Below are 52,555 nucleotides of genomic sequence, written 5' to 3' on the forward strand. Positions count from 1 at the left end.
TGAACATATTAGATTAGATTCATTCGTTGTTTTTTCTAAGTTGTTAATTAAAACTATCTATAAATGTAACAGATGTCTTGCTGGAATAAATCGAGCGTGTGTGTGTGTGTTCCAGGTCTCTGAAGCGAGAGAACCCACACCTGAGCGAGAACGTGGTGTTGATTAGAGCGCTACGATACTCCAACCTGCCCAAGTTACTCAAGGATGACGCTGAATCTTTTTAACGACAATGTAATGTCACATTTCCGCGAAATCCTTAAAAGGAGGCAAAAGCAAGTGTCACTGGATAGGTTCCTTGTTAACTTCGTACAAAAAGAAAAAGATTCCGGCGAGCCAACAGACAGCAGTGATTCCATTAGTAACAGTGAAAGTCCCCCTACACAATAATGAATAAATTCGATTACTTTATATTAAATTTAAATAATAAAAATATAAAATGGTATCTTGTGTTAATCATTATGTATATGAATATTTTTGGGTTTTGGAACAAATTATCTGAGTTTCCATTATTTCTTATGGGGAAATTCGCTTTGATATATGAGTGCTTTGGATTACGAGCACGTTTCCGGAATGAATCATGCTCGCAATCCAAGGTTTGACTGTACAATTAACTGACATTTGCAAATTCTTTGCAACTAAAAAGCTGTAATTATATACTATATAACTTTTTTTTTTAAAGCATTTAAAGTATATAACATTAGCACCTTGTAATGTTATACCAGATGAAAAGTAAAGAATCCTGGAACAGCTGAACATCCATAATCTAAAAATCTTGAACCTAGTGTCAATCAAGTCAATCCAATCTTTCTTGTGTGCGTTTAGCGGTATTCTGTCGGACCTCTTTCCTGGTGTGGGCGTCCCCGAGCACGACTACGGCGTGCTTCAGTCGAACATCGAGGCAGCTCTATGCGCCCGCTCCCTGCAGCCCGTCTCCAGCATGACCGCCAAGGTGATCCAGCTGTACGAGACCATGCTGGTGCACCAGGGCGTCTTGCTGGTGGGCCCTACAAGAGGCGGTTAGACCACGGCGTACCGTGCCCTCGCTGACGCACTGCTCACCCTCCATGAGACTGAGGGCTGAGAGGTGAATCCCTTCTACAAGCCCATCGAGACCTACGTGCTCAACCCACAGTCAGTGAGCATGGACGGGCTGTATGGTGAAGACGACCCTCTCACACTGTAGTGTAGTGCCATCAAACCGTCCCTCGGCAGTGACACCGCCGACACGCACAAGTGGGTGGTGAGTGACGTACCTGTGGACGTGCCTGTGGATTGAGAAAATTACCGCCGTGTTGGACAACAACAAGACGCTCTGTCTGGCTAACGGTGAAAGGATCAAGCTCACACCTACACACGTTATTCGAGGTGTTACCCATCAGACACAGATAGCACTGGTCCTAAAAACCATCACAAACAAGCCCAAGCATGTCATTTCCAAGAAGATTTTTTTTATTTTTATTTTTTTTACATTAAACGTGTTCCTGAGGGAAAGGTCACACACGAACGTATCTTTTAAGACTTCACTCTTTCACACGCCTATAACGAGCGATAAACGCATTCGAAGCATGTTATAAAGCCTCCGTAATGCATTATGCATAGTATTTCAATTACTATTATTACAATAACATGCACTACACTACATTATGCATTATGCACAATAGATTTGAAGTCTTGGCTGACTCTGGACCAATAAGGGAACCTGCAAATGTAAGTGAAAACCAAATTCAAGGTGTCTCAAATCAAAAACTGCTGTAGATTTAACCTTGACAAAATATTTCAAATTGTTACAGGCTCTACATCATTCAGAAATTCTGGCGGCCACAACACCGGCTAATCCTTATCCACCAAGTGTGTTCAGACAGGTCACAAAATCTTTCATTAAACTTTCTCCAAACCAGTCAACACTGGAAAAGGTCAAACAAAACAGCACAGTGGATGGACGATAATATAGAGATCTTAAAAGAACACTACAATGAAGTAATAGCAACCAATTTGTCTGAAGGAAGAGAATTGGACATTCAGGCTTTCAACAGAGCAGCAACCTGGAGCAAAACAAGATATCGAAAGAAATTCACAGCGAGTTCAGCACAGACCCTAAAATCAATGTTAACAGAAATGCCAAAAAAGTCACTCACCCCATTGGCTGAATCCTTCAATGACCCTGAATCGTTTCCACCTCTTAAACCGAGTACACAACCTGTTATGGGTTCCTATGTGGGGACCGTAAGGGAAAATAGGGGGTTCGGTAGAGAGGGGAAAGCCAGACTTTCATTAACCCCAACACAGGCTGAGCCTAAAGGAAAAAGGGGAGAAAGGAACTTAAAACAACATGCAGAACAAACAGTAGAAGTGCCTATGGTCACAGATTTAACTAAGGAACTACAAATAATAATGGAAGAGAAACCAGTTAGTTTACCATCAACCTCTACTCTACTGAGGGAGGACCTGGAGAGCAGGAAACAAACCAAGCAGCTTGAACCATACAGCAATGCAGTGTGTTAGGAAAGTGGTTTCAAGGGTATGAAGACCTGCTGGAGGAACTTGCAATCAGAGATGTTCCATCACATCTGTGGAATTGTGATGTATTTGTCCTGCAAGATCAGTTTTACTCTACTCGTGTGGTTGGGGAGGTGGGTAAACCCTGTGTATAGGTTACTGCTGGGGAGAAAGGAGAGACCACGACAGTCCTTCAGCATTCAATGCAGCAGGAACGTTTAGAGTGTGCTGTTGTCAGTGCAACTCATTGTACCACGAGAGCTGTGGAGAAGATGTGCTTTCTATTAAATGAAATATATTTACAGTGTTGCTGCTATGGCACACTCAACACAATAATGTCAATTTACTGTTAAAATTAAAATGATTTCAGTCAAAATTACCCATTATCTTTTTATATTGGCCCATTTTAACTAAACAACCAGCCCAATTTGCCTGAACATTGGACTGAACATTTTAAGAATTCATGCTGGTTTTATTTTCTAATTTATTTGACTTTTTTTTATTCTATGGTATGCTGGTATGACAAGAAATAAATGATAAATGCTACTTACCTTTTAATGGTGTTTTCAAACTCTGTGTGTGTGTTTTAACATAATCTGTTTACAGTGAATTCTATAAAAGATTGGGTATGAATGTGGATTTAAAAATAAACAGCTTTAATCTCTATGATTACATGAACACAGTACACTAAGTAAAAATCTTTGCATACGGGTGGACTGAAAATGTGGAGATGGGAGGCAGGCTCAAAAATCAGTTCTTTATTTTCCTTCACTATTTCTGTCTCGTTTCAGGAATTTTATTTCACTGTGCACATATCTAGACACACAGCTGACCTGTTGCTGTCCTGTTGCTGTCCTGTGTCTGTCCTCTCTCTCCCCCTTTTATCCTGCTCATTGAAACATAGAACACCTGTTACAAAATCCTGCACAGGTGTAGATCCTTACCACTCACTTTTCCCTGGCTCCGCCCTCCATTCACAAACGGGTGTTCAACCAAACCCCGCCTCCACAAATTAGTAGGCAACTTCTATATTTCCCAGTCTACCTCATTTCCCTGCTTATTATGATGTTTCATAAAAACACCATTTAATACACATAAAATCCATCAGTCCATCATTTAACCACCAACCCATCATTTAACCATAGGTGTGAGGTGTTTCATGCATCTCTTCCTGTAAATCCCTTCACAATATACTGTGGTAAAAATATATATTTTTAAAAACAATAACTTTGCCAATGCCCAAATATTTATGAACCTGACTGTATCTGCTGGGTCTGCAAAAATAATGTAATTAATAAAATTAAAAAACAGCTTGGATGGTCATGCCAGAAAATTCTACTGAGCTTCGTGCCACTGCAAAATTAATTTTTTTAAACTTATGGCTCAACACTAAACCTACCAAATGTTTCTCACTCCCATTTTCTGTCCGCCAGATCATTTAATAAATAAGCTAAAAATCTACAACAGAAACAGAAAGCAAAGTTAAAACCAACAATTTCTTTTCAAAGGTTATGTAAACATCTCAAAATATACTGTACCTCTGTTAAACATTTCACAATAATCAGTAGGAATAAGTGGAACTAAATTTTATACAAACTGTACATGGTCAGAAAGATTCCAACAGGAATTTGAAATGTGAACCTTCGATTAAAACTGGAGTACGTGAGTGAGGGGTGCGCTGCTGTTAAGGTATAAAGTTAGCATGTTTCCATAACTCCATGCCTGACTAGCACCCCAGCCTCGGTGCACTTTGTCGATGCAGCCACCTCTTTCTCACACTGAGTGACGAACTGTTTGTAGAGGTAAAGGCTTTTCCAGCTTTCAATGACATGGTGCTGCTGCACTCTGCTGCCTTTAACTACACCAGTCATGGTATCCTGGGGAATGATCATCACACTTCCCGGAAGCTCCATGATGGATACGTGCCTGCCTGTACTCGTGGGAAAGAATGTTGAGTAAGGTGTTTACTGTGGAGAACACATTACAGAACATGTTTTAAAACACATTTTGGATGTCAGCTTCAGACCTCATTACTCTGAAATTCCACGAAATGCAAAAGTAGAAAGATTCAATATCAGTCCTTACAGGATTTCCAGTTTTTTTCTGATTTTTGCAGCCATAAATGCGTGATCTCAAAATGTGCGATGCAACCTGTGGAGTTTATTATACTTTTTTGTGGAAACCTACTTGAATTGGTGAAATTTTCAAGTGCATGACATAGTTTTGAACGGTCTTTCGCAGTGATGTTTGTTGGGAATCAGAATCAGATTTATTGTCAAGTACGGTGGGTTTACATGTACAAGGAATTTGTCTTGGTGTACTGGTGCTTAACAATAACAGTACATACAAGAAATAATATAATATTAATAAGAAAGAGTTAGGAAGTTATGTTTTGGAAGGTTTAGGAAAATAAAAATAAAGACATTAACTGTACATTAGTACAGTATGTGTTGAACACAGCAGTCTGAGTTGTGCGTTAATGTAACGCATATGAAACAACAATGTGGGGTTGTTCGTTAATGTGATGTGTAAATGTTCATGGAGGCGGATAAGTGACCATGGTGGGTCTTCAGTGTTGTTAATGAGGCCAGTTGTCGATGGGAAGAAACTGTTTTTGTGGCGTGAGGTTTTTGGACTTGATGGACCGCAGCCTCCTCCCAGAGGGGAGTGCCTGGAAAAGTTTGTGTCCAGCGTGAGAGGGGTCAGCCATAATCATGACTGCCCACTTCAGGGTCCTGCAAGTGTACAGGTAATGAAGGGGTGGCAGATTGCAGCCAATCACCTTCTCAGCAGAGCGAATGACATGCTGCAGTCTGTCCTTGTCCTTTTTCAGTGGCAGCAGTGTACTAGATGGTGATGGAGGAGGTGAGTATGGACTCACCATACTCATGATGGAGGTATAGAAGTGCACCAAAATTGTCTTTGGTAGGTTGAACTTCTTCAGTTGCCACAGGAAGTACACTCTGATTTTTTTAATGAGAGACCTGATGTTCAGCTCCCACTTGAGGTCCTGGGTGATGATAGTTCCCAGGAAGCAGAAGGAGTGCACAGTATCGACTGGGGAGTCACACAGGATGATAGGGGCAGGTGGGGCTGGGTTGTTCCCGTTTGAAAAGTTTAAAATTTAGAGGTATGCATATTGTCCTTCAGTCATTCCATGACACACTGTAAGTGAAACGCTAGAGTGGCTATAAAATAGAAACCGAATCAGTGCACACTGTCCATCACCATTAACCAAAAAATAAGGTTTTTAAGAAAACAATAAGACTTTATGAAACAGATTCTTGCTTGAATCTAATGAGATTTAATTTGGGCTTTTTTTTTTTTAACATACTCTCAGTTCATAAAGTCGGAGCTCATAGAAAAATATGAGTTCTGGTTATACTTTCATGTGCATTCACCTCGTAATTATGACATTTTCAACAGGAATTGAAGCCACATTATGTGAGTGTAGTCAAAAGCAAGTAGGAAGTTGACCCCAAAAATCTTAAGCTAGGAAAAATTACATGCTTTTGATTTTTTATTTTTTTTTAATGAGGTCATGACAATTTGTATATAATGTGTCATGACAAATATATACCACACATGTATCATGCATATATGTATAAGATGTACTTCTGTAAAGTTAGTTAAAATCATACACAGATGATATTTATAATTGAATAAATTTCAAGCTGTCCAAAATTCCCAAATATGGTTTGATCATTTTAGATAGCATGGTTCAGGTACATTGGGGAAAGTCTTAAAACACAGTTTTAAAATACAGTACAAGCTGAGAGAGGAAGAGTGATATACACTGATCAGCCACAACATTAAAACCACCTGCCTAGCATTGTGTAGGTCCCCCTTTTACTGCCAAAACAGCTCTGACCTGTCGAGGCATGGACTCCACAAGACCTCTGAAGGTGTGCTGTGGTATCTGGCACCAAGACTTTAGGAGCAGATCCTTTAAGTCCTGTAAGTTGTGAGGTGGGGTCCCCAGGTATCTGATGTCCCACAGATGCTCAATCGGATTGAGATCTGAGGAATTTGGAGATCAAGTCGACACCTTGAACTCTTTTGGTAGATACTAACCACTGCATACCAGGAACACCCCACAAGACCTGCTGTTTTGGAGAAACTCTGTCCCAGTCGGCTAACCATCACAATTTGGCTCTTGTCAGAGTCTCTCAGATCCTTAGCCATTTATCCTGCTTTCAAAACATGAAGTTCAAGATCTGACTGTTCACTTGCTGCCTAATACTGTGTATCCCACCCCTTGACAGGTGCCGTTGTAATGAGATAATCACTGTCATTCACATCACCTCTCAGTGGTTTTAATGTTGTGGCTGATTGGTGTAAATTTGTCATGACAAATAATATTCATGTATATAATGTATGAATAAGATGTACTGCTGTAACAAAAGAAGCATAAAGTTAATTCAAATCATGTACAGATGTTTATAATCTAATCATTTTCAAGCAGTCCCAAATTCCTAAACATAGCTCAATAATTCTAGACAGCATGGTTCAGGTACATTGGGAATGTCTTAAAATACAGTAAGTGGAAAGATATAAATTGAAGGGATATAATGTATTATTATTATTATTATTATTATTATTATTATTATTATTATTATCATCATCATCATCATTTTTGTATTACGCTGTTATGGCATGAAATAAATGATAATGTTACCTTTTAGTGGTCATTTTTACTTTATCTGCACAAAGTGAATTGTACTGGTTTCTCCCTACATGTGACAACAATCTCCCAAATTCTTCATATCTCTGGGCTTTGGGGTAGGGTGGCAAGACGGAAGCCTTTTAGAACCAACAAGTACATAAAAATAAATCCAATCTCCCCAAACCATGTGAAATAATGTGTTATGATACCTGATAAGACCAAAATTCAACTTTTTAGCCTAAAAGTTACAGCTTGTTATTATTAATTGGAAACGGGCTCTCTCGTGGCTCCACCCACCACGCACGTTCAAACCAATCATATTATCCGCCCTGGTGTCCGTGGGCGTGGCTAATCGCGTCTGTCTGTTAAAGGTAGCAGGTTGTACATGGCGAGCGGGTTACTCACTGAGGGCTGGTGATTGGTGTAATGGAAGCCGTCACTGAACCACATTTAATGACGGAGAACTACAGAAGTGGAGAGAAAACGCAGCACTGAACAGCTTGTAGACTTCACACCCAACTGTAGGTGGGTAGGTGAACGCGTTTGGTCTTATTTATTCGCTAAGCTGTTAGCTCTGCGGCTGTTTTAGTATAAAGTACTAACCTGAGTTAACTCGGTGGGAGTTTATTTAGCGCCGGATAAACGGTGAACTAGTTAGTTTAGTAAATCTGACGCTTCTCGGGAACTTGTAGTTTATCCGCCTCGCTGTCTGGGTGACGCAGAGAGCAACTGTTTACCAAGTGACTTTATTTTCAGTGCTTTTTGAACTGTCTCTCAGCCCTAAATAGTTCCGCGGTATTTGTGTGGAATTGGGATGAACGTCTAGTTAAAGGGTTGATGTCTCGCTGGCGCAGTGATTTGTTCTTTAGGAGTGTTTTTCTCTTGAACAGCTCTCTGTGTGGAGACTTGAGATAGTTCTGTAGTCACAGGTGCACAAATCAGTCACACAGCTCCAGCTCCACCTGCGCCTCTCGCAGGGAAACGGTTTCTGTGCACTGGCTCCGTCCCAAATCACCTTGTATGGATTCTCTATCTCTAGTTCACTAGGTGCGGTAGAGACTCCATTCGTTCAGACCGTGTGTAGTGTACCTAGATACGCAGTCGTGCAGGATTTGGGCACAGGCCACGCTAATGAAACAACATCCATTTCAAGTCAAGTTGCTATTGTTAAACATTTCACTAAAACCTGTATGGAAACGTTGCTGTTCAGTTGTTCTATAAGCGCAATTTCAACCAAATACTGTGGAGTGTAAAAGTTTGTACCCCCTTTTGGTTTCTTTTGGACGGAAGGGTGTTAAATGTCCTAAACACTACAAAATTTGACTGCAAGTAGAAGTTAATTTTATTATCAGACTCAGATATCCATGTTAATATTTTTAATACTGCTCATTAGTGTTAAATGACTTGATGATTTTGTGGTCAGTAAACCGTTTTTGTGTTGATTTTGATGTATGTTTTGGATCACTGTCCCGCTGGAAGATCCAACCACGGCACATTTTAATCTTTCTGGCAGAGGCAGTCAGGTTTTTATTTAATATCTGTTGATATTTGGTAGAGTCCATGATGATTCCTAGCAAAATGTCCAGGTCCTATGGCAGAAAAACATTCCCAAAACATTAAAGATCCACCATCATATTTAACCATGGGCATGAGGTACTTTTCCATATGGCTACCTCTCTGTGTGCTTCAAAACCACCTCAGGTGTTTATTACCAAAAAGCTCTATTTTGGTTTCATCTAACCATAGAACCCGATCCCATTTGAAGTTCCAGTAGTGTCGGCAAACTGAAGACACCCGAGTGTGTTTTTGGATGAGAGTAGAGGCTTTTTTCTTGAAACCCTTCCAACAACTTGTGGTGATGTCGGTGACTTCAGATTGTAGTGTTGGAGATGTTCTGACCCCAAGACGCAACTAACTCCTGTAATTCTCCAGCTGTGATCCTTGGAGATGTTTTGTCCACTCGAACCGTCCTCTTCAGTGTGTTGAGACGATATAGACACGCGTCCAATTCCAGGTTGATTCATAACATTTCCAGTTGACTGGAACTTCTTAATTATTGCCCTGATGGTGGAAATGAGCATTTTCGATGCTTGTGCTATTTTCTTATAGACACTTCCCATTTTGTGAAGCTCAACAACCTTTTGCTGCACTTCACAGCTACAGTGGTGCTTGAAAGTTTGAACCCTTTAGAGTTTTCTATATTTCTACATAAATAGACAAGATTTTCAGACAAGTCCTAAAACTACACAAAGAACTCATTTAAACAAATGTGACCAATATTATACTTGGTCATTTTTTTTTATTGCAGAAAATTATCCAATATTACATATCTGGGAGTGGCAAAAGTATGTGAACCTTTTGCCTTCAGTATCTGGTCTGACCCCCTTGTGCAGCAATAACTGCAACTAATCATTTCCAGTAACTGTTGATTAGTCCTGCACATGGGCTTGGACATCAGTTTTGGCCATTCCAGACCAATAACTTTATTGTTCTTTAACCATTCTTTGTTTTGGGCCATTGTCTTATTGCATGCCCCACTTTCTCTTGAGATTCAGTTCAGTTCCTGGGTTCATTCTTGTTCTGTGGTTGTGAAACTCACCACTACACTAATTATAATCTTTCAGATAGCTTGGAGATTTAGTACATGTAGACCTTCTCAACTCAGGTTTTTCCATCCCAAGGAAAGTTTCTGACACAGCCACTTCAGAAGTTCCTCCCAGTTTTTGTTTGACTTTCCTCAGAGAATGAAGAACCTGAGTCATTTGTAGAAGGCACTGGAATGTCAACATCTGGCCGTGAAGTGTCTTACAACTCTGGTGCTATTGATGCATTGTACCTGTCTCTCACCTGATCAATATGTCAGTGCACTACTTGCCCACTTCGCAATGCTTCTGTGCACCATACAGGACTAGTCTTTTTCTGAACTGTTCCTGGAAAAAAGTAGGTCCAGAGCTGAAGTTCCTAGTATACACTGGGTCACCCACCACAAGATATCTTTCCTTTCCATGTTGGTCATGGTACCATTTTTGTCTCAATTATTTGTGTCTCAATGAGACCCTGTGTAGACCAGTTTCCTTCCACACAGCAGTTTAGCGGCTGATTTGCCAGTGGTCGACTGTGGCGTCGTTCGGTAACTGAACAGCACTCTGGCTAGCTTTTTCAATGGACTCTCCAGCACTCTTTCCTCAGGGTTTTCAAATGTTTGAACGGCCCTTTCAGCCAGACCACTGGAAGATGCATGGTAGGGTGCTTTGCTTGTTTAATTCCGTTTCTTTCCATAAACTCTTGGAATTCAGCACTGGTTAAAAAAACAAACAAAAAAACTGCTATGGTCTGACATCACTACTTCTGGTATCCTGTGTTGGCTAAACATTTGTCTTAAGCACTGAATGGTAACTGTGGATGTAGACTTGATTAACAGATAAGCCTCTATCCATTTTGAGAATGCATCTACCACGATCAAGAACATTCTACCCATCCACGGTGCACCGTAATCAATGTGAATCCTTCTCCATGGCTGCTCTGGTAACTCTCACGCATGCAGCGGCGCGTTTTCCGGAGCGTTTCTGTTTTCCTGAGAGGCTGCACACGATTTGACCAATGCTTCCACCTCTGCATCCAAGTGTGGCAACCACATATAGCTACGCACCAGGCCTTTCATCCTGGTAATTCCCGGATGGGTTTCGTGTAGATGTCTTAGAAGAGCCGCACGCCGCGGATGTGGAACCACTACGCGAGTCCTCCATAAAACAAAGCTTCCCTGTATGCAGAATTGATCCTATTTCCTTACATATTCGGGATGTCACGATACAAAAAATCCTAGTCGTCGGTACCGATACCACCAAAAGTACACAATGCTCAGTACCATGGTGTGATTTTTATTTAAAAAAAGAGAGAATTGAAGAAAAATTAAACACCTGGAGGGCATCCTCCTCTGGCTGATACTGGCAGAGAGAGAGGGATATTTTAGTTCAAACACTCTGACCATGACTAATAAATGCTAAGGTTACAGACTACTACTTGTCTTGCTCTTGGAGTGATCTTTGTTGGTTGATATGTTCTGGGGAGGGTAATGATGGTCTTGAATTTCCTCCCGTTTGTGCACAATCTGTCTGTGGCCAAATATCATTTTGTCTTGTTTGTTTAACTGGGATCTCTTGGTCTACTTTTAGGACTTGTGTAAAAATCTGATGTTTTGGGTCATCTTTATTCATTCATTTTTATTTTTATATATATATAATATAAATATAAAAAATTCTGAAGGTTTCATAAACCTTCAAGCACCACTGAATATATCTTGGCCTCACTTATTGTTCTGAATAAGAGAATTTGGCTTATGCGTTACCTATCCCTGTGAAACAGGAAGTCATGGTTGAACAATGTCCTGTTCCTAGTTACCCAAGTGTACAAAAAAGTAAAATATGAAGAGGAATATACTTCAAATACATTTCTCATGGATTCATAGGGGTGCCAATAATTGTACACCTATAACATATTTTTTTTATAAACTTGTGGTGTTTGCAATTGTTTATCCATGGGAGCAGAGTATTTTTGTGAATATTTTTTTTTTGAACAAAGGTTTTCTTCTTTGCTCATATTTACCAAGGGTGCCAATATTAGTGGAGGACACTGTACAGGTCACTCTCAAGTGAAAACCTCATATGACACTGTTACTTTTCAGGAAATAAAAACCTGTATTTTGTGAAGTCAACACTTACAGTTGGTATTGTGGCTGTATATAAGGTCGAACACATCATTATATTAACATTTTACCAAAATGAAGCTCGTTTAACTGCGTTTATTCGTTACATAAATTAAACGCAAAGCATGTAGGGGTTCTACATGCATGTAGTATTTGCACAATCAATAACCTATTAGAGTAATACATTGTGGTGTATATAAACTGAACTTTGTGTTTGTGTCTACAGTGTCCAAAGCCCCTGGTGGTGGCAGTGCATGGCGTTTGTGTGGAAGCAGGTCTGTTGGGAGTGTTAAGTACCATCATCTCATACACTCGGCAAACAATATGGATGGAACTTTCCAGAGTTGTGGTGTCACTTTTCCTGCAAAGCTTTAACCATCAGAGAGTTATCTTTTACTGGGGCTTTTAGTTGCAGGAGACTGAATTACTAACAGGTGAGTGGTATTTTTTTTTCTTCTTTTTTTGTGGATGTGATTTCTTCTTTCGCAGGAGTGGATCTAATCACAGTCTGTGATATTCGTCTGTGCACACAGGATGCCTGGTTTCAGGTGAAGGTATGAGGAACATTAACTTGCCATACATTGCTGGCTTACATGTTTACACCAAGATCTGTAAACAAGTTATTTTTGTCCATATGATCACGTATAGAGATAGTAAGTGATGAGAAGATAAGAATGGGCTGATTGTTCTGACTTGTACAAGCCCCTATGAAAGAGTTGACCACAAGGGGGCACACTCTGAACAATTACATTTGCAGTTTGTTGAAGATTAAATAAACCACAGTGAGCACCAGATGTCTGGTTTTAATACAAAGTGGACTATTTTATGATATTACTATCTTGTCATTTATCAAAGAAGAACTCCAAAACCTGAAATTTGTTCATTTTTAGACAAAAATTCTGCAGTGTAGCTGTTCTAGTGGGCTTTCCCACTGGAAGTTTAGTCCAAAACAGAGCAGTTTGCATGAAAAGTTGGTAAGGTGACCGTCGTAATGTGGACTGGGAAGTGCACTGCGGTACCGAACCCGAGACTACCTGTAGAAGGTGGTCAGAGTTCGGTTACACTGGAACTGTGAATTGTCCCATGAATGTGAACGTAACTTGTATCCAGGTCCGCACTTGTTCAGGAAGTAGAGTAACCTGTGCTGAAGGCCTGTTGTGGTGATGACGTGTCATGACATGTTTTGGCCCAAATCTGCTGTAACTTTGAAAAAGTGGAAGCTCCTCTGAATATTGTGGAGTTTCTTGATTTTGCGTAAATTTCTGTGATCACAAAATGGTGAAATTCTGGACTGACACATGGAAGATATGGAACGATAACAGAAGAATGTGACGTTGGGTTGTACCCCATCCCCCCCCCCCCCAGCTTAATTATTTGATATAAATGAAGGCAAGTGTGTGTTCTGTTCATCTCTGCAGTTGTGTGTTCCCTGATGGTCAATGATTGCTGGGGCTCTGGAAATAGCAGTTGAGATTGTAGGCCGGAGTCCCGTTGCTGTCCAGGGAACCAAAATCAACCTCCTCTACTCCTGAGATAACAGTGTGACTGAGAGCCTAGACTACATGGTAAGAACTTGCTTAAGACATGAATAGCATTTTTAGTCTCAAGGTAGACCCATGCACACACAGTATGGCCACAAACACAAAGTAGAGCGGTCGAAATCTGAGATTTCTCCTGTGTCTCCAGGCTACTTGGAACATGAACATGTTGCAGACACAGGATCTTATGAAGTCAGCGCAGACAGCCCTGGAAAAGAAGAGTCCGAAAGACATGCCCTTCTCCAAGCTTTAAAGGAGAAGATCCAGGGCTGTTGAAGCTGCGGTGGAACTGAGACTTCATCATCCACAGATCTTTAGTTCTTCTTGCTAAGTCTCAGTTTCTTTTTAGTCTTTTTATTTTTAGACTGGTCAAAAGACCGAACAGTGGAAGTGGAATGATAAATGAACTTGCTTGATTATTTTCAGGTGCTTTGTACAGTAAGACAGGGTAACTAATACTCAAAAGCCTGTTTTGTGTGTTCTAGTAGATGTACATTTTCTTTCTGGTGCTGTGTGACTGCAGAATGTAGTGCAGTTAACACATTAAATTTCCTTGGATGCTCACTTTTAACTCGAGGTGGTCAGTTTGCCCAGCCTTTTTTTTTTTTTTTTTTTTTTTTTTTTTTTTAAATCAGTCACCCACACGTCATTCTGGGGGACGAAGAGGAGGAATCTGGACAGATAAATTTATTTATTTATCATTGCTGTGTTTCCTCAGTTGAGTGCAGAAAGAAGAGAAACAGAACTGATTTAAAATAAAAATATAGAAAACAATCTAATGTAAGGTTCTGATCCGGTTTGCTTTCAGCAGGAAGGCTGTCCTCCTTCCTGTTGCTCTTTCTCTTCTATTAGTCATTTGTCCAGTCTGAATCGGTTTGATTTGTTTCAAGATGATTTGGAGTCGAATAATTTTCTAGTGAGAGTCGCACACTTCCAAACGAACTAGACTGAGATGAGTATTTGATTCTCACTAGAAAGTGATTCGACTCTGAATCAACTCCAAAATGAATCAGTCAAACTGATTCAGACTCTATAAAAGGACTATGAGATGTGATTAAGATATATATTCCAATGTTTTGCTTTACAATTCCTGTGTGTTTCAGGAGAACGAGAAACTCGGACATGAGTACATCCTGACCATTGGTACTGTGTACACATCAACATACACACGTCTCCATGCTGGACATCTCAGGTGCTTTCACACACAGTGCTAGGAATATCCCGGGACAGAGAAATGCACCTCCTAAGTGAGCGAGTTGAGTTTAGTGTCAACCGGTGAAATTTGCTGTAGCGTGAACACTTCGCCTCTGTCAGCTTCACTCTCTGTCAGGTTCACTGTAATTAGACATAAAATGTACATAATGTTTATTTTTCATACATTTAGGATTCAATGGTTTTTTTTGTGTGGGGTTGTCCCCCCCCCCCCCCCCCCCTTGTTTCCTCTACTGTCTTTTTGCTGTGATCTTGAACACAGTTGTAATTTAAAAAAAAAAATAAATAAATAAATGATCATTCTAGTTCTCTCACTTTCCTTGTCCTAATTGTCCTGTATCTGTTAAATCCGTTTCATCTCTGGTCTTTCTGTCTGTATGAACACTTGTAGAAATGACATGTAGTCCATATTTTTAAATTATTCATGATTTTTAATTTAAATAAAGATTCTTTAATTCTGTATTTTGTCATTTAATTATCATTAGAAATCAGAATCAGATTAAAGCCACAGCTTCTTTACCTGCGGAAGCTGTAAAACTTTCAATAAACCAGTCAATAGATCAACTGAATAAATGTAGATTTTTAATTTATTGATGAGATGTATTGATGGTGTTGATAGATTATTTGAAGAGTTTTTATTGATCTTGGACAACCAAAACTACAAATAAAATCTATTTATATCTGTGTACAATTAAAAACCTCACTTAACACAAGAAATTCATATCCTAAATGTTGCAAGTGATTAATCTGATCATTTTATTCAGCTGTTTAATTATTACTTTCTAAATAATAAATGAATGTTCTGGATTCATGAGGAATGTTTACATTTTGTGTCCAAACTCAAAAGTTTAAACAAAGTGTATATTTATGATGATAAAGCACAAAGAACGTGAAACCTCAACACGACTACAATCATCGATGAATTAAATATTAATTAAACAAGAGTAAGATTAAGTATATTTTTAATTAAAATGTCATTAGAAAGGAGCACTTTTAAAGTGGATTTGATTTAAAATAATGATAAAGCTGTTTTTTTTCTATGTATTTCTATATCTTATCCTCTATCGTGTTTAAGAAGAGAATAATGAAGCTTTTTATGAAATAATATTTGGGTTTATTTTATTTTCTCCTCACAGATTCAAATTTACGTCAACGTCCGTTACGTTGGTGACGTCACCGCGAGAAGTCGAACTGAGGAGCAGAAAGCGGTGTTAGTGTTAGTTCTGGCCCGTTTGGACCCAAACTAAAATGAGTTTATTCGGTTCTGTGTAACCGAACCCGTTGTGTTCTGTGCTGTATCGTGTGTATGTGTGTAGTTAACGGTGTTAACACCTGTGTTTCAGGTGCATCAGTATGAAGCAGGCGGTGACGGCGTAGTGGTTCACTGTCGGAGCTCGGTTCACTAATGACCGAATCACCGAGGAACCGACCAAAGATAACTCACATCCGCACGGAGAAGAACAAGAGGAGAAGTGAGAAATAATATTTTATAACTTTTTTTATTCACTCCTCTGGTTCAATATTAATGTTAATATTGTACAAATATGCTAGCGGTGCCAGCTTTTGAGGAGGCAGTCCAGTCCACGCATGCGCAGTGTAATTAATGAGCAAGCTAATCGAAATGAGATTAGCAAATAGGTCGATGTTATTTTTGATTCTATTTAAAACGATGAATTCACTCTGTCAATAACTGCCCAGTCTGAGAATATTGCATGATTTACTTTTATAAGTGGACGTGGCTGAACGACATTTAGCTTCACTGGCTAATTAGTGCTCTTTTACTAGTTTAATGGCCGAGTCATCCGGCTTCGCGCATGCGCAGTGTGGGTTAAGGCGCTATAATTCTCTTCGTTTTTGTTTTAATGCTAAAGCGGCATTACCGCCACCTACTGGACTGGAGTGTGGGCAGTCGATTGGCAGGAAAAAATCAAATAAAATGGAAAAAAATAATAATAATACCAAAACAATACTACGTAAATAAAGGAAAATAAAGAGATACATAACTATATACTTATTCTTGTATACTTACTGACAACCACTGCATATAGACACGTGTATAACTTAATAGACCTATGTAAGATATAACCCAGCACACCTATGCTATAGCACTTGCATTGGAAACATACACTACCGGTCAAACGTTTAGACACATTATTTTTTTTTAGGTTTAGGCGCTATAGTCCTCTTCTTTTGAATTATTATTATTATTATTATTATTATTATTATTATTATTGAGACCATTTGGGGTGAATCTGGAGCATGTGGGGGGTTTGAGTGACCCCAGAATGACCTATAAATATTCTTTTAATATCTCCAGAACTGAAGCAGCACAAACGAAAATTTTTACGGCACAAACCAGCACAAACTATTCTGCCGATGTTTTGTGTTGGTGGGGGGGCCAACTTCACGCAGGTTGTGTGTGTGTGTTTGTATGCTCTTCAAATATCCAGGTGTTAGATGGTCAAGTGTGTAGTGTACAGATAGAGTGCACAATTTAAGAAATAGGAACCAGTCAGAGAGAGGACATCGTAATAAGAACAGGAAGCTCTGACCAAATAAGGAAATAGATTAAACCGGTATACAGCGTATGGGAGGCAGGAGATCGTGACAGTTATGTTGAATTATAACGTGTTGGATTATAGAAATAAATAAAGTCATACTGACGTGTGTGTGTTTTTAGGATGAGCTGGAGTGGGGCAAAGAGAACTGCATTCAGATCAAACGGATACAAGAGGTTATGACACTCACTCACTCGCACACATCTATACACACACTTCTTGACACAGATCCCTATCTGTCATTTCTGGTTTGTGTGTGTTAGAGGTGGCTGAGTAGTTTGAGGATCTGAAGAATCGAGTGTCACAATTCAACATGCACATCAGCGAAACTTCCTCTCCCTCTGACTACACCAGTGTGCGCACACAGAAATTCATAGTGCATGTAACACACACGCACACACACACACGAGTAGAGCAGGTGTAGTTTAACAGCATATGTGTATAAAGAGGCTTTTTTCTTCAGGTCAAAATATATACAGCAGCGGTGCCCAATATGTCGATCGTGATCGACTGGTCGATCGCAAAGGAAGTGCGGGTAGATCGCCATTAAAAAAAAAAAAAGATGTTAGTTGACGTACAGGGCAGCCAGTCTGAGATCTCGTCTTTTCTCTCACCATGCGTGTGCGATCAAGCGTGCCAGTGCTAAAGGCTAGCGAGAGAAATTGTGGGGAGAGGACATTTTTCAGTCTTTTAAAGACTTCATTGACAAAACCCAGCTCCCAGTGTGCAAATTGATATCAGTCAATGGTTGAGCGGCGCAAATGGATTCATTGCCAAGTGCAGGGAAGACGATGCTTTCCCTGACTTCCGTAACTACCACTGCATAATACACCAACAAGCCTTATGTGCAAGAATGCTAGACATGAAAGAGATCATGGATGTGGCAACAAAGGTCGTCTGTTCTATACGTGCTAGATCACTTCAAAGACGGCTGCGCATCTGGAGAAGGCACACTGCGACCAATCAGCTCCTGCTACACACTGACGTGAGATGGCTTAGTAGGGGTAAATTCCTGCAGAGATTTCAAGAGCTCTGTCCGGAGATAAGCCAGTTTCTTTTTGCTGTTAAACATGCAGAATACACCCAGGTCAATGATGATCAGTGGCTGCTGGACTTTTTTTAGCCGAGCATTTTTAACCGATCTGACCAACTTAATTTGGAGCTGCAAGGAAAAGACAAAAATTAAAGGCAGTTAATGCCTTTAAACGGAAAATGCAACTTCTGTTTTCAAAGCTGCAGCGCCATGTTTTTGGGAACTTCCAAAACCTCGCGTCAGAGCTGGAGACGCAGCGGAATTGCGGCTTGTGCGCAGTTTAACATTGCACGCTACTCGGAGCAGATTGACAGCTGTCGGTCAGAGTTTGACAGACGCTTCAAGACTTTGCTTTACTGGAGCCATTCGCCACATTCATGTGCTACCCGTTTAGGGACAATGTTGAGGTTGATTCACTCACATCGAAAATTGCAGTGCTGTTTCACCTGAACTCGTCTGAAGTGGAGGATGAGATTTTGAAACTACAGACTGACATTCAGCCGAAGTCCAGGGCTCATGGACAGTTCTGGAACTTACTCACAGGGGAAAATTACCCAAACATGAGGAAATGTGCCACCTCCTTGACTGCATTATTTGGCTCTACTTATTTATGTGAGTCAGCCTTTTCCCTCATGAAGATCATTAATTCCAAATACCGTTCCACAATGACTGATCATCATTTGGAGGCCTGCTTGAGGCTGGCTACCAGCAGCTACTGTCCGGACTATGCAACCCTGGCTGATTCTATTCAGTGCACGTCGTCAGAGTAAGGTAATGACCAAAAATGTACTGAATTGTATCGTGCCATAAGGGTTCATGCAGTTATGCAAGATACATGAACATATAGTGTGTGTGTGTGTGTGTGTGTGTATATATATATATATATATATAAGTATACGCAGTGTATAAATAAATGTTTTGCATTTTTAGTGTAGGTAGATCTCTTTGACTGGTCATGTTAAAAGTAGCTCATAAGTCAAAAAAGTGTGGTATACACTATATACAGTATACAGTAAATATAAATATTAGTCATAATTCGCAGCCTTAGAAGCACAAGCATCCAAAGTAAAATTGCAAATGCAGAGTTTAAAATTGTCACCATGACGACAAAGTCCAAGAACTTACTCCTGCAGAAAATAAATAATAATTATTATTAAGTATCAGTGATGTTTCCGTTGTTCAGGTGGCGATTGCAGGCGCATTTTATCCGAACTGCTTCCTCCAGGGAACTGTGGACGAGGAGCTCGCCTCCAAGGAACTCTATGGAAACGACCCCAGGACCACCGTAGTGGTATTGTCAGCTTCCATTTAACTAGGGGATTATTGTTATTATTAATAATATTTCTCTCTCTCCCTCCCTCTCTCTCTCTCCCTCCCTCTCTCTCTCTCAGGTGTGTAATCTCCCTCCATTTGCATTCCTCTACTATAGACAGCTCCAGTCTCTCTTTAGACACTGTGGTTAAGTCAAATCCATCTCCTTTGACAGCTCCAGGTGTGTGTGTGTGTGTGTGTGTGTGTGTGTGTGTTTAATTGTGATTTTCTATAAATATGTATTGTGGGTCTGTGTGTATCAGGGCCTATGTAGAGTTCTACCGCTCGTCAATGAGAGGTTCTGGCGTTCTCCCAGAGGTCTCTCTGTCTCTCCTCCTCACGCAGCAGAGACTTCCTCTCCATCTCAACGTTTAACCCGCTGGAGAGGTGGAGACTTGGGCAGGGGGGTAGTGTATCTCACACCTCAGATATACACGGTACACACACACACACACACACACACGCGCGCACACACACACACACGCACACCGCAGCGAGCATCATCAGATGAGTCATAGTTACATTTTAAGTGAGAGTAGTCATGTGACCACATCCCCTAGACAGTGTGATGTTTAGATGATGTTCTGTACATTAGTGCTGTTCTGTTACAGGTCTCTCTCTCTGTGTCTCTCTCACTCACTGTGTGTGTGTGTGTGTGTGTGTGTGTGTGTGTGTGTGTGTGTGTGTCTTTCTCAGGGTGAATGTGGATATTCAGAATCGGTCAGTGAGCCCTGTCGGAGTTCTGAGCAGCTCCGTTGAGCTGGAGAATCTTCCATCTAACCCTGTCTTTATCGTCAGTATCACCGAGGTGTCTGTTCCGCCTCTTTCACTTTCAGTGCACAAATAAAAAAAAAAAAAGCAGTGTGCGCGTGCGTGCGTGCACTAACAGGATTTCAATGTGTGTGTGTGTGTGTCTGTCTGTGTGTGTGTGTGTGTGTGTGTGCACTAACAGGATTTGTGTGTGTGTGTGTGTGTGTAGGTCATCAAAGTCGGGCATTTCTGGGGTTTCCAGGCTCACGCGGCAAGTCTGGAGAAACAGAGGTGGCTGACAGTGGCCGGTAATACACGGCGCTCTGCCCACTTCCTGTCTCACTTTATTCAAATCTTGTGTCTCGCCCCTTTCTCTGAAACTCTCACCAAACCTGGGAACTACTACAGAGCCAAAATACTGCATGTCATAGGGAGTAATGTGGAGGTAACATCTGTACACACACACACACATGTACACCTACTAAAGCGCCTCCGTGATTGAGAATGGAGTGGTTACAGGAAAGCTGCACGTTGAGTGTACACACGTGTGTGTGTGTGTGTGTGTGTGTGTGTACAGGTATTCTTTGTGGACTTTGGAAACACTTCCAAGGTGCCATGTAACTCTCTGCTGACCGGCAAGCTCTGCCCTTTCAGGTATTGTCTCCATGGCAACAATTTAGGCTGTAAACATTAAACACTTAATCTCCAACAACACGTAGTTAATACAAAATAGTGTGTACCAGAAGTGTATATACTGAGGGGAGTGTGTGCGCGTGTGTGTGTGTTTTTGTTCGTTCAGGCTCAGGAGTTCAGCGTGGCGTGTTTGGCATCATCGGCACAGTCAGTCAAGAAGTCAGTGTTACAGAGTAAAAGTCTTTTAATTCATTCAGTACAACAATATCAAGAAACACAAACAAATATCACAAGCTCTTCACACAACTTGGTGACGTCTTCCATGTCCTTCATCTGAAAACACACAGACGAAATAGAAATCACATGCTGCAAGGACACAGCATGGTTCTGTTTTACACACACCTGATAGGAGATAAACCAGCTGAACTTTCTAATCTTACATTAAACATCCAACAAGCAGCTTTCGGGTCACAGTGACTACGTTTACATGGACAGCAGTAATCTAATTATTGACCTTACTCTGAGTAAGATAATAATGTGATTAAGGTGTTTACATGAGTCGCTTTTAGAATACTCCTGTCATGTTCCCGTTTTACATGTTTTAGAACATAATTAGATTAACAGCCCGCGTCATTACGTCACCGCGCCACGCCATCCGACGTCCCTCCAGAATTTGACGTATCGACATACAGTTCGTCTTCGTTATGGAACCGTATACAGTTTTGGGTGTTTTTATTTAATTTTTAATTTTAACGAACGCTTTAAGTGCAGTTAATTATTTGTCATGCTGTACATGCTAATAGACAACTGCTTGAAGCCGTGGGCTGTGTCCCAAATCGCGTAGTTACCGTCTATATAGTAGCCGAGATACATATTTTTCCCCACTACAGGCCTGTAGTAGGAAAGTATGTGATTTGGGATACAGCCGAGCTCTCTTGTTTGCCGTAAAACTGCCGTGTGTGATCGTGTCCCGTCGCAAAATGTGGTGAAAACTCTCTCACGACGTTCATAATGTGATGGTGTTTACATGTCACTACTACACGTCCATAATGCGACTAAAACAGGAGTACTCCACCTGTCTTAATTAGATTATTGCTTACTTCGATTATGACCTTAATTAGATTAAGGTAAAAAATTGCTGTTTACATGGTAGTTTCTTAATTAGAGTATGGTCTTAATCGGATCAAGAGTGGATTATTGTTGTCCATGTAAACGCAGCTATTGAGAGATTAATGACAAGTTCCTGTAACACTTCTTCTGCTTTAAACTCGAACCTGAGGGTTACGACGCCATCTCAAACTAAAACAACTTCTATCTACAAAGCTACAGTGCAGAAGAGTTACTCTGACCGGGGCAGGGGCTGGTAAGGTGTGAAAGCAGCTTGAAGTATTTCAGTGTAGTACATTCTGCTCAAGAGTCACTTTGGCTCCCTCCGCTCTAATCTTGGCCAGGTGCTGGATCTGCTGGAGCATTCAGCGCAGCTAAGCGTGCTTGAGTTAGTTGTCTTACTGTTTGTGCTGCGCTGCACGTTAAACACAGTCAGTCAAACAGGTGCGTAATGAACACGCAGAGAGAGACAGAGAATAAGACTGAATAAGTTCAGACGTTACCCTAACAAAACAGTGGCGTTATTGAGGAGTTGCTTGATCGGGTCCTGCGCAGGTGGTTCTTGCGGAGGCGGTCCTTGCACACGGGATCTGGATCTGGATCGACGTCTGGACATTGTCCAGTTAATTTTTTTTTCCACAAAACTATAAGTGAACACAAAAGTTTATCTAAGAATATATATATACACTAAAATAACAACAATGAATGCAAACTTGTCCCAATTTGTGAAGGTCAAACATGATCACGCACCACACAGCGCTGACTGCCTTGTGCAGTGACGGTTAGCGCTTTTTCTTGTTAACAAAAACGTGTCGATTAAATAGTTTTTTTTTTTTTTTGCATAAAGAAGAGTTAAGCTCGTCTTGGGAATACATTAAGAAGATTGAATACAAATTTTGTGAGTCTTAAGACAAAAAAAAATTGTGGATAATAATATGGTGGGGGACAAAAAAAAACGAGGCGTTTACGACCAAAAGGGTTTTTCTTTATGTAATTCATAGAATTTCCATACTCAAAGCACTTTTAATACTTTTTTCATGTACAAAACTTGTTGAACAATTCGATTATTATAATTTAGAGGCTAATTATCTGACTAAAACTGGCTGGCATTTGCTCGTTACTTATTACAAACGATTTAACTAGCATTAGTTTACAAACAAGAACACAATTCTAAACAGAACTATAAAAATAAATATCAGATTTTGCTTAAACATCCTTACTGTGACTGTATACTCCTGAGGAAAGCGCAGTTTGAAAAAGCCTCCCTCGCGCTGTATCAACCCGCGCACACGTTTATTTTAAAATGTAAATTATATTATTTCATATTATATGGACTGATATTTAAAAAACAAAAGTCAAATAAAAGTACAATAAAACTTTTCAACATAAGACACGGTACTATTTTCAGTGGAAGAATACCAGTTCAGTTTGGGTAGTGAGATGAACATCGGCACTACATTTTCCTCTTTGACAATTAGAAGATGGCATGAGTTTCAATTCAAAATGGCATCTGTCCTCCAGATGGCGCTCAAACACAGACAAATACAGTAACCTACAGACGTTTAAAAGCCGATGGTTTCCTAAAACTCCCTTGTGGGGAGGAAAGACTGGTAATTACACCGTTTTTTAGTTATTACGAATGTTATACGACTTAAAATTTGCAATTTTTCCTGGTTTAAAAGGCTGTATTCTACTGGAGAAAATCTAAATGGAGCAACGGAATTTTAAAATGATTGTCAACTTAACAACTTGTGTTCATAATTATGGTAAATAACACTTAAATTCCTTTTAAATAATGTGAAATAAAAGTGTGTGTGTTGAGCTATCCTGTTTGACATTAATCTTGGTTTGCTATTTCCTTAGAAAGCTGTTAGCCTTTTTCCTAATATGGATAATTTTTGTGTTAGTCTACTTTTAATTAGGACTCTTTATTGTTTAAGATATTTAAAAATAAATATTTTATGCTGTATATTTATCAATTAACCAACAGTATTTCTCATTGCTATTATTTTAATTCAGTTAACAGTGACCATGAGCAGAGAGATAACATTTAACTGTTTATGACCTCCTGATTTAAAGCTTAAACAAGAAAAGATTGGTATCTGGACCGGTTTCAGCTGTAAAAATCCTGATCGGAGCATCAGTAATGAACACCATTAACCTAAAGCGCTCTGCATCTGACGGGTAAATGAACTCACCCAATCACATCCTATAAGCACCATGAGAGTGGAAATGTCTAATAGTGCAGCTTTAAATATATTTAAGAGGAGCAGACTTCAAGCACTGAACATTGAGGTGTATTGTATTTGTTTACAAGGTAAACAGGTTAACGGTTGTTTTGTGCATACAGTCTGTAAAATGAACTGAAAATATTAGATTTAGTTTATCAGAAGGTAAATTAATGCGTCATGGATCACACTATGTTCCTAAATTCTGTCATAATTGACCAGCTCAAGTTTTCTCATGCTTACTTGTATTGTGGCACATTAATGTTACCATCTCTAAAAGAAAAGAAAAAATGTTTAAAAAACAAAAAAAATCCTAAACTTCAACTGTACTCCTAAATTTTTGTAATTAGGAGCACAAGTGCTCCTTAAAGAAATTGTCTTGCGTCTCTCCTCCTGTAAACACTGTTAAAGATTTGTAAATGATCAGGAATGTAGCACAACATGGAGGTGAAAGCAGTGGTCTGTTCATTTAAATGTGAAAGTGCAATAAAAATATGTTGTCCCTAAAATCAATCAATAATCGAGATCTCAATATTGATCAAAATAATCGTGATTATCATTTTGGCCATAATCGTGCAGCCTACCTGCATTTAGATAAAAATCTTAAAAATTCATGTGACATGGACATTAAAGTCATTTGCTTATGTCATGTTTCATGTTTTAAAATAATCCTGAAATTCTCGTCAGCGTTGGCTTACTGAGCGATGAAGAGTCGGTTCAACTGATTCAGTTAATTCATTCAAACCATCGAAGTAAGATAAGCGGCTTTGGTAATGATTCTTTAAATGAACCGATTCAGAATCCTCTTCTTGAATCATTTGAGTCGTTCTCACTCGGTCAGGGTTGCACGTGTTGGTTGCTTTTCCTGCACGTGTAATCAGCACGTGTTCACAGACCGTAAATCCCGACCCCATGGTAGACACTCGACAGAAATTTCATACTAAAGTAAGTATTTTATATTTTCTGGGTCTAAACAGAGCAGAAGTATTGCTAATGTGTTGTACAGATTCTATTGGACTGGTGAACTGTGTGGATTTGTATATTTAACCCAGTTTAATATGGCCTGCTTTGTTCAGTCAGAGACAAGTAAATCTGTTCTAATGCTCATTTATTTTCCATAGATAAAACAAATGTTTGCTTACACATGAATACGTACTTTATGCCTTCAGAATGGTGGAGATTTGTCTCTTAACTATTTTAAATTTGGTTCTCTTCAACAGGTTGTGTTTGAGTTGTGCAGGCTTGTCACCTGACTTAAAGAAGGCATTGTTTGAAGGGCTTGATCAACACCTCCCACGGCTCCTGCAGTTGTACAACACCGAGAGGCAGTGAAATACCCGAAATCCAACATGTGATGACCCGCATTGATCAAGAGGTAAGTCTAATGAACTTTAGTTTGTTCTGCTCCAGAAATGAGCCGATATCCAGCAGAACAGCACTGATAGTTGTGTAATAGACGTGCACAGTAGAGCTGTCGTGATTAATAAATAAACTTATAAATGTGATTACTTGATGAACGTAGACAAAACTCTATACATGTGAAATGTTTTGTTGAAGTTCAGATGAAACTCTGATGTACAGAATCTTCAACAGAGTTCTGCAGAAAGATTTTGAGTGCCTTTCATTCACCAGAACAAATTTGCAGTTGAACAGTCTGTCTAAAAGAAAAAATCTAAACACACAATATAAAATTCCTGCAGTGTGAATAAAGCCTTTGTGTTGCTTTTAGCAAACATGTCGAGTACTCTCGGTTCAATGTACACAATTTACCCCATTTAAATGCATTTTGGAAATTGTTCCACATGGCCTTAAACTGTGAATATTCACTGTATGCCAAATAAGTATACAATTATAAAAGATGATGCATCAGGTACAAAGTATCAGAGACCCCTCCCCGCTTCCCCCCCCCACAATGGTTGCATGACTTTTGCTACACCATTTCCACTGTGTGTGTTACAAAGCATTTGAGGTAAAGTACTGCTGCTGTGAAGCCCTATTGGATCTGCTCCGTTTTTTAAATTATTAATAATATTATTAAATTTGCTCTCTATCTCTCTGACTCTCTCTCTCTCTCTCTCTCTCTCTCTCTCTCTCTCTCTCTCTCTCTCTCTCTCTGACTCTCTCTCTCTCTGACTCTCTCTCTCTCTGACTCTCTCTCTCTCTCTCTCTCTCTCTCTCTCTCTCTCTCTCTCTCTCTCTCTGACTCTCTCTCTCTCTCTCTCTCTCTCTCTCTCTCTCTCTCTCTCTCTCTCACTTCCCAGAGTAAAGAGTGAGAGACATCACAGCGAGAATGCAATTCCAAATCTGTAACATGTAATTTTACGCTATCAGAAGGAGAGACGCGTTCAATCTCAGTCTTTAATTAGATCTCTGGCAACGAAGGGGTGAGTGTATGTGTAAAACAATAACATGCATGATGTATATTATGATCAGATCGTATACGTGATTATAAGCAGATTATACCTCTAATCTTATAAGGGATTAAAAATGGAAACCGAGCTTCGGCACATCAGTAATAATAATAAGTGGTATGACGTGATCAGTGGATCGATGAGGCTCTCTCTGAGTCACTCAGCGTTTCGTCTTCTCTCCACACCGTCATGCGTCTTTCCTTTTCTCCCGTCCGTGGCTCTGAGACGTGCTGACGTTCAGGTCTGGCAGGATGTTCCATGATGGACACCTCCAGGGGAGTCAGGCTGATCGAGTACAAAGTGTTTGTGTGCTAAAGGGAAGAAATCTGGTGGAAAGTCAGAGTTAGAGTTATAATGCTGAGAAAAGTCTGTAAAGAAAAAACAAATGTGTTTTTATAAGGTTTTCATTTTTTTGATTCACCCTTGTATATTATTGCACTTTTTCTAATGTTATCGTTCCTATAGTAGCTGATAATCAAGGATGGGGTTGTGTGATGCGTTACCATGACCACCTGTTATTGTTATGCGTGTGTACATAATACGGGAACGCTTTAAGTGACCATTCCCGTAATAGTTTATGGTTTCTGAGGCCCTCATTGTATCTGCATTATTATAAAGTATTGCACTGGGGAGCTGTTTACCAAACAGTCAGTAAACCCTGCTGGAAGCATCTTTTTTATTTTATTTTTATTTATTTATAGTTTTTTGTCCCCTATCACTTTCTGTGCGAGGGTGGATTGAGTGTTTTCAGTCCCGTCTCTGGTTAAAACATCACAGCTCTATTAAAATTATCAAGTCTGAACATTAGAACCCAGCTTCCGTTTTTTCCAAGAACACACTATGGCCAAAGGTTTGTGGACACCTGACCATCACACATGTACAGTATATGCTTGTTGAACATCCCATATCATGTCTATGCTGCAATGAAGATTCAGTGAACTGCAGGCTGGTGACTGATTTCAACACCAAGGACAGCACCAGCTGAGGCCTGAGTCACTATGAGAGCCTGAGAGAAACAAGTCACTCTCTCTCTCTCCATTTCTTTCTCTTTCTGTCTGTCTGATTGTCTTTCCATCTCTCTCTTGATCGGTCTCTGTCTCACTCTGTGTATGTGTGTCTCACTGTCGTCTCTATCTTCGGTCTCTCACTTTCTGTCTGTCATTCTCTCTCAATTTCTATTCTCTCTCACTTTCTTTCTGTCTGACTGCCTGTCTCTATTGAGATCTCTCTCTCTCTCTCTCTCTCTCTCTCTCTCTCTCTCTCTCTCTCTCTCTCTCTCTCTCTCTCTGGGAGTGTGTGCGTGGGGAGGACAGAGCGCGGTTCTGAGACAAAATCTTTTCAAAATGTTTGGTAAACAGAGCAAATGATGTACTGCACACAATCATACACAAAGACCAATCATACTGTATAAAAGACAGATCTATTACAGAGAATCTGCATCTAGTAAGGGACTTGTATGACCATGCGTATGACAATAAGATTGAAATGGGGTTTTTACCATTAGATCAGGAGAAAGCTAACATGTTTTTCTTTTTAACACCCTAAAGGCTTTTGGTTTTGGTGAATATTTTATCTCAATGATAAGGCTATTATACTCTGAAGCTACATTTATGATAAAAGTCGCCGGTAGCTTAAGTACTGCTGTGAAGGCTCAGAAGGGTATCAGGCAGGGCTGCCCCCTGTCGGGCCAACTTTACGGCATAATTATTTAACTCCTGCTATATAAGCTTAGGAAAGAATTAACAGGTCTACAAATCGACACTCTAAACTGTCAACAACCCGCCAAGTTATCTGCATATGCGGATGATCTCACAGTTTTAATTAGAGGTGATGTTAAGGTGGTAAAGTACGCTCTGGAATGTTATGGAAAAGCTTCATCTGCAAAAGTCAACTGGCATAAGAGTGATGTGGTGTGGTCAATTTGTTAAAAGTCCATCACTTCCTGGCATCATGGACTCTGTCAAATATCAATTTTATTTTTATTTATTTATTTTATTTTAAAAAACAAAACTTTTTTTTATATATAGAAACAAAGCAAAAACGCTGCTTGTCATGTTACCGATAGGGCCACAGAAATTTCCTCTGTGCTGATGTCTTGGCTGTATCTGAAAACTTATAGCTTTACTTATAGCCCTGACTTTTACTGTTTTGAGACTGGAGATTCCTTTCAGAAATGCTCCATTAATGTCTCCTAACATAAACCCACTAGGACTAAGATGATTTATGCACTGTAGCACCAAACAAAGGTTTCAGTCACTTTTCTGTCTGTAAATTGTCCATCACTGTGTATGGGGCCATAGTCTTGTGTCCTTTATTCATCTCCGTAAACAGTCATCATATTAACCTGTTGACTGGTGTTTATCAGACAGGAGCCTGTGGTTTCCTACTCTGAACGCTGTTCGAGCCAGGAGGCCCCACTCCACCCTTCACCACCCTGTCGGTCACCCACCCAGCCAATCACATCACTCTTGTAGAGCTGCACCGACCAGAGAAACACAACGCCATGAAGTAGGCCTACTGGGTTTTCCAAAAGTCTCCATACATAAGGGACTGTTTGCCAGTACCAGGTCGGTTGTGCCTTCGTCAGTGACGTGCACTTCTCGGTTGGTCTGCAACACTTGCAGTCTTTTTAATTTGTTAATAAGTTTGGAAACTGTGTTGTATGTTTGCTGTGTTCGCCATGTTTCCTGTTAGTCCATCGCAACCTTGCCACAGCTTCCTGATCCAGGCATGAGAATGATTTCAATACGTTCTTCTCTTGTCAAAAGCGTTCTTAAAGGCTATCTGGGGGGGAAATTAAAGTATGAAAAAAAAAAATTTTTTTGGAAGGCATTTAGGTAAAAAAAAAAAAAGTGTTAATTTCCCCCATGTATAATTCTGCTTTGTTGCATTGGATGTCTTTGTTTTGTTATATAAGGTGTTGGCTTTATACTCCGTTATAGGCAACTTTGCATAATAACATCATTAGTGCTTTTTTTCCCTACGGTGAAATGATCGAATGCTTTAATCAGATTGCTAAAGACTCAGAGTGCTGTGTGGTCTTGGGTGCAGGGAAAATCTTCACTGCAGGTACAGCAGTATGTCATTTTTTTTTCAGAATTGGGAATATGCTTTCATTTTTATGTGGGTTTGCAGTGCTTTTACTCTCATAGCTGTTCAGTTTTATAATAAGCAATGGCTCCATGTGCTAAAACCACAACACTAAGTGAAGTTCATTTAACAAGCATCCTTATTCTTTCCTAGTGCAGAATGTATTAAACTTCAAGTTTAGTAGTTAATAGTCTTTCTCATTAGGGATGTGCCAGGTATTCGAATACACATTTAACCTTTTGAGGTGCCATTAGTTAAGTCAAGTGGGTTTTTATTGTCATTCCTCTATATAGCTTGTATACACTAGAACAAAGTGACATTCCTTCCAGACCATGCTGCAACACACTTTATGTAGTCTTGCGTACTGTTCTGTGTGAGACGAGTGCAACACAATAAAAACACAAAACAGTAAATACACAGGACAGTAGATACACAGGACATGGACTGTACACTGTAAGCTACTGTGTAATGTAGCAGCACATGTATTGCAGCAATACTGGCAGCAGAAATAGTTCCCTAGTATAAAGTGACTGATGCAGCTATGTAGTCTTACTGGGTTAGTGCGGTGTGCAGTGGTATGAGTCCTACTGGGTGAGGTGTATGACTAGCCCAGGTGAGCACTGTAATCTGACTGTCTCAGGGAAGAATCTGTTGCAGAGTCTGCTGGTGGTGGCGGCACAGACGCTCCTGTACCTTCTGCCAGATGGCAGGAGGGTGAATAGTCTGTGAAAGGGATCGTCCACAATACTGGTGGCTTTGCGGATGCACCGGTAGTTGAAGGAGGTGTGTGGTGGGTAGAGAGCCCCGATGATCTTGAATGAATGAATGAATGAATGCCTTTTATCGTCACTATACACATGTACAATGAAATTAAGAGCCAACGAAAAAGAGCACTGAGGAGAGCCGTGAGCCGCAGCAACTGTGTGCGCCGCCATCTTGGAAGAGTTGAGTCCTGTCAACACAATCTTTCCAGCTGTCCTCACAATTCGCTGTAGGGTCTTGCGGTTGGAGGCGGTGCAGTTTCCGTACTACACCGTGAGACAGCTGGTCAGGACGCTCTCACTTGTCCCACTGTCGAAGGAGCATATTATTCGAATATTCAGGTGTCTGGGTATTGATTGTACCCTTTATTGGCATGAAGTCAATGAGAAAATCTGGTCAGGTCTAGCAGAACAGTTACCCCAGACATTGTGTAAGTTATAGGTGTTCATGTGCACTAGGGCTGCACGATTATGGCCAAAATGATAATCCCGATATTTTGATCAATATTGAGATCCCGATTATTTATCACGATTATTAATTGATTTTAGTGACAACATATTTTTTATTGCACTTTCACATTCAGGTTTTATCATGCCACAATACAACACAAGTAGGCATGAGAACTTGAGCTGGTCACTTATGACAGAATTTAGGAACATCGTGTGAGCGATGACACATTAATTTATCTTCTGATAAACTAAATCTAATATTTTCAGTTCATTTTACAGACTGTATGCACAAAACAACTGTTAACCTGTTCACCTTGTAAACAAATACAATACACCTCAATGTTCAGTGTTTGAAGTCTGCTCCTGTTAAATATATTTAAAGCTGCACTATTAGACATTTCCACTCTCCTGGTTCTGGGCTGGAGTCAGTTCTCGAACCGCTCTGTGTATATTGTGTAGATATCTGAATAATCTCATATAGGATGTGATTGGGTGAGTTCATTTACCCGTCAGATGCACAGCGCTTTAGTTTAATGGTGTTCATTAGGGATGCTCCGATCAGGATTTTTACAGCTGATACGATCCAGATACCAATCTTTTTTTATTTAAACTTTAATCAGGAATTCTGTCATAAACAGTTAAATGTTATCTCTCTGCTCATGTTCACTGTTAACTGAATAAAATAATAGCAATGAGAAATACTGTTGATTAATTGATAAATATACAGCTTAAAATATTTATTTTAAAATATCTTAAACAATAAAGAGTCCTAATTAAGAGTAGACTGACACAAAAATGATCCATATTAGGAAAAAGGCTAGTAGCTTTCTAAGGAAATAGTGATCTAAGGTCAAATTGATATTAAATGAAACCCATAGTAACTAAACATTTTTTCATTTTATTTATATTTTATGAAGTTATTATAATATCAGTTTATATATATATATATATATATATATATATATATATATATATATATATATATATATAAAAAATGATTTATTTATAACTAAGCACATTTTCTGTCTTTATATTTTAGTAGTTTTATTTTTGTTTCAGTTTTAGATCGGTTCCCCAGTACAGTGTCCATGTCTGCTGATAATATTGTGTTTTGGGGGATAAATCAAAACATGGAAACTGGAGTTGACTTTTCTAGTGATATCTGGCAACCGTGAGTTTAAATGAAGTGAATTAGCGTTAGTGAAGGAGAGCTGCAGTGCACTGTATGTTTACAGACGGAACAGTTGCTACTCTTGATTGTGATTGGTGAGGAATTATTTAATAAAGTCGTCTGAATTAAACCCACCTTGTAACATTATTATTAATTTACTCCGCCTGAAGCCGCTGTGTCTACACGAGCAGGTGAAAGTTCAGGTCATTTTGCGGGATCAATAAAAGATGGCGGTTGTGAGATCGGAGAGTTGAGAGAAGCAGATGATGTAGAGTTACTCACTTCATCATAATGGCTTCTCTGCAGTATTTCCACACTTGTACAGTGGACTGAGGAGATGAAAAGCAGTGTGAAAGTAACTGTTGCGCGGTGTAGATGTATTTTGGACTTCCTGTAGTTTTTATTCCGATTGTATTATACAACTTCGAACAGGTCACTTGCACCGGTGTGAATAAATATTTATTCACAGTCGCACAAAGTACTTTTCAGTCACAAATGCGAGTGAAATGGTTGCACCGTAGAGTCCCGAGTTTATCTGCAAAGTTTGTTTCCCACTCAGTGTGATTAGGTTTAATGTCGAAGCTAGCAAATCAAGGGCTGAAATGCTAATTCCGTTTCGGGGTTTTGGCACTACAAAATGACGTCATCCCTGCGCCACTCTATGGTGATTGGCTGTAGTGTAGGAGAGCCGCTTGATTTGATCTGCAGTGGAGTTTTCTATGAGCGGAGGACGGAATTTAAATGTCAATATCGCAGTCGATCATGTTCATTTGATCGTGGACAGTCAAAATCGTAATTGCGATCGATATTCGATTAATTGTGCAGCCCTAATCTGCACTAAAGAAGTTTTGGGAGCAAGCAGTTCACATTTTCAACTATGAAGTCTGCAGGACAGACAAGTGCTACAGTGCATTTACAATAGCTCTCAGTATAGCTCCATTCAAATATTCAGCAACAATGGACACACATCAGCCACCTTGGGTTTGCAGATTGAGCTCCATTTTAAACCAGACACTAGAGAGGGACATTAGCTGAGAGACATGAGGTCATTTCCAGTAAGGGAACACAGTGAGTATCGATGCTCCCTGGTTTTTGTGGTGCGTTGTGGGGATTTTTTAGGGAGTGAACGTTCCAGTGCACTGGAAGGATTTTGCAATTGAGACAACACTTAAAATGGCTGACTCCCTGGTCTCTTGAACCCATACCCTAAACTCAGCAGGAAGTCAGCATTTTGATGTTTCTCTTAATTTTTTCCTCCGTTTTTTTTTTTGCCATTTCCAGGCCTCGTACTATAACGTACTCCTCCTGGAGCTTTCATCAGATCGTCATCACATTCAGTCAGTCTCATCTACAGGCATTGACGATGCTAAATTCCGAAGCTTTTGAATTTTTGCTGCTCGCCGTGGGCGTGGCGCTCTCACAAATTTAGAAGTTTCACCATGAAAAAGGAAGTTGTTATAACTCAAACATAGAATGTCCAATCTAGGGATGTCACGATACCAAAAATCTAGTAGTCGGTACCAGCAAAAATACACGATACTCGATACCACTTTTTGTATAAATAAATAATACTTTTAACTCCTTTATTTAAACACTTGAGCATTATATAAAACAATAGTCACATAATATAAAAAGCAATTACAAAATAGATATATAATAAATATGTAGGCATAAAATGTTTTTTCTTTGAGCTGTTCTGAAATGAGGTCTGGTTTCGGTGTATAGTTTGGGGATCTCTGTATACATGAAGTAATTTTTGCCTGGTATCTGGGGTTGAACTGCTGAAGGAGGGGGAGAGGGAGAGGGAGGGAGGAGCAATCACATTTTAGCCCAGAACCTTTTAGCTTGCCCTTGCCAGGAGGTTCAGACTTGGCTTTCAACAAGATAAAGAGCCAAGCATACTTCCAAATGAACACCAAAATGCTTCAAGAAACTCAAAATCAGTGTTTTACAATGAGCTTAAAATGTCCTCCATGGTGGCATGGACCAGGACCCCTCGGTCTGCAGCATTACAGGAAAATTTCAGGTTAGACATTACGGGAAGAGTCTCGGTGCTGTTATTGTCTCTGGGGCAGACATCCGTTAACATTGTGACCCCTTCCCTGGAGAGAACAGCATTACAATGCTGAAAACAGTTTTTGTAAATAATAATTCACTACTTAAAGCATGTACCCGAGCTCCTGCTACGCAGTAACTAAAACTGTCTGCGACTCACGTGTTACTTCATTCTTTAGTTCCTTCTCTTAAGTGTAGAGCCTCTGTCAGATTGTGTGATTGATAAAGAAAAGCACATAAATGACAAAATACCAGTTTGAGTGCCTAGTGGTCTAATGAGTAAATGCTCTTTGGAAGCTCAATATATGCACTTATCCATTTGCATTTTGATTCGGCTGTTAGTGCTGAGGATGTCCTTAAGGTGATGTGCTGCTTTTGGCAGATTTAGTAATTCTCTTTAGTCACATGAGCACTAATGGTTTTTCTAAATTTTTATGTAGTTTATTTTGGATACAGGCAGAGGAAGCTCAGCGAAAGCTTAAGAGACAGAATGGAGAGGACCCAGGTAAGCTATTTCTTCAGTGATTATAGTCATATCTGAAAATGATTGGTCAGTTGAATGCAGATTGCTAAAGTGTGAGTGTCTGTGTGTGTCGTAGCCCTGCCTCCATTCTGCCCACTGTTTGCCAGCTTGGGAAACATTCTGCAGTGTGACGTGCTGCTTGGCATGCTGGGAGCTGTGCTGCAGTGGGCTATGGAGCCCACTGGAGGACACTGGTCTGAGTCCATGCTGCAGAGGGTAAATGTTTCTATGTTTGTTAAAATGACATGGTGTACTAAATTCAGCAAAATGAAGCCCCCGGCAACACTCCAAGCATCCTGGCTCTGTTAGAGGCCTTGCAGCACGCGCCTCACTTGGAAGTGCACAAAGACATGATTCGCTGGATCCTTAAAGTAAAATTACATCTTGATTATGTTTGCAATTTGCCTTACTCTCTCTATGCGTGCACCTAATATGTCCACCAGGTGGCAGCCTAGCATGTTTTACAATTCGCTCACTGAAGGTAGGCGCAACATACAAAAGATGAGCGTTTTTACCATGACGTTTAAAGCAGTGCTGCATCAAGACCTGTTTGAAATCCAAGCAGTGCAACACCGCTCAAGGTGGTGTGGCCGGTAGGCAAAGCAGCACCTCTCACCACGGTGAAGCACAAATGCTTCACTGTCACAAAGCGGTTTTGCTGCTGATCATCTGAAGGTGGCCCTAGGGGTGTTTTGATGTGGCTTATTGTGCGTGTTACTTAAAAGCTGTATGTCAACATGAATATTTAAATGACATGTAAGGATTGCTTACTACACAAACTGAACTTCCATGCACTGTGATGTGTGCATTTTATTTTCCATATAGTGAAAACTGTCAGGACACCTGCACCAGGCAGAACATGTACATATGAAGGCCATGGTGTAGGCCATGGCCTTTACAATACATCAATAATGATGTATTGTAGTATGTACTTTGAAGAGAAACAGGCAAATTAAATGTTAGTAAAATTGTAATGCATCTTCAATATTTAATGGTATGGTGTGTGTATACTTTTTAGTGCACAAATGTGTTCTATTGAACATCTGCTTAGTTTTGCAAGACTTTGATTGTGTATGCATGTAGTTCTAACTGCACTGCTGTATCGTTTTCTTGTAGAAGTATTTTCCTAAATTATGTGTCTTTTTCTACACAGATGGTGGTTAGCATTAAAACGAAGCGTGAGTGCACAACTGCTGCACCTCCCTGTGAAGGAACAGGGCACTGTCACAAGGAGGTCACACTTTAAGCAACTTTCTATTCCACGGACATGTTAACCATTACTCTTTAAAGTGTTGAAGAGATTAAATCTACGTGTGTGTGTGTGTGTGTGTGTGTGTGTTGCAGACTGTGTGGGACAAAGACAAAGCAGAGAGAAAAAGGAAAGCTGAACTGTGCTGGAAAAAGACCATGGCTCAAACATTAGAGAGCCAGAGTCATTTTATCAATAAGTACATAGATCTGCTCACGCAGGATTCAGAGGATCTGGACGCCTCAGCCTCTACATCAGCAGAGCATAGGTACCTTAGCATGCTCGTAGTGACACAGTGTTCTTAATAAGTCAACTTGTATTGTGTTCTCAATATCCAGTCAGTACATTTGTCAGTAAATGCATGCATCAACACTTCCTTGACTTTGCTGAGCAGTTGTCTGTTCTTTGTCCTAAAAGTTCTTGCATATAATGGTGGTCTTCACATAACATAAGTAAATTCCCATCCTTAAACTCTTTATCTTGCATATTCATTTAGAGCATTTTCTCTTGGGGTAAATGAGTAGAGAGGATCCTAGGCCATTTCCTGGTGATTAAAAAAAGATGAACCCATTTATTCAACATTGATTATTTTAACAAATTCAGAGGTACCTTAACATAAAATTAAGGTTATAGTGTACTTGTAACCATCCGTCTCTGCTTGGTACAGCCCCAGTTCATGTGATGGTGCTCTGGTGAGTGTGGGACCTCGTCATTGGCGTGCCAGAGGAGGAGAGAGGAGGCAGATGGAGATGTGTGTCCTGTGTCACGAAGTGCAGGAGATCCTACCTGATGGCACCGCCATGGTGCTCGCTGCCTTTGTCCAACGCTCTACGGTCATGTCCAAGAACCGCAAAAGACCCCCTCACAATCCAGGTAAGGTTATGGTTACCTGGATTGTGAGCAAGTCAAGTAATTGGATAGGTTTGAGTAGCCAGTGTGCTTATTTCTGGAGGATACATGTGTGTTCCAGAGAGCTATGATCCCCTCTTCATGCACCCTGACCTGTCCTTTGGTACCCATACCGACAGCTGTGGCCACATCATGCACTCTCACTGCTGGCAGAGGTGAGGAGTTGGGCAAAATGTTACTTCTAGACAGCCTTCTACTTAATCCCAAATAAAAGGTTTTGCTGCTTTCAAATGTTTGTCGATATAGGCAATAGATCAGCAGCTAACAGTAAATAGTTTGTCTAGAAAATAATATGACCTCTATATGAGCAATCACAATATATTAGCTAATATTAATCAATCAGTCGGGATGTTTTGTGACTGAAAAGTCAAAAATGTAATCTGTGATGTACAGGAAAGTCTTCATGGATGTGTGGTGATCGATAAGATGTAGATAGAAATTGGATGTGTTTGGCTTAAATATGCGATCTGCAGATATTTATTTATTTTTTGACCCAATACAGTGAGCTGATCATCGACACAAAGCATGAAACAAAGCTTGCTATGTGCACTTGACTGTTTTTTAATTATTTTACCCCCCAATGCATGCAACCCACACCACACACAGTTCTGCCAGTATCACATCCACCTATTTATACATCAAGTGTTTAATTTCTGTTCATTTAGAATCTACAACCATGCCACGGATAAAATCACTGGATTACATTCTGGTGTTTGATGTGAATATTGACTGAAGCTCTTCATCTGATCCTGCTTGATGTTGTACATTGTGGTGTTGCCATATGATTGGCTGATTGGATAATTGTATGAATGAGCACATGTACAAGTGATCAGTGAGCACATCCATCTACAATAGAGGTATTTTGGGGCAATACTTGACAATGTACCTGGCTTTGTTAGATTTGTGGCCAAGTTGAAGAAGCTTTTGACAGCCGAATGGAAAAAAATTAATAAAACAATCCAGGACAAATTCACTTTGTCTTTTTGTTTTGTTTTTTTCCCCCTTCATTTTAATCTCTTTCTACAGAACCCGTCCAAACTTCATGCGTCAATGCAGTAAGCAAGATAAACTGTCTACAGATAAAGAATCTAAGCATGCATCTGTTTTCACCCTTATAGAAAAAGTTTTGCAGTTCCTATCCAAAAGACACCAAGAGCCCAGATGTCCTTAGAAACTAAATGTACCCTCCAACTCGTGGCCTTTTCAGAAACTCGATTCCCAGACGTCGCCACACTGATCACAGTGCATCCTTCAAATCCACCGTGCAGCGGAAATGGACCAGTCGATTTAAACGGATTGTTGAAAATGTACGTTGTTCAAGGCATTTGTGAATTTGAAATTTCGCTACAAACAGAGTCTGAACAGTCGCCAGAATCTGAGGCAAAAACACACGAAGGAACGAGATCACGTCGTCATTGCCTCGTCTCTGGTGTTCTACATTTTTGACGAAAGTAACACCAGAGATGCTGCGTTAAAATGGTCAAGAAAATTACACCAGAGTAAAAAAATCCCATTGGGTGAGATTATAAACATCGATTGAAACTCTCGATAGGACATTGTTGGAGAGTTGCATACGAGCGGACATTCAACAATATTTAGTAGACGCATTGTGGATGTTTTCATCTGTGTTCGTCTGTAATATACTGGACTGTCCTACCAAGAGTTCGACCACATACACATTCAACTGAAGCTCATACAGTCGGCATACTGAACTCTCCTTTTTGCCATAGTGCGGCCGCTTAACAGGATAAGGCCTCGGAAGTCAAGCACCAGCAGCTTGTGGCTAAAAAACTGCAGCAGAATTTAGCTCGGCTAGGAGGTGACAGGTGACGGAAAAAAGCCGGGGAACCTCGGAAAGGAAAACAGGGCTGTGTTCCAAATCTTTTATCGCCTCCTCTTCAAACTCCAAAAACCTCTGGGCCCTACAGCTAAATCCAGAGCTGAGGAAAACAACCGTTCAACTATGAAGGCCTTCTCAAACACAATGTTTGAGCGAAGGGAGGAAATGATCAAACACAGATCAATTGGAACACAGCCCATACAGCAAGACCGTAAAAAGGTGCCATAGAGTGTAAATGATTCAAAAAGACACAAATCTAAGTCCAAACACTTCATATGACCATTGATATGACTGCTAACGAAATCTATTGTACTGTAGCTGCACTGCTACAAGTGTACATAAAGATACACCGATACAACCAGTTGAACATTAACACGCAAAGCACATTTCACAAGCACGATATCTTTCAAAAATGTCCAAAAGCACAAATTCCCTAATTTATAAAATAAAAAAAGACGTTTGTGCTAACATGTAAGACTTGAGTTTCTACATCTTCCAAACAAGTACACTTCAGCGTCTTCGTTACTGTAAGCTCGGCTCTGAAAATCTGCTACCACTGTTGTACCAGTAAACACACACACACAGACAGAGCAAAGATTGGTCAACAAGGTTTCTTCAACACAACCACCTTTTGATACACGTACGCTCACTACATATTGACAGTCCCTTTTTAAAAGTGAATTAAACCATGAGCAGCTATCTTCTCAAAAGTCCTGTTCAATTTCAGAGCACAAAAAAACTGCCTATATACACGACAATTCAGTCCCACGTCTCTGAAAGAAATGCAGAGCACAAATGTACAAATCACTGCGATTTCTATTTTTCTTACATGTGAAAAGGATGCTTGTAAAAAGATGATAAATCTTCACTGGGAATCACTTTAAGGTCATCAACAATTAATTTATAAATCAGGGGAGCCTGGCTCTGGTCCTGAATTCCTGTGATCATGCACAGTGTGATGATTTCTCATCTAACACTCCTACCTAATGACCCGAGGACTTAAATCGGGTGTGATTCAGGAAAATTCCCAAACTGTACTGGACTGTAGTCTTACAGGACCACAGTAAGGCTTCCCCGCTCTAAAGCGTTTACTATAGAAATATTTATTTGAACATGATGTGGATAATCTAATCACAGACTCTGGATTAATGGTGCACACAGCGATGCTTTCACACAAAAATGTGATGGACACTAAAAAGCTGGAGCAGCACTAATACATGAATAGTTTGTCTCAGAGTTTGTACTTTCAGTTAGAAACACATTAAACCTCTGCACAGTTTCCAACTTCATATGAATGCCTCTTTGTTATGGCAACCTGAAGTGTCACTGAGGAAGCAGCACCCTTCAAGCTAACTTTATTGCATTAATTTCTTCTAATCTCTATACTTTAAAATTATTTACCTTACATTATACAAATATAACTGACACTACTTTAGACTACCCTCAGAGAATGCACAGTGCTCGCTCCATCATGGCCACCGAGCCTCATACACACCAAGACCTCCGCCAGAAACCCACCATTATGGTCCAGTACCCATCGACCCCTGAGGAGAAGTCCGAGCTGAACCTCAGGAAGAAGAGAGGGAGCCTGAAGAAAAACCAAGCCCTCATTCCTAACCCCTACGCGCTACCTGGCGAGTCTAAACCTAGTCAGATATTGGACATACAGCTTCTGAACCAGAAAAATCTAAATCTTGTACTTCCAAATCCACCATCGCATCCACCACGGCTCCCTACAATGCAGGAAAATCAGGTCAAAGAAACAAGCACTTCTACAGAGCGACTCGTGCAGCGTCCTCGAATTCCTCCATCGATAAGAAAGAGGCGGAATCTATCCCACTGCAACATCTATCCCTCCTAACTGCTAAGAATCACCTTCAGCGTGGCGTCCTCACCTGCTGAAATGTGCTCCTGTCCAATCCAGAGAACCTGACCATGATGAGCTCCCTAATAATACAGAAAACTCAGCCACCATTTTGGATCCATCTACAGACTCAAGCCCTCTGCTTACGCACAACACACCTGCCACCCACGACTCTCCTGCTGCTCCCGAGTACAAAAACAACGCTCTGCGCAACTCCAGACAGAGCATTAACAGCTCAGAGGGCACGTACTTGTAACTCACTCACTGTCGCCACCTGGTGGTTAGTAGGAACAGGAAGCGGAGAAATATTTACATTATTTTTACATTCAGAAGCTAATTTGAGTTAGAGCAGGGGTTTGGTTTTTGCATAACCCATGTTGGTTCTTAACCTGTGACAATTTACACATTTAATCACTCTTAAACTAATGATTTGTCTTCAGATCAAATTTACACAATCACCCCAGAGGCAGCCAAGATGTGTTTTTTGTTTCTGGTTTTTGTTTCTTTAGTTTTTCACTTGAAAGTCAGACACCAAACATGCCCTGACTGTAATGGCGGGGGGAGGGGGGGGGGTAATTCTTGTATTTCATTATTCCCTACAGGAAGAAACTCAGAGGTCAATTAAGGGTCAGTGGAGAGTCAGAGAAAATCCCAGAAAAATACTGTATCCTCAGCACCTCACACGCTGCCATCTTAGTGTCACTGCGGTGCTGAGAACGCTCCACCACCCTAATGAACCCTAATGGTCTAATCAGTTTTCCTTTCCATTAATGGATGGTGTAGAGAACGGCTAACGAATTGTGCCTAGCATCAGACGAGTTACAGTCACTAGTGTACTTCAGTAACGTAGATTTACACTCTGCCTCGCCTTATGGGACCAAACAAAATACATTACTAGAACTTTGACATGTGTGTCCCTAAATCTGATGGGAAGTGGAGAGTCACACTACTGTAGGACCAACTCTTAACTCTCAAATCCAGAGCAGAATGTGAGGTTCTGAGGTTTTTACATCTGAGGCTGCTCATCTGAGGATCTCCCTCTGAAAGCTCTACATCTGTGGCTCTACCTCTGAGGTTCTATGTCCGGGTCTCTGCATCTGAGGCTGTATATCCGAAGCTGTACATCTGTGGCTGTACATCTGAGGATCTCCCTCTGAGGCTGTTTTTCTAGAACTGTACATTTGTGGCTCTGCGTCTGAGGATCTATGTGTGTAGCTGTGCATGTCTGAGGTGTGGGGGCGGTCCGTCTGACGCTCTGCGTTCAAGGCTTTACATTTGAGGCCCTTCCTTTGAGTCTGCTGTCTGTGTTTCTGTTACTCTCTCATTTGGCTCATGTGAGGTCATTTTAACCATTTTATGTTTGTACATTAACAGGATTGGTTAGAACCGCACAGTGGGCGTGTGCGTATGTTCAGTTTTCATATCGCTAATGTATATGGTACATTATATCGAACAGCGCAAAACTTTTTCAAATCTATTTAGTAGATTGACGTGACATTGTGGACTTTTTCCTTAACTTTACAAATGTGACAATTACTTAGAAGCTCAGCTTGAAAAACAAATTAAAAAATGCTGCCTAGGTAGTAGGCGATTATAATAATATCTTCCCGTTATTTGAATGAATTTAGCCAATTTTAAGTCGGTATGGTGTCGTTAGGGAGCAATTAAAACTAATCACAACTGTGAATTTCATAATAAGTGATGTTTGTTTCATAATTTTGAGCCAGTCAGATCGTGGTTTTGTTTTTTTAAATTAATTGACTATACACTGTTTTTATTTCAGCTATTTTATACCAGTGGATTTTTTTTTTTTACGTGCCTGGATTTTGTTTAATTTCATTGTGGAAGTGCCAAAAGTCTTAAATCATAGTTTAATAATCAGATATGTGAACATGGCAGTAGTGCTAGACCAAGTATTGCTACATTCAGTTCATTCCAACTTATTTTTATTCCAAGTTAGGTAATAATTTTATCTCACACACACACGTGATCTTTTTGCTGTAATCTTCCACCGATGCTGTGGAGACCGCCTCTTTCTGAACTGAAAGCAGGAGTATTGATGATTATTTTTTTATTGTGCGTGTTAAATTCAATTCAATTTTATTTGTATAGCGCTTTTTACAATAGACATTGTCTCAAAGCAGCTTTACAGAAATATCAACATGGTATACAGATATTAAAGGTGTGACTTTATCCCAACTGAGCAAGCCACTGAGTGGCGACGGTGGCAAGGAAAAACTCCCTAAGATGTTTTAAGAGGAAGAAACCTTGAGAGGAACCCGACTCAGAAGGGAACCCATCCTCATCTCGGTAACAACAGATAGTGTGAAAAAGTTCATTATGGATTTATATGAAGTCTGTATGGCGTTAGGAGCAGCCGTAGTCCCAGCAGTCTGGAATTAAAGAAGATTTGAGCTCCATCCAGAGGCAGAAAGGATCTGGATCTCTAGTATCTCTATAAATTCGTGTGGGGCTCGGCGAAAGGAGAGAGGGAGGGAAAACAGTTAAACAGTGTGATACGTTGAGGAATTGAGGGCACACTTGGTCTAAAAATGTACACACACTCCACAAAAACTCTGCAGTGCCTGAGGAGTGTTTACTCGCTCCAGTCTTCAGAAGGGAAACTACCTACAGATTCACTTTTGAAAGACTTTCACAGGCATCACAAACATTTGTTTATATTAATTTGTTTATATCAATTTGGCAGATTTTTTTTTTCTTAATCCGAAGCAACCACCACTTCTTTGTGTTTGTATTTCACAAATTTCCTTACCACATCTTACAAGAGCTGCACGACAATCACAACAATCCTATGCAATAGGCACAGCCTTTTCATTAACATAATCAGTGAAATATCTACTCTGTCTGTATACTTTACACGCAAACAAAACAACTCAAGCTGAGAGCTTTATTGCTGATTCACTTTATACCACACCGCCTTCGAATTCTCCAGAACATGCTCTAAAACTTTATCGTTTCTATAGCAACAGCCTACACAGGGAATTGTATGTTATTATATTGTATTGTATTATATTGCACTTCCGTCAATCATCATTGCAACACCTGATCCCTAGGTGGCGGTAATGTACAATTCAGCACAGAAGAAGAAGAGGAGGAGGAGCTGGGGGAAAAGCAAGGAAGAAGAGTGTTAATGGTGTTTACTGCTCATCTGGAGAGTCACCGCCATCTTTCTGCAGGGGGTTAGAAGGTACTGCTCAATGGTTTTATTTATCTATTTGTTTGAACTTTACACTTTATCAGTTCAAATCTGTGTGTATGTTTGGCTTTTCCTCTAAAAACGAGTGTTTGGAGAGTTAGCATTTCTCATTTCTGCTCTCCAAACAAAAAAAAACGATTATATTTAAATAATAATTATTATAAAAACAACGTTTATTATATTTAAATCTGTAATTAGTAGTTATTTGTTTTAAAAGAGAGATTATTTTCTGTGGGAGACTGTGTAAAATGTACATATAGGGCAGAAGGGTTTGCATGTGCCTTTACTAAATTCAATAACTTGACTTTTGATAGGTCACTTATGCACATACTTGCTCACTAAAATGGCGGGTGCTTGCGTCTTCTTGTTCAGCTTCTTCTTCGTCTGTAAGACAGTGTTGCACTTGAGCGCCATCAAGTGGTACTTTTATGTAACTTCACCGGCTCCGGGCACGTGAACAAAAGTGCGAATCTCATTGGGCGGCCGGTTTTTGCTGCTTTTCCGCCACGTGTTTTATGCCCGAGTGTGAAAACTCATTGACAGCGACAGGAGGCGTTAAACAGACCGTTTTGAACCGTCCCCGTGTGAACAGGGCTTTAGGTGTTCATTGTGTGTATTGTAGTGCGTTGTTCCTGTCGTGGAAATTAGACAACACTCACAGACTCGTCCTCTAAAGTTAAAAAGGTTTATTACAGAAAGATGGTTAATACAGGATAGAATAAAGCAGGACAGAATAATGAGAGCGTTCTGAAGTCCTTGTACTAAACCACTACTATATATATGAAACTCGGAGCATGACATCATTCTGTGTACCGATAAGAAGCAGTTTGAGGCAGTTCAAACAGGCTTTGTTTTAGGATCTTAGATGATGTTTAGATGAGCCTAGAACAGAAGAACATGTTTGTGTCTCTGTAAGCAGATAAACATTCTAATCTCAGTGACATCACATGGCCTTCTGAGTCGTTATCCTCACATGAGAATGGAACAGAACAAGAATAAAACTATTTCAAAGTAAAAATGAATAATTTCCCTCACAGTGTAATGAACAGAATCTGCTGTTTGTCAATAACTGGAATCTGTTCTGGGAGCGTCCTAGGTTGTTTCGTCCTGATTGCATGCACCCCAGCAGCCTCGGAGCGGAACTGCTGTCTGACAACATCTCCAAGAAGCTACACTCCAAGTGACTGTCTACCGTAAGCACATCATCTACAATAACAACGTTCATCATAAGCAATGTTCAATTAATAGTCCAACACCTGTAGTACATTCTATAGAGACTGTGTCTGTTCCCCGAGCTATACAAATACATAGACAATTTCAGAATGTTTGTTTTAGTAACCTAATTAACCTAAAATTAGATCATACTGAATGCACATCCAGCACCTTTAATCTGAAGCTAGGACTATTAAACATTAGATCTCTTGTGTCTAAGGCTCTTATTGTTAACGACATCATTATTGATCAGGAATGTAATTTAATGTGTTTAACGGAAACTTGGATTAAACCAAACGAGTACATAACATTAAATGAAGACCCTCTGAGAACAGCGGTTGTGTCCATCTTAGATTCAGTAGAGGTCAATCAGAACGTAATTGGGCCTAATCATAATGGTGGTCACACTCTTTTGTATTGTATACAAATTATATTTGTAACACTTCCACAGTCTGAAGTTGTCTCCGATCATTCTTATCTCACTCATAATACGTATGGATCATATTTCCGCCTCGCCGCCGCATAAAACGTACTTTCACATCAGCTACTGCACCGAGCTTCATCAATAACCTCGCACAGACATCAGTTAGATTTGGATCACCGTCTGATCCGATAGAACTCGATCAGGCGACCGAATCAACGCTCCGCTACACGCTAGATCAGAGGTGCCCAAACTAGGGCCTGCGGGCCAAACTTGGCCCTTCACAGGAAAAAGTTTGGGCACCTGAGCTAGATAGATTAGAAAATGTTGTTGGCATTAAGGGAACGGTCCTCTCCTGGCTCAGGTCTCATCAGACCGATCGTTATCAGTGTTGGATAAGATTTTTGATAGAAATAAGGACAATAAAGGACAATAAAATATGGAGAATGAGAATTTATTGAGAATAAGGGAAAGAACAGAGTCACGCTCTCTTCCTTATGGACAATGTCTCTTAAAAGTTAACTACAGCAAGGCCTAGGGCCTGACCAAAAAGAGGAAGTGCAGCACACAGCACACACACCCAAGAGCATGAACTCACTCACACACACACCCAGAGCAATCAGAATAACGACGTAATGGCTAATGATTATTTTACTAAATCATACAGTACATATGCTAATAACAATGCAGAAAAAGCACACAGGTGATAAATGTACTCACTCAAATACATTTATAATCTGAGTAATAACCTCGAAGTATAAAGAACTGCAATGGGTATTAACTGCATTACCTTGAGCAAACATCTTCAAATACCACACAATTCTTAGTGCAGCGAGGGAAAAAAGTATTTGATCCCCTGCTGATTTTGTACGTTTGCCCACTGACAAAGAAATGATCATTCTATAATTTTAATGGTAGATTTATTTGAACAGTGAGAGACAGAATAACAACAAGAAAATCCAGAAAAACGCATGTCCAAATGTTATAAATTGATTCTGAATTCTTGATTCTGAATTGGTTCTGAACATTAAGTATCCCATAGAACTATGATATACCTTTTGAGGTACTTCAGAGAATTTTCATGAAAATTGGCGAGCTGCACAGCAATAGTTCACAATCTAAAAAATAAATTAATGCAGTGATGTAAAAATGGTGCAAGGCAACCATATTGTTCAGGTTTTTTTTTTCACATGGAGCTTGGGGGTTCAAGCTTGAGTACATAGAATTGGAACTTTTTCACATTTGATATGGTTACATGGCATACATAAATTTTCACCCAAAAATGAAAATTTGCTGATTTACTCATCTTCAGGTCATCCATGAATACTTTGATGCAGATTTTATCTGCTGTTTGGACTGAAAGTTCAGGCACCCATTCATTTGCGTTTTATGGACCTATGTATGGGTTCCGATGAAGACAAATGCATACAAATCATGGATGACCTGGGGTAAATTATCAGTAAATTTTCATTTTTGGGTGAACTAACACTTTAAATGGCTTCTGATCATAATTACACATTGGTTTGTGAGCTTCAGCAATATTTTATTGGTCAACTTGTGTACAAGGCTTATACTGCGTGTTTGTAGACAATACGTGTGCTGAGCCTTTGAAGTGTGATAATGCTGTTTTTTTTGTTAATTTTATACTTTTATTCTCATTTTGGATACAATTTTATTTATTTACTAATATTTATGGTATAAATATTAAAAATATATTTATAGTACTAATATTGAGTACATCTAACTTAAATGCTAGTTGAGGCAACTTTGCAGTTGAATAAAGAAGTTGAGACGACTTAACTTTTCCTAACTACATTTTATAAGTTACAATTACTTTAAGTGAACTTTTGTATTGAAGTTCATAAAACTAAAAAAAAAACTAAAAAAAAAAAAAAAAAATGGAAAAAGGCCACTTTATGTTGTAAGTTGAGTCAACAATTTTTTTTTTTTTTTTACATTTTATTTATTATTATTTTTTGGGGTGTAAACTGTCCTGTGGTATGTCATTAGTGTTTTATTTTTTTATTTTTATTGTTTGTATTACTCTGTGTCTTAAGCAGCACTGTATGTGTAAATGCACTGTAGGATCGCTATAAATCATCAACAAATTCCTTGTATATTCAAGCATACTTGGCAAGTAAATCTTATTCTGATTCTGAAAGCTGTTCATCACCCTCAGTCCTAAACTCTCATCTCATCCGCATCTTATGATCTCTAACCCAAATGTCTTTGGTGTACAGCACAAACAAATGAACTGGTCTCACCGCTCCAATAGTTTCAGAAGGGACTGTAGCTAGTTCTGACCATGTAGCTGTGACTCTACAAACCCAAAGTAGCAGTTTCATCTTTAATTTTCTCTGACACTGGGAAAACATGATATTTTCAGACTAGGATATCATTTCAAACAGCTGAAAATTTCAAACAATAATCTGAGATTATTCTAACGAAGTTTAAACATGAAGGCATTGAAATGGGCAGCATCAGCATAATCTGCACCAACTCTAGTATGTTCTAGAGAAATGATGATACTTTTCAATTTCATTTAAACGCTTACAACGCTTAACTTATCAAAACCAACCATAAAAGGATACCATACACAACCACTCAGTACTACTGCAGGCCTACCTTGTAATCTAACCTGTAGGGGTCCTTTGTCAACATGGTCTCCCACAGGCCACTGTAGGTCTTGTCCTTGAAATTGTGGCTGATTTTCAGCCCCTGCCACTCATCCTGCATTGCAGCCATGTTGCACACCGATCTGCAGGATTGAACAGAGCAAGTGAGTTTACATAACATTGTCTCATATGGTATTGCAGTGTCAAATAAGTTCTTGCGTCTCTAGAGGCTCCGTGAAATCCCTCACCAGGTCTGCCACATCACCAAAAGAGAGAAGGCTGGCCTGGTCCTCTGGCCATGTGTCAGTGTTTAGCACTCTGAAAGACTCCACAGGGGTCTGGGCACCTTCATCCTTCAGCAAACCACCAAACCTGGCTTTGAGCTCTTCCATGCCAATGTTGATGGCTGCGTCTGTGTGCTGCTGTGGATTGGTGAGGCCTGTGAAGCCTTTCAGATTCCCCTTCAGTGTTAATCCCTTTAACAGAAACACACACACAAACCAACTGACAATGAAATGTTTGGCCATTTGTCAGCCAACATTAAGGTTGCATTTGTCTGGCCATTTTTTTAATGACTTCTCCACTGCATTTCCATCCTTATCCTTTAATTGGTTGTCTTGTATTGTGCAATTAATACATTAATTCTCACACGAGTCTTAATCATTAATTTCTCTTCCATCCTAACAAACTCTCATCCTAATGTAACCAAGTGAGAAATGGTCCGATTATTGTTTAAGTTAGGAAAGCTGTTATGGCCTAAGTTGTCCTGGAGGTGTCAGTAAGTAGCGATGTTGGGTACAAGCGAAGAGGCTAGGCATGCACGCACACACACTACGCAATGTTCTGTGAGAAGTGCGGGAGAGAAGTTCGCTCTTGGGTTTGTTGGTAGATCTCACACCATCCAGTGTGTTCATTTAAAATGTTGGGGGTCTCAACTCCTGGAAATTGAAGATATTGTGTGGTGCAGGAGCTCATATATTTGTGAGTGTAATTTCATTTTTATTTGTTTCAACGATGTCAGTGGGCAAGATAAAGAGTATATTCATTTGTTTTCTTTTTCTTTTATAAAATTAGCTCACTGCTGTACTGTCTGATGTAAAACTTGTTACATACAGTGTAGTCAATTCACTTATCAGGTCAATTACCGAATAAATGTAAATCTAAAGAACCCTTTTAAATGTGTTCCTGGTGGTAAACCCAAATCCACGGTGTTGGCTCAAATTTAGCCTATTACCCAAAAACACTTAAAATTCAACTTAGAAGCCAATACTCACATCTACCTCTGAGCCCAGTTGGAGATAGAAAAAATACACCAGCCGTGAGTGAGAAGAAGCAAGGGTCCAGCTTTATTGCTTCCATTCCACCACACGAGATCCACACCGATGAAAATTCTCAGAAGTGATCCCCCTACCCTGAGCTTAAGCTCCAGTATTTATACTGTATTTACACACTAAATAACCCATATGTTTCAAAAAGACTATGATCTCACTACCAATAGGGTTTAAAAAGAGCTCATTTACCTTACTCTTATGTCCCAGAAAAGGGCTATTTCACTCACACATAGAATTGAAACCAGGGGTTTTAATTTACACATAAAATCAGAACCCAGGCATTTCTAATAACCCAGAAAATAAAAACCCTGAGTTTCTAGTTACTCAGAGGATCAGAAACCAGAATTTTCAGTTACCTAGGGCATCAGAAACTTCGTTTTTCATTTACCCAGAGAATAGAAAGTGGAGAAGACTAAACAATCTAATGGGACCTTGGTCTTATTGTTATCTTGAGGGGGGGGCAGTTTGACCCAGCCACCCTTATAACTGGCTCTCTTCATGGTTCTCTAAAAATTAAGGCCTTCCTTGCGAGACGAGAATCTTCACCATCTGAATCATGAGTAAGTTATATTTTCCTGTATTTCTAGTTTTTATTTTCAGATTTACTCTATATCTCTTATTATATATGCTGTTTGAAAAACCGGTTTACTGTACTTCCTACTTCTTAATAGCTTTTTTATAAAATGTATATATATATACTTTTTATTATAAGACATTACCTTTATAATATCTTAATATTCCTTTTTATTATTCTTATAAAGTTATAATAGTATGTGTGAGAGAGATTGTGTGTGTGTGTGTTATGTCTACTTGCCCGCCCTTGTGTGTGTGTGTGTGTGTGTGTGTTTTAGCACTCCTCAGCTCATACACTTCTTTCGACTTTTTGACTAACAACCAATAAAGATCTTTAAAGTGTTTTTCCAATTTATCCACCTCTGACTAAAACCGCTTCTGTATGTCTAGGTGCCGGTGCCCGTCGTCAGTCCCTTCTCTCTCCGTTACTGGACCTGGATCTGGATCTGGATCTGGACACTCATTACCAGCTTGTGCATCTCACTGCTGATATCATGATGCTACTTAACTATCTTCGCAGCACCCCCCCTAGGAATAGAGATCCGGGGTTCCCCCCTCTTCTTCGATACAGAATCTGCCCCATGAACGTGCGTGTTGACGCCTCTACACAGTCAGAACCAGAACCCCCCTCCAGCTTCCAGTCCGAGGATGATGTTGTCTTCTCTGATCCGGGCCCCGACCATTCGTCCCTCTTCTCACCTACCAGTCCGCCCGACTCTCAGTGGTCCGTTCACTTCACCCTCGCTGATTTCCCCATGTCCCCAGGACGCACCCCATTTTCTTCCCCCTCTCACTCTCCTCCAGACTACGCACCCACCCGTCCTGTGAATTACTAATAAAATTACATTTTTTCTCATACTAAGTCTCCCTCATGTTTATTTCATGTCATTTTTATACACAACAACAGTCACACTTGGAATGTCCTCTAATCACCCTGCTGCTGAGCAAGCATGGTCTGGATCTTCTCAAGCATGGCCCCTGCCTTTGCCCTAAACTTTAGTGCTTCCAGTCTGGTCACTGTCTTCCTCAACTCTGATATGGCTTGGGGGAGGATCAGGTCATTCTTTTGCAGGGTGAGGATAGCTCCTCAAACATGTCTTGAGAGAAAATGGTAGAATACACAAGAGTGCATTCTCCATTTCACACTTTATCTGTTAAGTAGTGAGTAAATAAATACACAGTAAAAGTAAAATGGGCTTCATTTTAAACCATGTCTGCACTGTTGTACCTTTTTCAACCAGTGTTTACCTGGCTATCATTTGACACTCGTCTCCTCACTTAGAATCCAGCAGTTCCTGCACATTCCCACATTATTTCAGTGATTGGCTCATTGCTTGCGAATCATCACTCTCATTTGCATAACGCTAAGACCATCATTGTGCTATGTTCACATCGCGCAGTCATGATCCTGACAACTTCCGTCCTCTTTCTTCCTCTCCATGGTAATTAGTGGTGTACTTCGCTTCATCGCACTTTTGTTGCATTTATTGAGAACAGCCCGTCACTTGCACACTGCTCTTAAATTATTTTTCCAGTTCGCACGCAGCTATTATTAGGCGTAAATGCGAGTGAAATACTCGCACTGTAGAGCCCTGACTGGCACCACTTCATTCCTCGTGCATGGAGGGTATGAGGTTCCACTGGTTGGTGCTTGGCTGTTCAGCCGTGTTAAGCCGATCTGCGCCATCGAAACCTCCCATTGCGTAGGTGTATCCATCCAGTATGGCTACGTTCACAAAGCAGCGGCGAGACTTCATGGGCGCCACCTCGTTCCAGGTTCCGTTGAGAGGATTGAACTTGCACACCGTGTTCAAGGACTCCATGCCGTCGAAGCCACTGATGACGCACACAAAACCGTCGAGGAACACTGTGCCGTGATAGGCTCGAGCTTTTTCTTCTCTGCTGTAAGTGCACATCCAGCTGTCCATCTTCGAGTTGTAGGTTTCTAAAACATTTGTAGGAGACAGTTTGCTGATGCCGCTGGCGGCGAATAAGATGGAATACGGGAGCCGTGGGCGGGCAGGCAGATCTGGGTATCCGGAGTTGTCCAACCTTGTTAATGGCCATCAAGAAATGGGTGATGATGGACTGACACTCCAAGGAGCTGCTGAAAAGCAGGGGTGTCTTGATATTTTCCAGGAAGTATTCCAGATCTATCAGAACCGGCCGCACATGATCACACAGTACAGAAAGTGGAATAGAGAAAAAAAGTGTTTTAGATCAAAACTTCTGCTGTATCCGGTCACAATGGCTCACATTGTGCGTTCTGATCTCGGCTCATGACCAAAGAAACTTTTTTACAATGTGCATAAACCCGGCTTAACCAAACTCAGACCTATCACAGAGTAATTAGAGGAACGGTCAGGAGCAGAGAGGGTTACAACAGTTACAGTTAATTACAAGAGTATGTTGAACTGATTAAGTTATTTTGAAGGTCATTTTGAAAGTTGAATAATGGTAAAGCAAGTAGCAAAGAGCGGTCTGGTGCACGCTATGGTGCGCACAGGTTGTTCATATGTTGTCCTAATATCATGTTTATGCATGTAAATTATGGAGAGGGATGCTTGTATCGATATGATGTGGGAGTAAAAGAATGTGCACTCCCAGAAAAGGGGAGGTTTTGTCTTAG

The 52,555-nt window shown here is 40.1% G+C and overlaps 1 protein-coding gene and 1 long non-coding RNA gene across 30 annotated transcripts; both read left to right on the forward strand.

Annotated features, from left to right (window-relative positions):
- Positions 1 to 7,502: 7,502 nt before the first annotated feature.
- On the forward strand, positions 7,503 to 15,865 carry LOC108261285 (uncharacterized). Of its 8 annotated transcripts, none has more exons than XR_006981970.2 (5): positions 7,503 to 7,687; positions 12,091 to 12,298; positions 13,283 to 13,429; positions 13,551 to 14,662; positions 15,751 to 15,865. It is a non-coding gene; the product is annotated as an uncharacterized LOC108261285 (long non-coding RNA). The 8 variants fall into 8 exon arrangements; XR_006981969.2 differs by having other exon boundaries at positions 13,551 to 14,657; XR_006981968.2 differs by having other exon boundaries at positions 13,551 to 14,649.
- A 94-nt stretch (positions 15,866 to 15,959) lies between these two features.
- LOC108271691 (E3 ubiquitin-protein ligase UBR2) lies at positions 15,960 to 44,881 on the forward strand. Of its 22 annotated transcripts, XM_053678992.1 has the most exons (21): positions 15,960 to 16,086; positions 17,295 to 17,348; positions 17,436 to 18,976; positions 19,389 to 19,496; positions 19,635 to 19,697; positions 19,780 to 19,953; positions 20,213 to 20,324; positions 20,496 to 20,711; positions 20,844 to 20,920; positions 21,066 to 21,118; positions 24,086 to 24,190; positions 25,455 to 25,609; positions 26,496 to 26,618; positions 29,011 to 29,153; positions 34,613 to 34,677; positions 34,772 to 34,911; positions 35,849 to 35,929; positions 36,040 to 36,212; positions 36,612 to 36,817; positions 36,915 to 37,008; positions 37,519 to 37,836. In XM_053678992.1, the coding sequence occupies exons 14-21, from the start codon at positions 29,149 to 29,151 to the stop codon at positions 37,568 to 37,570; spliced, it is 816 nt and encodes a 271-aa protein (XP_053534967.1). In that variant the 5' UTR covers positions 15,960 to 16,086; positions 17,295 to 17,348; positions 17,436 to 18,976; positions 19,389 to 19,496; positions 19,635 to 19,697; positions 19,780 to 19,953; positions 20,213 to 20,324; positions 20,496 to 20,711; positions 20,844 to 20,920; positions 21,066 to 21,118; positions 24,086 to 24,190; positions 25,455 to 25,609; positions 26,496 to 26,618; positions 29,011 to 29,148; the 3' UTR covers positions 37,571 to 37,836. The 22 variants fall into 22 exon arrangements, 20 of the variants coding, with proteins under 20 accessions (XP_053534967.1, XP_053534960.1, XP_053534963.1 ...); XR_008394863.1 differs by lacking the exons at positions 17,436 to 18,976; positions 37,519 to 37,836 and adding exons at positions 43,632 to 43,765; positions 44,871 to 44,881 and having other exon boundaries at positions 19,389 to 19,697; XM_053678985.1 differs by having other exon boundaries at positions 19,389 to 19,697.
- The last annotated feature ends 7,674 nt before the right edge of the window (positions 44,882 to 52,555 follow it).

This window comes from Ictalurus punctatus, unplaced genomic scaffold (assembly GCF_001660625.3).
Source record: "Ictalurus punctatus breed USDA103 unplaced genomic scaffold, Coco_2.0 Super-Scaffold_100058, whole genome shotgun sequence".
Classification (NCBI taxonomy): Eukaryota; Metazoa; Chordata; class Actinopteri; order Siluriformes; family Ictaluridae; genus Ictalurus; species Ictalurus punctatus.

Bases quoted from the DNA above. Each gene is read 5' to 3' on its own strand.
- LOC108271691 (XM_053678985.1), top strand. The intron at 34,678-34,771 runs GTAAGCTATTTC...TGTGTGTCGTAG, and splicing joins ACAGAATGGAGAGGACCCAG to CCCTGCCTCCATTCTGCCCA. The intron at 37,009-37,518 runs GTGAGGAGTTGG...CTGTTCATTTAG, and splicing joins CACTCTCACTGCTGGCAGAG to AATCTACAACCATGCCACGG.